At 43.8% G+C, this 64,726-nt stretch overlaps 1 protein-coding gene across 3 annotated transcripts; it reads right to left on the bottom strand.

The window, feature by feature from the left end:
• Positions 1-5,695: 5,695 nt before the first annotated feature.
• INPP5F (inositol polyphosphate-5-phosphatase F) lies at positions 5,696-64,263 on the bottom strand. 3 transcript variants are annotated; one of them, XM_075612051.1, is made up of 20 exons: positions 63,993-64,262; positions 43,545-43,625; positions 36,624-36,760; positions 32,293-32,421; positions 24,144-24,311; positions 21,742-21,798; positions 20,773-20,974; positions 18,576-18,755; positions 18,061-18,128; positions 17,283-17,407; positions 16,265-16,342; positions 15,952-16,072; positions 15,406-15,534; positions 13,679-13,796; positions 12,753-12,951; positions 11,881-11,952; positions 10,455-10,528; positions 9,948-10,076; positions 9,257-9,344; positions 5,696-8,556 (listed from the first exon to the last, which is right to left on the bottom strand). In XM_075612051.1, the coding sequence occupies exons 1-20, from the start codon at positions 64,087-64,089 to the stop codon at positions 7,476-7,478; spliced, it is 3,333 nt and encodes a 1,110-aa protein (XP_075468166.1). In that variant the 5' UTR covers positions 64,090-64,262; the 3' UTR covers positions 5,696-7,475. The 3 variants fall into 3 exon arrangements, with proteins under 3 accessions (XP_075468166.1, XP_075468167.1, XP_075468168.1); XM_075612053.1 differs by lacking the exons at positions 5,696-8,556; positions 9,257-9,344; positions 9,948-10,076; ... (3 more) ...; positions 13,679-13,796; positions 15,406-15,534 and having other exon boundaries at positions 15,952-16,062; positions 63,993-64,263; XM_075612052.1 differs by lacking the exons at positions 18,061-18,128; positions 18,576-18,755; positions 20,773-20,974; ... (4 more) ...; positions 43,545-43,625; positions 63,993-64,262 and having other exon boundaries at positions 15,952-16,062; positions 17,283-17,321.
• Positions 64,264-64,726: the final 463 nt, after the last annotated feature.

Genomic DNA, 64,726 nt, shown 5'->3' with positions numbered 1-64,726 from the left:
TCTAAGGATATCCCTGCTTCAGCACAGGTGGTGGTCAGATTGAGCCACCTCTGCTGAAGCAGAGATCCTGACCCAGTTGCCTTTGAGTTCTGCAGATGGCCACCCCTGAAGTATTGCATTCTGCTGCGAAAGCTACATGACCAACGTGATATTCTGACCATTCCAGTATTGATGACCACAAAGGGTTCCTGTTTGTTTTAATCTCGCATGCCAGCTTCCAACATAGTGTACATTGGTGGTACATGCTATATGTTATCCCCACAGCTTCCCATGCCTGGATTTATCCTCCTGGAGCTGGCAGCCCTCTTGCCAGTTTGTGAGCGGCTCAGTCTACAAAACGCTTCTCTTGTATATTGGGTTAATATGGACACAGAATGAGGAACTTTACTAACTAGACATGTTTATTTTGGCCACAGTGCCATGTACATGGAGGATCCAATGTGCTTGGGGGTAGCTATTTGGGATGTGGTTGCTATTGGCACATGATGCTGCATAGTAAGACATCAGCTAATGTATTTATATACCTGAATGGACAGGTGTGCGTTCTTTTGATCTGTGTACTGGCTTATGTATATTGTACAAAGGACAATTCTCTTTGCTTTAAATACTTGCAGGCTCTGGTACCTGCATTAAATGAAACAACATTTAATCCCATCAATTTGTCCCTCCATAATGCTGGGTGGCTTGTTTGTAGGTTTTGGCTTGTCAGAGGGAATCGCTTCTAAATTAAAGTGAAGGTAGATTAATATTGGTTAGTGTAAATGTATCTGTCCATTCTGTTGTTGCAATAATAATATCCAAAGTATAACACTCCTGTTCAGTTAAATGAGTCCAGTTGTAGGTAGTTTAATGTTTGGAAAAGTGTGTTTGTTTTTTTGTAGCAAGCCATATTAAGCAGTTGTCTCTTTTTCCCCATGATGGATATTAATGTACCATAGGTGTTTTATACAAGGAAGCTTTGCTACTGTACATCAATGGCAGAGAGGCAATGGTACTCTGAAGTTTAAAGGGGCTTTGCCTTTGCTTTTAAAGGCAAATGACTTTTAAAAAAAATGCCCCTAACAGCATTTAGTGCAATTATCAAAGAATTTTCCCTAGTGGATGTTTGGAGATCCCAACATCAGGGCCAAAGGGACTATACCTTTTACTCCGCACCCCACCAGACCTATTCTCGCATTGATTACCTCTTTACAACCAAGAACGTCTTGGATGCCTCCCAAAAAACGGATATAGGCCCGATCACATGGTCGGATCATGCCCCTATCTCTTTAACTCTCTCAGTTCCGTTCACAAAGTCGAGCGCATTTAACTGGAAACTAAACGATTCATTATTGAATCACCCGGAAATAGAGAGAGAAATCAAAACAGCCCTATCAGAGTACTTCAGGAACAACTCAGGTTCAGTCCCATCCTCAGCTGTACTATGGGAAGCCCATAAGGCAACTATCAGAGGTACTTTTATCTCCATAGCATCCCATAGGAAAAAAACTAAGGCAAAACTACTCAGACTTGACAGAGAAAATAATCAAACTAGAATAGCAACACCAATCCAACCCCTCGGGGAAAATATACAAAACCTTAACAACCGCCACAAACGAGTTGATAAAGATCCAACTCGAGGATGTCGAAAAAGCCCTTCAATGGACTAACCAGAGATACTATGATAAGGGCAACAAAGCTGACAGACTATTGGCCAGTAAATTAAGAGGGGTACAAAAGAGGTCCCAAATAACTGCGATCAAGAATAGGTCAGGTCATATATTATATAATGACAGACACATTGCGGAGGAATTCACCAAATTTTATATCAAATTATACAATCTCAGAACCCAAGAGGAAAATAATAGAGCATCAAGGCTTACGGCAGTCTCGAACTATTTAGATAGCTGCAACTTCCCATCCTTGACGGAGAAGGAGAACGAGACACTTAATGGGAAAATTACAAAAGAGGAATTGGCAGATGCGGTAAAAGCTCTAAAACTATCCAAAGCCCCCGGCCCTGATGGATTCACAAACGCCTACTACAAGAGGTTTCTCCCATCCCTATCTCCTTACTGGACTTGTTCAACTCCTTTATGGAAGGTGACCCCATACCAGCATCGATGTCAATGGCTAACCTAGCAATAATCCACAAAGAGGGGAGAGACCCAATGCAATGTGGGAGTTACCGCCCCATATCGCTTTTGAACAACGACCTAAAACTATATAGCAAAATACTAGCCAACAGATTAAACCCCATCCTACCCAGACTTATCCATAACGATCAAGTGGAATTTGTCTCGGGCCGTCAGGCTTCAGACAACACCCGCAAAATTATAAATATAATAGACCACATTAACCTTACAAACACCAAGGCAGTTCTCCTGAGCTTAGACGCAGAGAAGGCGTTTGATAGAATCAATTGGCTATTCTTAGACAAAACCTTACAAAAATTTGGCTTCAAGGACTCATTCCTAGAGGGGGTCCGAGCACTGTATCAAAATCCATCGGCGGCAATCAAACTCCCGGGAGGCACAGCGCAGAGATTTCCAATAACGAATGGTACAAGGCAGGGCAGTCCTTTGTCCCCTCTCCTCTTCGCCCTGACGATCGAACCCCTGGCGGCCAAAATACGCGAGAGCACAAACATTCAGGGCGTACCAATTGGAGATACAAATTACAAAATCTCGCTTTTTGCCGACGATATAATACTGTCCCTAATCCACCCTCAAACATCACTTCCCAACCTACATAAAGAATTGGTGGAGTTCGGCAAAATTTCAGACTACAAAATTAATAATGACAAATCAGAAGCCCTACATTTAAATGTACCAGAATCGGAAGTTAATTTACTGAAACTGAACTTTAATTATAGATGGAGTTCCTCATACATCAAATACCTGGGAGTGAATGTATCAGGCAACTACCAATCACTGTACAAATATAATTACCCGGCCCTATTCGGGAAAATCAAAAAAGATCTGGACAAATGGGAAGACTACCAGATCTCATGGATCGGAAGAATGATCTCGGTAAAAATGAATATACTCCCCAGATTGCTATACTATTTCCAGACACTCCCGATCCACGTTCCCAGCCCTGAACTTAAGAACATCCAGAATAAAATGTTTAACTTCATCTGGAAGGGCAAAAGGCCCAGGGTGGCCAGATCGGTCCTCCTGACGTCAAGAGGAAGAGGGGGCCTGGGTGTCCCAGTTATCACAAAGTACTATTTAGCGGCCCAGTTGAGGCAAGCCGTAGTGTGGAACGCAGACCCGGGTCTCTATTGCTGGCGAGATATTGAATCCCACTACGTAAAAATGCCTTCTCTGCAGGCACTCCTTTGGTGCATAGACAAGGGGGATAAACCACCCCGTAGGTTCGACCTTGGTGCCATCAGACACACCTGGAAAGTTTGGCGGAAATGCAGATCAAAGTTTAAACTAACTGCTCCAGGCTCGCTGCTTACTCCGATCCACAATAATCCCCATTTCCCCCCAGGATGTGAACCAAAACAGTTCGACTACTTCCGTCTGAAGGGGGTTAGGGTGGTTGCCGACCTACTGAGCGATGGAAGGCTGCTGAACTTCCAAGAATTACGAACAAGACACGAGGCCCCAGAACTGAGCCCATTTAAGTATCTCCAAATTAGATATTTTCTCCAAAAACTGTCCCCAAAATTTGAGTATCCTCCCCTCACCAACTTTGAGAGACTCTGCCGAACTAGTACACATAAAACAGCATTGATCTCTAACATATACGCTGGTATGGAGAGAACAGCAGGCCCCTCCACTCACGATTACATGTCCAAGTGGGCGGCAGAACCATGTATAGACATAGAGAAGACTGGGAGGATATATGGGACGCTGCTTCAGGAACTTCCATCTGTACCACAACAAAAGAGAATATCTACAAAATCATGTTCCACTGGTATCTTACCCCAGTTAGATTGAAGCAAATCTACCCCCTGGCCTCAGATCTATGTTGGAGAGGCTGTGGACAGAGAGGAGACATGGCCCACATTTGGTGGTCATGCCCAAAAATCCAAAAATTTTGGCTTTCTATCCAAACTTTAATCCAAGAGGTAACTAGCCTTACATTAGCCCCAGATCCATTGACCTTCCTCCTGGGCAGGCCAATAGAGGAAATTGACCGCCCAGTAGGAAAATTAATCTCCATCCTTACCGCAGCTAGGTGTGCTGTGGCATTCTCCTGGAAAAAGATCTCTCCCCCCTCCATCCAGGCGGTTAAGGGAAGAATAGACGACGTAATGCTTATGGAACGTCTGACGGCGTTTCTCAAACGCAAGACTACAAGTCACTACAAAATCTGGGAACCCTGGGAGATTCACCGACACCCGAGAGAGAATCCGATAGGAGAAACTATGACCACAGCCTGAAGGATGCCAGGGTTCAGCGGCACAGGGGAGGGTCAGCGGCACAGGGGAGGCTCACCCCCCCCCCCCCACCCCTCATCCAGAAGACTACCTCTGCTATATATCGGGTTATACAGATCCTTGTTATCTCTCCTCCTCCTGCACACTTGTGGTTATCTGTTCTATGCCTGCCCCCTTTTCTTTTAATTGTTGCACATAGCAATTAATTTGATTTTACCCTACTCATTTATCCATCCAGCTCTCTACACATAGGGTCCATCCCACTATATATATCCAACGTTTCTTAGGTACATTTGACATCTTATTTTAACTAGTCAATAGTGCATGTTTTTGGGGTCCTTCAGAGGGAAAAACATCTCCCCTACCATTACCATCGTGGCGCAAACTACTTCTGAGTAGGTGGACCTCCTAAAATGACCATTTGTCCCTGAGGAAACCCTCCAGTTCCAATATGTAAAGTGTGACTGAGGGGGGCAGCCGGCTTTGAGTAAAATTCACATACTCCACCAAGCAGAGATCTTGTTTGTGGATGTGTCATGGTAAGAAAACTGGACTGATTTTATAACTAGTTTACCATTTTTAACCTAGTGTAACTTTGCCCACTAATTCATCCACCTTCTCTTGTGAGCTCTGCCTCAAAGAATTGATTGGCATGATTAGTAAAGGACACGCACAGCATGATGGACAACACATGAAATGTTCATTTAAATAAGGGGGGCAGCTGGGGTTTAAGATGTAAAATTGTTCCTCCTGAAATGGAGGCAGAGCAGGGGAGGCTGTTCCCAAACACTTTGTTTGTTACTCATGTATGTAGTTAAACATGTACTAGAAGATGGAACAGTAACTACCTGTATGCTGCATCATGTCAAAGTTAAGCACACACGCCACCTGCAGTGCCATGGATATGAAACTAGTGGGACACTGATGTCAAGTGTTTCTATCACAGACCAAAGCTGACACTACAGCTATTCTTCATAACTATGTAGTAGCCTCCTCGCACGTTCTCCCAGATGCCAAGTAGTCTAGTATAGGATACAGCTGTGTTTCAGGATCATGTAAATGGTATTTCCAGACATGACATCTACAGCAGACCACATTACTACTATAGGCTAAAGGAAATAACTACAGTGTGTTGTGTGATAAGTCTAATACAAAAACGCACTTACTTAACCTCTAATTTAGTCTTTTTGCGTACAGTCAACCTTAAGTGTCGAAGTGGTTCTTGTACAATGGCTGCAACATGACTAAAGTCCCATCAGTTAAGTGAGAACCAAACTTACTATGAAGCTGAGTTCTGGTGAAGCAGATTCATACCATACATCAAACAGGTTTTTTTTTTATTAAAATGGTTTTTACAGTCACATTCCTGATCAAACACTACAAATAAAAAAATATATAGGTTGGTGTTGAAAGTCAACCGCTAATAAATAACCAACTGAAGATTCACTAGTGCAGGGCAGGCAACAACCACACGAAAAAGGTATATAGGTTTATATGCTGCTAATGTACAGTGTATGCACTAATCCACAAGACCACTGTATCTGCGCACATACCACATCTGGGAACATCTGCCTATAAATGCTATATATATATATATATATTTACTTGAGGTCATCGCATAGAGTTCAGTCAGTGGACAGCAGTTCTAGTTTATATGTAAAGCGACAGTACCAATGTGCAGTGATTACAGATCTTGTCTATATAAAAAGATTTCTACTACAAAGGTTAAGCGAGGTTGTGGTTCCTATTTGCGGATGAAGCCAAAGAAGCACTGTACTATAGTTTATAAACCAGCCGTTTTCTACTGCCCTATATCACTGGTCTAGCTGTCGGGCACCAAAAACACATTATCTACCAGTGTTTCCAAAAGTGTTGCGGAATACAGCAGCAAAACAACTTTGACGTCCATCACGTTTACATAAAAGTAAATGTGACAGCAACTGAAACAATTGTGTTTTTTTCCCTTGTGTGCACATCATTTTTAGAGGAATATACCCCAATAATATTCAGCATGACCGGACAAAGAATCTACAAATAAATAGCACTATAAAAATAAGACTGCTGGTCCTTTTACCAATTAAATTAAAAACCGAAGGCCAAAGTAGTGTCCGCTTCTTTAAAAGCAAAAACAGTCTGCACCTAGACCAGTGTTCCTGCCAGCAGAGCCAGGGAAGTACCAGTGTTACTGCCAGCAGAGCCAGGGAAGTACCAGTGTTACTGCCAGCAGAGCCAGGGAAGTACCAGTGTTACTGCCAGCAGAGCCAGGGAAGTACCAGTGTTACTGCCAGCAGAGCCAGGAAAGTACCAGTGTTACTGCCAGCAGAGCCAGGAAAGTACCAGTGTTACTGCCAGCAGAGCCAGGAAAGTACCAGTGTTACTGCCAGCAGAGCCAGGAAAGTACCAGTGTTACTGCCAGCAGAGCCAGGAAAGTACCAGTGTTACTGCCAGCAGAGCCAGGAAAGTACCAGTGTTACTGCCAGCAGAGCCAGGAAAGTACCAGTGTTACTGCCAGCAGAGCCAGGAAAGTACCAGTGTTACTGCCAGCAGAGCCAGGAAAGTACCAGTGTTACTGCCAGCAGAGCCAGGAAAGTACCAGTGTTACTGCCAGCAGAGCCAGGAAAGTACCAGTGTTACTGCCAGCAGAGCCAGGAAAGTACCAGTGTTACTGCCAGCAGAGCCAGGAAAGTACCAGTGTTACTGCCAGCAGAGCCAGGAAAGTACCAGTGTTACTGCCAGCAGAGCCAGGAAAATACCAGTGTTACTGCCAGCAGAACCAGGAAAGTACCAGTGTTACTGCCAGCAGAGCCAGGAAAGTACCAGTGTTACTGCCAGCAGAGCCAGGAAAGTACCAGTGTTACTGCCAGCAGAGCCAGGAAAGTACAAATGTTGGAAAGATATTGAAGACCAAAAAATAATAATTGTAAACATAATTTTCTGTATTTGATCCCCGCCCCAGCCAGGCACTATGTTTAACCACATTTACTGCAAGTGTGGCCATGTGTGCATTTTAACACAATGCGGTGTTGTACTCTAGCAGTGATGGGGTTAGGACTGGATTTTGATGCATTATTACTGTTCCAGTAAACGTTCCCAGCACCAGTCAGATCTGTATTATGCGTGTCTGGCACTGAGTGAACATCTCTTTAAAGTTGTTTTGTTGGGGTGCATGAGCGGCCTCTGGCTCTGGACTCTTTTGTACTTTCGCCACTGCAAAGTTGATCCCTTGAGTCAGGCCGGCTTGAGTTATATTAGCCACCTGGACCACGGAGCTGCGGATTTTGGCAAATGGTGATACTGCACGGTTGCCATTGCTGTCTGCTGGCGAAGGTGCAGAAGCCGAGCCTGAGCTCGTTTGTCCAGACTTGGAGGGCTGCACTGGCTCAACCGGCAACAACTGGGAGCCCATATTGTTAAGTGCCATGTCAAGTTGAGAAGGCCGGGGGAGCTGCTCTCCTTTGGACTCCAGTGTGTTCGTTTCAATTCTGGGGAGTTTATTGCCTGATAGTTCTTGGTCCCTGTGTTCCTCATTAAGAGCCTCCTTCAGGTTGCCATCTTTGGTCTGCGCGTCATGAATAAACTGGTGGCAGTAGGCATCTACAGGGGTGCCAAACTCTATGAGGACACTGTCCTGCTCAGGGGAGGGATCCCTGATAGCAGGCTCCTCACACCGGGTGATGTGGATTTCTGTGGGAATGTGGAGGCTGAGCTCTGCACTGCTGACAGACTGGGAGCGGTTGCCCAGACGGGGAACAGATGCAATGATCCCACAGCTGGGAAGCACATAGTCACTTTGCCCCATGTTCTCCAGTGAACCTGCCAGCTTCCGATCATCATCGGACTTGGGAAGAAAGTCGTCTGAGTGGAAAGAATCACTGTCTGATGAGAGCTCCAAGTCGGATTCTGTGTGACTTTTGACCTCTGTCCCAGGGTTATCCAGGCTGCTGTCAGACTTCCACAGAGTGACCTGCAGGTTGGGTTTGAGGAAGCCCTTCACCTCGGTCTTGTTGAAGGTCCCTAGCTTGCGTAAGCTCCCAATGTTGGTCTGTTTAACTTTCTGGTTCAGGGAGGAAAATTTACTCATTAGGAAGTTCTTGCTTTGGGCTAGGCCCATGCTGTTGAGCCCCAGTCTCTGGTTCTTGGAACGAATGCCCATTATGTCTTCATGGGGTTTGCTACTTTTTCTGAGAGAAAAAAAATTTAAAAAAAAAAAATTAGAGACCTGTGTTCAGTGACAAAGCATCAATTTTTATTTGTGGCCTCCTGAGGATTAACAAGCTACAGCATGAAGAGGGGGGAAAGAAAAACCTCACTTAACCTTTTAACACCACTACAAGAACTACTGCTGTCAGGTCCCGCCCATTACAGACCAAACAGAATGTTGATGAGGTTGGGGGGGGGGGGGGGGGGAGAATCCATCAAGTTCAACCTATGCTGAATTTACAGCACAAGTACTTATCCTATCTTTGTAGCTACACTATATTGATACACAGGAAGGCAAACAAAAACCCCAGTGACATATCATCCAATGCTGTTTCATAAGGGGACAATAAACGCCTTCCTGGCGGGCAATGAAATTACTCCCTGGTTCAACATCCTTCCCATGTTTTCTTATTTGGTATATCCCTGTATAACTTTCTTTTCTAAAACATGGCAGAGCACACAAGACAGTTCTTTGTACATAGTGCAATAATAAATATATTCTAAGACGGTGTGGCCAACTCTAGTCCTCAAGAGTCGTCCAGTTTTAAGGATATCTCTCAAAGATTGAGCCACCCGTGCTGAAGCGGGGATATCCTTAAAAACGAGGCCTGGCGTTACCCACCCCTGCACTAAGGGTTTCCCCGGTTTGATTATATATAGAGTATTAAGTGCTGTTCTCACCTTTCCAATTTCTTCTCAATGATCGGCACATCTGCCTCCATGGCTTGTTTGGTTATCCGCAGCATCTCCGCAATGCACAGAAGTGTATCTGCAAGACAGACAGACAGTCATGCCAGCCCTTCATACTGCCCGCTACTTAATTACCCCTAGCGCCTAACTAAGTGAACGCAACTTAGGTTGCTCTGATGTGTAATAAAACACCATGAATAACCACCGGATGGGAACAGGTTGATAAGTAGATGTACAACCCACATTCTGCAAGCAAATTGTATCTTCAGTAAGTGGGTCACCTGAAAATCCTCTGCCAGATTACATTTACATACAAAAGGGCAGCAAATAAGGAAGGCGCGGATTAGCAAGCGTCTAAATCAGTATCTTTCCACATGGTAAATAATGCAGCGAATAGTAATTGTAAACGACCAACTACTCCATCTCTTCAGCCAACTAGATCAGTGTACAGTAAAATAATTTTTCTTGTCACAAGTCCCTACAGAGACCTTGCAATCTATGACTTTGGTGCCTAAAGCACAAGGAGATACAGCGAGTTGCCCTAGTCCAGAAGGAGCCGACATTGGGATTAGAACCAGGCTCCCCAGTTTCCCACTCCGTGTTATTGTCATCAGAGCCTTTACTCGCTGAGCCGCTCCTGCAGCCCTAGGAGGAGGGAAAGTGCTGCGCGGGATTTTCTCACCTTTGCCATCCTCCTCCGGGTTACGCATCACAGCTCGCAAGGTGTGGAAATAGCCACTGTTCCCTTTGTATTTGTAATGCAACCTCATGCAGGAGAATTTGGGCTTCCCAAAGAAAGTAGGTTCAGGACCTGAGAGAAGAAGAGCAAAAGCGATGCAACAAAACATGCCACTTCCTGGGGGGAGAGCTTGTCACACCGCGCCGATTTGGGTTTAGTCCACAACCAGCAAATTAACTGGTAGCAAATTACTAGAATTGCCACACAAAACATTGCCAATTAATAAACGCTCAGGCAAGTTCTGCGAAACACTTAAGTCCTTGGTCAAATAAGTTGTATTCTTGCGTTGTCCAGGACTGACGTAGCCTGTCACAACTAAGCATGGTAAACGATTACAAAACACAGATTGAGGGCAGTATGTGGTAGTTGGCCAGAGTGTCGCTAATGACTAAACTTATGCCCAAACTAAAACACTTTAAGATCAACTATAACACAGTAACGGGGCCTCACCAATTTCGATTTTCTCCAAGTCATCCAAACTCAGCCTCTGATATTGATTCACTTTGTCAACTTCTTCATCATAGCTGTTTGGGGCAGGCAGACATTGAGCACCATTAATACCTTCTGCCTACAGACTGTAATCATCACTGCGTATATTTGAGGACAGGACATTTCTCTTTTCTCTGATACATTTTAACAAGCTTAAAAAAAAAAATTTAAATCAAAAGCTCACAAATCTGGAGGCTTTTTCCTGAGTAAGACATCAACTGAATTAAAATAGGTAATACCCAGGTGAAGAATGCTCATTTCTAAATAAAACTGGTATGATATCAATGTTATTAAAAGTGTAATAAGAGTTGGATACTATTATTGCACAAATAATGTATAGTTAGTGTGCAGAATCCCATAAAATATACATTATGTATTCCACTATGTAATAAGTTATTTATCATTGTTTTCTTCCTCAAACAAAAACTGTCACAAATAACACATTAAAAAGTAGCCTACTGTATATATTAAGCAGGTCATCTGTTCTGCCATGAAAAAAATGTTTATTTATTAGCACACCATAAGATACAGGGGCTTAAAGGAGCTGTCCCTTTGGGGGGGGAAGGGGCAGCAGGGGTTCTCTGGAGCTAAAATGCACTCATTTCAGTTCTGGGGACCCCCCACCCCCCCAAGATACTTACATCGGACGATGATGCTGGTATCTGAAATCAGTTTTAAGGTCCCGCGGGCCAATAGGAATTCACAAGGGATTACATCGCGGCTTCCTATTGGCCCGCGAGACTGTTAGACATTCCAATTGCCCAGCCCCTTTAGAGGCAAGTATCTCGGGAAGCGGGGGTCCCCGTGTCTGAAATGACTGCAGTTCAGCACCAAAGACCCTCTGCTTCAAACCCATTACAAGAGAAGTAACGCTACTTTAAATAAACTGACGAGGAATTACACGGAATACAGCCAAATATCAAGGAAGAGGCAGAACAGTGCACCCAGAGGTGTGGCTGCCAGGGTTTAATCTGACAAGACGGGGAACTATACAAGGAAGAGGCAGAACAGTGCACCCAGAGGTGTGGCTGCTAGGGATTAATCTGACAAGACGGTGAACTATACAAGGAAGAGCAGGATAGTGTACCCGGAGGTGTGGCTGCTAGGGATTAATCTGACAAGATGGTGAACTATACAAGGAAGAGCAGGATAGTGTACCCAGAGGTGTGGCTGCTAGGGATTAATCTGACAAGACGGTGAACTATACAAGGAAGAGCAGGATAGTGTACCCAGAGGTGTGGCTGCTAGGGATTAATCTGACAAGACGGGGAACTATACAAGGAAGAGGCAGAACAGTGCACCCGGAGGTGTGGCTGCTAGGGATTAATCTGACAAGACGGGGAACTATACAAAGAAGAGCAGGATAGTCAGCATCGGTTTGACTTACTAGGCAACATAATAGGCACAGTTGGAAAGCAGCAGCAGGACATCCACATCTTTGTGCGTGGCATCAATAAGGCTGCAGAGACAGACAGGGAACAGCAATTATTTTGCAACAGATCTAATCCAATGTCCATGTGCCGGCTCTAACACCAAACGGTTCAAATATTAACCACGGCTCCATCACAGGAGCTGTATTACCATGCAAAAGAAATAATTAATTCAGAAATACTTTAAAAAAATTAAAAAATAAATAAATAAAAAGGAATCGGCTGCAGGGCCAGCACTGGGTATAACCTCGTTAGACATCATTATACAAAGGTTAGAATACTAGCACATTTAAAAAAAAAACAGAACAACAGGGACCCTTTGTGAAATAATTATTTACAAATCATTTGGCCCAAGTAAGCGAGATTGGAGGCTCTTCACAAAACAGAAAATACATCGATATTGGAGTTCTGACCCATACCACGGGAAAAATAAGGGCTCCCAACCCTTAAATAGCAAATACTCTAGCACAGGGGTGCTCAACGCAAGCCCCCCAACAGGTCAGGTTTTTAGGATATCCCAGCTTTAGCACAGGTGGCTCAATCACAAGCTCAGTTGAAGACCGCCTCTGATTCAGCCACCTGTGCTGAAGCTGGGATATCCTGAAAACGTGACCTGTTGTGGGGGCTTGCGTTGAGCACCCCTGTGCTAGAGTATTTCCTATTTAAGGGCTGGGAGCCCCTATTTTTCCTGTGGCATGGGGTCAGAACTCCACTATATGACCTGTTTGATAACTGGAGTTGAGCACCCCTGCTCTAGCACGACCTCTGACCCCCTCCCCAGTTAGAAACATGAACTTGTTGTTGGTGTGTGCTATTGCCTGGCACAGACCTGGGATCGCAGTCTATAAGCGCCCAGCCTCCATGAAACTTCTCATCGTCTGGTAGCAGCATCTGCATGTAGTTCTGCAGCAGCTGACTGATCTGCTCCTGGTGGTTCCTCTGGCTTTCCCTATGCAGGGCTTCGTGTTCTTTCTCCCTCGTGAAGATAGCATAGAGATCCTCAGTCACGGGGACCCCCTGCATCAGATCTGCCGAGCAAAGTCAGGGTGTAAGGCAGAAGCACAACAGGAGAATCCCCAAGCAATCAAATGACTTCCAAGCTAGAACACAGCACCTGACACCAAGAGTCAAAGGGAATATCAACACCTTCACCATAGAGATTAGAGCAAAAGTAATATAGTGTTTCTGCAAGAGAGGAAAATCTGGCTAACGAAATGACATGGCCACGCTGTTCTATAATTATTCACTGCTCAGTAGGTTTAGAAATCCCCTAAAGTTAACCTTTAAAAAAGCAAAACTAGCTTTGCTACTAAGTATTTGGTGAATGCACCACCACCTACAAAATCCCTTACACCGCTGCGGTTTGCCAACTCCGTTACGGTGACGTGGCGCGCATGGATCATAAGCAAAAGGGGCACCTTTGTGGGGCAAGAAAATTGCATCATATCAAATTTAAAAAAAAAATGTTATAAATGAAATTTTGTATTTTTTTATTTAAATGCATTTAGTGCCATTTTGTTCCAGTATTGCACCGCTTTTGCCTTGATTCATACACCCCTGTGATTTTAGGCAAATACACTTGGGTCTGGAAGTCACACATAAATGGAGTAATGCATATAGTCCTTAACACAGTGAATTGCATCACCATAATGAATACTAGTTTTTACCTATAGCAAAGTAATCTCCAATATTGAATGACTGACCAGCATTTACCCGCGATCACTGCCCATGGAGGTCAATGAACTGTTCTCTTACCGATCACCGCTTGCCGGTACGCATCCTTAAAGCGATTCAGATAGTATCTATTTGCAGAGTTGACTCCATCTTTCATCACCCCAGCCAGCTTCCTCTCACCGGTCCGTGTGAAGTCTCCCTGGAACATGGGTCAAAAGCAAAACAAATAAATAAAACGGGGTCCGCAAGCAGTGTCGTGATGAACCCCCAACACGTGAGAAAAAGTGAGAAAAAGAAGGGCACACGAGAGTGAGTTTCCATGTTCCAGGTGCATCAAATGGCAGAGAAACCAAGCAAAGCCAAGCTCAACGGCCACATATAATATAGTGAGGCGCGAAATGAAACCAGCGAGTGGACATTCCCACATCAAATATGGGAAGTGAAGATCTTCATAGTCGATGTCACACTCAAAAATGTTATTTGGGATGTGCCAACCTATTATTGTGTCCGCCTTGGAGACCCAGTACAATGGGGTGTCAGGACAACAACATGACAACAGTAATATACTGGTACAGAAGGTAAGAAGGGCCCTTATGGGTCTGTACTGGTAAAAAAAAAAAAAAAAAACATTGCTCAGAAACTAACACGTCTCTGTTCCAGTCTGAGTGTTCTTGAGATCAGTCTCCAGTGTTAAAGGGGATTAGAAAGTAAAACAATGGAAATATCACATGGATCATCTGTGATTCACAAATAGTCTTTTAAAGGACTTCCCTTAGCCAGGCCCTTAACTATCACTGCTGTAGTGGCCTGCAGTGCATTGATGCCAGGCACACATGCAATATTTACATTGCAGGGTTCAAACATCCAACAAAATAGTTTGAGCCTTTTCCCTGACAAAGACCATGTACGATTGTGCCAGCGTATTCAGAGAGTAATGCAGGGACCCAAAAACGGAAACACCCTCAATAGTCCTATACCCATCAGGGGGGATGGTCCTACCCCTGTGTTTAGTTTACGGTCAGCCCTCCTGTGGCCGAGCTTTTACTGTACCCGCCCGGTTTAACACCTTGCTCTCCTGCCACTAATCCCCTTTAAGATGATTAATGTGGGTGTTGACTTCAGCATTACAGGTACAGTTCTCTCCAAAAAAAAGTAACTCTGAACAGATTAGTGTATTTCCCTTTAAATAAAAACCACCTTAATTTTATTTTACCATCCGTTTGTTAATTTATATTACAAAGGCCCAGCGCCTGTAGCGGAGTTCTCACATCTCTGCTGTTTAGTCCAAGTTGTTCCAGCTCAACAGGCAGCACAGAGCTGTTTTCCAGGCAGACTTCAAAAAGTGTATACAGTAGCCAAACAGGAGAAGATGACGGTGCACAGCAAATTACAAAGAAGAGCGGGAGCACAAGAAATCGTGAAAAAATTTATTTCTTGGCACAAATCCAGAGCACTCCCTTCATTTTGCTATGGATGTGTGCCAATAAATATATATTTTTTCAACTGAGCCACTGATTGAGCCACCTGTGCTGAAGCAGGGATATCCTTAGAACCTGACCTGTTGGTGGTCCTTGAGGACTGGAGTTGGCCACCCCTGCTTTAAAGGGTATCGGGGTATGCTGATGCTAATCCCTGCAGCATGCTCATTTGCAAGCCCCCAGACATAGGCAACAGCAGCTTCAACTTCACACGTACAAGAGGGATGTGAAATGCATGGCTGAGAATGGGAGCCCCACAACACAATGAATACAGAGTCCCCGTAACCTGAGGTGTAACGTTCATGTTCCACAACACCTGTAATCTCGTACCTTGAGCGCTGCGGTTCCAGCATACTGCCGGCTGATGGAATCGCCATTGTTCGCCCACATGATCTGGTAAAGGCGATAGCATTTCATTGGCAGCAGCTGCTCCGGAGGCATCACACCTAATTTTTTAAGCTGGGTAGAGAGAGACACAAGGAAATAGAAGTTCAATAGCACTGGCTGTCTGCCAAGCATACCCTGCCAAGTCTATCTTCAGCTTTTAAAAGAGAATGGTGTATCCCATTACAAAGTAAGGAACTTATGCTTGGGACATGACCGAAAGTCCACTACCAGCAATAGAAAATATACTTTAATCATTATAGAGGCTCTCCACTAATTAGTAAACTAGTGGTTGAATCATGGTGCGGAGGACTGAAGATTACTTCCAGACCCATTTTGGCCATTTTAAACATGGAAGTCCTTGGAAATGTACACGTTCTCTGCCCACTTTGTATTGAAAGTATTTGTGACATGTCACAATAAGGCTCCCACTATGGGAAGGTAGGTCTGTGCCATGCCATTATCTCATTGATGTGCCTCCCGGATCATTACCTGCTGCTCCATGACCACTCTTGCGATAGCAGCCTGTACGACATTGGTACGATCTAGGCAGTCCATACAGTTCACTCGGAAAATACCTTCCTGCTTGCAGATCACACCAGCCTGATCCACCCTTCCAAGATGACAGGAGACAGGTCACATATCTGTCCCACATAAAACTGCTGTCATCGCTAAGCAGACAAGTTCATTAGTGTAAAAAAAACAAAAAGGCAGCAGTATCCTGTCAGCAACTCATTAGACAGCGAAAATAAGTCCTTTCCATGAACATGTAGTACCCGTACCTCCCCAACACTCGTATACTCACCAGCACCATTTTAGGTCCATGATAATGTCACAGATGGCATCTGTCAGAGTCTGAACGTTCTCAAACTTCATTCCACGGCTGCAGAAAATTGGATACTTTAATACAAAACACTATCAGAAATATAAAATACCCATCTAATGAATATTTACAATAAAATCCCGGCATTACACTAATAGTTGTAGCGCCCGAAGTAAATTGTAGATACCGAGAAAAGCCAAAGCACACAAGAAGAAGTTGGTAGTCTGTCTTTTATTTCAGTGCTTGATTCGCAAAGGATACTCAACCCAGAGCGATTACCAAGTCCATCCCACTAACACAAATGGGGAATAGATGCAACGTCACCGTGCCCACTGCTTTTGATATTCTAGTGTCTAGAGCAGTTTCCAAAGCAGCCAATCAGGAGGCGGCATCAGGTGCCTGGGGGATGTGGCCAAGCAGAGGCAGGAAGCAGCATGGGCAGGAGAGCGGTGAGGCTGTGTGTGTGTGTGTGTGTGTGTGTGTGTGTGTGTGTGTGTGTGTGTGTATATGTGTGTGTGTATATGTGTGTGTGTGTGTGTGTGTATATATGTGTGTGTGTGTGTGTGTGTGTGTGTGTGTGTGTGTGTGTGTGTGTGTGTGTGTGTGTGTGTGTGTGTGTGTGTGTGTGTGTGTGTGTGTGTGTGTGTGTGTGTGTGTGTGTGTGTGTGTGTGTGTGTGTGTGTGTGTGTTTTGAGGGAGGAGAGAGAGACAGAGAGAAAGAGAGACAGACAGAAAGAGAAAGAGACAGACAGACAGAAAGAGAAAGAGAGGAGAGAAACAAATGTGGATTCTACCAGCCCACGTACGCCACTGAATGGAAGACCAGGAGCACCAGATGTATCTTGACACACCCAATAGCTAGGCCGTTAACATTGGGGAGAGTGCAAACCTTCCCTCTGCTTTATCCACCAAGCAAGCAACACAAAAGTTATAAAGAGAACTGCAGTGTCTTAACTAAGAATGTTGGCACCAGAGGGTAACAATTCTGGAAAACGCTTACCAGTGCTCGTGAAAATCAAAGGACACGTAGGTGAGGCTGGGATTGTTAAATAACAACACTTGTTTCAGGTAAGCATCCCCGATTATCTTCTCTCTGCCAGCCTGGTCCACCAGATTAATGAGAACCTGCCCGGGATGTACATACAGATGAAGGGACTACAACTGAATGTATATTTAAATCACTAAAACTTGTCAACTTGGGAGTAACGTAATGCAAGATACCGATTCTCAGGGTGGTGTCACACTATTATAACTTCACTTTTCAAATAACTTTAGTGGTTCACTTCCTTGTGAAAACTTTTTTTTTTTTTTATAACAGATCACAGGAATATCCATAAGAAAGCAAAAAAAAAAAACCTTCAACAGAATTCCTTTAGACATGTTTAGCAATGGTCCTTTTTTTTACATATATTTAGAACATTTACATTGGTCCATTAAAGCAGGGGGGCGGAAACTTTTTGGTTTGCGCCCCCCCCCCCCCCTTCCTGCTCGCAACCCCCTTAACTTTCCTCCGGCATCGGCGGCATCATTTCACGTCACGGCGTAATTTGACTCCGCATTGTCATGATGACACGTCGACCAGAAGCCGCCGGAGAGAATAAGAGGCATACAGAGGACTGGCGCTCCAACCGGCATTTTATTTAAATGATGTGTGGAAGAAGAGCGCGAGGCCTCTGTAAGCACCACGCCCCCTCCAGAAAATGTCATGCACCCCTGCATTAAAGTATCAAAACATGCAAAGAATGCAAGAACTGCTTATACATGAACGGGAAGCCCACCTGTTTCTTGTAAATGGAAAGTTCTTGATGAAAATGCGAGCAGAAATACTGGCTTGTTTCCTTCTCAACTACAGGAGACGAGAGAAGAGGAAACGATACAACCCGATTAATCATCACACACAAAAAGTGCCACTGCAAATTCTATCACAAGAATAGCACCGCAAACATGGCCCACCAAATTACTATAGAACAAAAAGGTGGCCAACTTCAGTCCTCAAGGGCCACCAACAGGTCAGGTTTTCAGGGAATCCCAGCATCAGCACAGGTGGCTTAATCAGTCTCTGCTTCAGCATGGTGGCTCAATCAGTGGCTCAGACTGACAGCCACCTGTGCTGAAGCAGGGATATCCTTAAAACTTGACCTGTTGGTGGCCCATGAGGACTGGAGTTGGCCACCCATGCTATAGAACATTTGAAGCAGGCACAAAACAAAGAAAGGTACGTGTTAGAAATGTACCACGTGTTATCCTGTATACCCCCCACCACCACCACGGTTCTTTGGCCATGCAAACTTACCCTTGTCCAACCGTGGCCGTGGGTTGTACCGATACCCCACCTGGCTCCAGAACACCGGCACGGAGCCCCGGGTTTGGACGAACGACAAGGTGTGGCAGTGCACGTGAATCAGCTGCTCCGTCTCTACGTAGTTTGCCACGTGTCCACTTTTATCCACTCCTCTGCGTTTGTACCTCATGCCTGGGGACAGAACACGCACCCGATACACTGGTTATAGGTCAGACAGACAGACACACACACACACACAAAATCTCCATATACCACCCCCCCCCCCCCCCCCAAAAAAAAGGGTCAGGTTTTAAGGGTATCCCAGCTTCAGTTGAAGATTGAGCCACCTGTGCTGACGCTGGGATATCCTTAAAACCTGATCTGTTCGGGGTCTTGAGGACTGGAGTTGAGAACCTGTTTTGGAATTTGTGATTTAATTATACATGCTTAGTCTTTCCAAGAAAAAACTTCAGATGATAAAAAGCACCAATGTTTGGAATGTTCCCTGTCCGATAAAACAAAGAAATCCATTTCAAAACATTCTTTGGTCTTTTGAATTCCCTGTAAACATGATTATGCTTTGCCCAAAGTATTTCATTTATCTTGAGGAGACAGAGCAGACAGAGCAGACAGAGCAGGCCAGTTTCATTATTAAAGCCATAAAAATGTTTCCATTGGATGCGACACCCGAGAGATATTCCAGAAAAGATAAATATTAGGATCTTTAACTAAATAAAGTAAGAACGCTGCACTTATACTGAATCGGGGGAAGTCCCGTTAAACATTTCGCTGCCAATAACAAATAACCCTTGTTCTACACATCATCTTGTTGGTGGTTAATGGTGGATGACAGCATGGAGTACCAAGGATACCCAAGGAAAATCTGCACAGAAGTCAGGCACGTCTGCTAATAAACTTGGGCTGAACGACTCGGATAACGACACTGAGTTTGCAGCAGGGGAGCCGGGTACAAATGTAGTGGTGTCCGCGCCGTGTGACCATGCAAGTCACTTTATCTCCCTGTGCCTCACCAGGAGTGCAAGTTCTGCGCTGCAGGGACTCCTTGTGCCTGCACAATTCTATGTACAGCGCGGCGTACATGGCCAGCGCTATATATATGTAAATATATCAATAAAAAGAAGCAGAGCAGCATCTTTGCTATCAATGTATCAAAGCAAACGGGGGATAAGACTTAATAATAAATGTCAACGGCGTATTTACCATGCGATACAGAGGAGACACACACACACACACACACACACTTCTAAGCCTCACACCCATGAGACAATAGGGAGCCCCAATGTCAGTAGCCAGCTTTGATTTTACCAGCACATTATAAAAGGTATCTCTCTATGGGACGGTACGGGTCGGGGGGTGAGGGGGGGGGGGAGTTTGTGGAGCTAGGAAGAGCACGGTTCTGTGCCAGGGGACCCCCTCTATTCTAAAAACAGGGTGTTGCTGCATTAAATAATACAGCACACTATAGATCTTTTCATGTTCCTTTTTTTAATCTTCAAAATATGTAAGGTGACATCGCACAATAAAAGTGCAGGCCCTTGTGTGACCATCATAAAGCAGGTCGTTACATGTAAGAATATAGATATCTATAAAACAAATACATAGTATCCAAGTATTTGAAGTCATGTGTTAGTCTGTAAATATGGGAAGATGACAGCTGGGAGGGTTTTATTCCGACGAACACGTCCCTTTCGTGTGATATCGCTGTGCTGAATGGGAATTTCCAGACAAAGCCCCTCTGTCTCCCTCCTGCCACCAACAAGGAGAGGACAAGCCAGAGGTAGAGACAGACCGATGAGAAGTCTTCTTCATTTCCCCAAAACCAACAGAGCTTTTAGCAGTTAGGTTTCAGGAAGAAAACGACATTCGGCTTTCAAAATGTTTTTGCAATCTCAGTGATATCATTAGATGTGTCGTCACTGGGGTTTTTGTTTGCTTTCCTCTGAATCAATATATTAGAAGTGCAAATATAGGACCGAGTATCTATCGTCTAAATTTAGCATAGGTTGAACTTAATGGGCGCATTGCAACTTCATGTACCTATACAACTATACACCTATGCACCTTTAAACTAATGTTAAAGAAAAACTAAAATAAGTCAGTTGGAAATGTCAGAACGGATGGACGTTAGGTCAGATTTGCGTTGAAAGGTTGATGGGGACATGGCAGTGGGAGGTTACTTAACACTTACCTGCTCGGTGCCTGCTTCGGCGTGATATAAGCGCCACCATAAAGCGCGGGTGGACATCATCCACACACGTTGGAGGTTCCTGGGGAGGAGTCTCGGGGCTGCTCTTCTCGTCGTCAGAAGACTCGTTGTAATTTACCACCAGCTCTTCGATTTGTACAAATCCCTGAATCACAGGAAGGATCCAGGAACTCCCCTGGGGATCCTGAAGAAACGGGTAAGGCATAACCGCAGGGTTAAAAAATAATTTTTTTTAAAAATCACACGCATACTCCCGAGTATATCTACATCGTTTATCTATAGGGCTGCAGGCAATAACTTTTTTCCCAATGGGCTTAGATATTGTTGCAAGGGCGAGAGTGAGGGCTACAATTTATTGGTGGGCCCTGGCTCCCCCAGAAAGCGAGGGCATGAGGCTCAAGTATAGATTGGTGAACTGCTAACATGTTCAATAAAGATGCTCGTGAGCTTAACGGGAAGTGAGCGAGACGCATTGGGCATAAATGTGATACTTTCACATCCACTGTGGTTATAATTTCCCATCCTGTGTGAAAGTTCTTCATGTTAGGACATTACTAGTTTACTTGCAGTTGACTCAGGGGTGAGTAACTGCAGTCCTAAGGGCCACCAGCAGGTCAGCACAGGTAGATCACAGTCCCTGCTTCAGCACAGATTGCTCAATCAGTCCCAGCTTCAGCACAAGTTGCTCAGTCGCTGATTGAGTCACCTGTGCTGAAGCAGGGATATTCTGAAAACCTGAGCAGTTGGTGGCCCCTAGGACTGGAGATGTCCACTGAGTTAACTACACCTGAAAAAGGGGTGTTATTGTGAGACGGCAAATAAACAAATAACAGCCTAACAATATGGATATTCCCACTGAATGCGTACAGCTTGAGAATAAAGTTCAGACCTGGCATACTAATGTGTGCCTGCTCAGTGCTGCGTCTTTGGATGGGTGGTCATCAATCTTACCTTTATGTTGATGAGGTCCTCAATCATGTATTTGTTCCAGAAGAACCTGTCATCTACCTGAAGGAGGAAAACATTAAAATAGCATACAAGATCCAATCCACCGACAGCATCTTTTAGCAAAGGTCTCTTCAAACACACCAACGTGATCCTGTTGGAAGATAGATACCATTTGGATTTGACCGGCTCATTCCAAGAAAATAAGTGGCTATTGCACAACATATATCAAAATCTGGAGCAGGGGGTGAAGGTTTGTGAGCTGTAAGAGCTAGTGACTCTTGTATGTTGCAATGGCCAAACTTCAGTAAACCGCTTCATATAATAGGAACTGCAAAGTAACTTCAAATGGGACATTGAGCCCAAAGGGTTCTCAACTACAATACATTCAATCAGCTCTTTTGAGGCATGAGAATTCGGACACTCAGACACACTCATGTTGATTGTTGCAGCTCTGTTGAATGTTGTCATCGGCTTACTGACCCAATAATGTATAATTTCCCACGTGTTGTTCTTGGTGACATCTTTGACTGTCACAAAGAACATGTCTCCAGGACGTCAGCTGCCCAAAACAGCACACTTGGAGATAGATATATAGACGTATTAGCGGAATTACCCGGCGTTGCCCGGGGAGGGGAGAGGATTGTCCAAAGTAGCGAACGTTCAAGGTAATTCTTGAAGTTCTGACAACACAACAACTGTGTGACCCCTATATAGCCCCGCAAACCTGTCTGGACCCTGCTCTTGGCCTCCCTCATCTCCACCCTCCATATAAAATCCACCCTCTCCTTCGTCCTTGCGGCCCCCGGATGCCAGTCTCCTCTGCCGCCTCCTATCCGCCATTGACAATTTCTCCAAGCAAGGTTAGCCACTGGATGTCGTGCCTGGTAGGCTATATATCTGGCATGTGACATTATAAATCTCTCTATATATCTTGACAAAGTTGAGACATTAGGGGGTCTGGCATAACAACATAACAGCATTTAGGATGAAGCCATTTTGTGTGAATATTTCAATCCGCCATCTTGTCTTGTCTCTGTGAGTCTTAATTTCTGTGTTTCATTTCTGTATAAACAAATGTGTGAAGCAGAAAATGGAATGTTATCGCTCTTAGCTGAATTTATTGACCTTTCCTCATCCAATCAGCTTCAAATTGAAAGTGTAAACAGGCTAAAGGTTATGATAACCCATGAGATAAACTTAGATTCTCGCAGTGAAACTAGTTCTCACACAAATACCAGGTGGTAGGATAGGCACATCCCATTTAACCCCAGAATGGTTTTTAGCTGACAGGTAGTTATACAATATTGTTATGTATTACAAAATGAGGTAATGTTTAGTGACGTGCAAGCCCCCCCATAAAGGGGTGGAGCTTTAGGATTTAGGGTATAAATATATGGCATACCATGTTTATTGTTGAGAGAGCTTTTGTTTTGAAGCTGTCTCCGTTGTGCACTTGACTTGAATAAATTCACGTGTTATTCTGTTTTCAAAATAACCTCAGACTGTGTTTTTTATTTACGTTTTTCTCAATCTAGATCTATAAATATACGAAGCAATGTGCCGAACACCAAAACCCGACCTACGCTCTTCCTTTTTATCCTATTAGATAGCATGCCAAGTTTGGTGGCTCTAGGATTAAGGGTGTGGATTTGTATAGCCAGATAAACAAACTTTCTGAATTATACTATAGATAGTATCACAACACATGTCAATGTAACTCACAGGACTCAGACCTGGAGTGGAGGCTCTGTGCCTTCAAGTAAATGTGCAGCAGCAGCACTAAGCAGTGCAGTGTTACAAGACAGGGCTGAATGGGAGAGAAGCATATGAACAGCTACCAATACTTACAACTTACACCAAAGCCTACAAAAAACATTGAGTGAGAAATGCCCACTTCCTATCACTTTCCATTGGTTGCAATATAAAAATCGCACCCACTGTGCCTTCCAAGGTCGGAGCTTGGAAACCAACGTCGTTTTGCTCAACAACAAAACTATTATTATAGATGCCAATCCTGGACTTATTTTTCTAGTCCTCACGATGGGATCTCCGTCTCTCCACTATTTGACATTCCCCCGAGTTTGGACATTTTCAGAACACCTCACTCTAGCCAAAAGTGATGGGTTTGGAGGGGTTTGAAGGGCACCTTCGGTATACCACAACTTGTTAAGCCTGGCCCTTCTTGCCCATTTTAGGCTGCGCTTATAGTGCCGGCGACAGTGACAGCGACGCAACGTTGCGGCAAAACAAATGCATTGCCGACGTCGCGTGCGCTTATAGTAAGGGCGGCGCGACAGAGCGATGGATTGGTCCCGATCGCTGGAAGTCATCTCTATTTGATTTTCCAGCGACCGTCGCGTCGCCGGCACTAGAAGCGTAGCCTTACTCTTCGTGAGGAGACTCACCCTTTGCCACAGTGGTAGCTGGCTCTTCTCCCCAGAACTCTGTCTCTGTACCGAGTTGGTCAGGTCGTACGTCCAGCTGTAGTAGAAGGAGTCGGAATCCATGAACATCTTGAACAGTTCCTCCAGCAGCCGCCGCTCCAGCTTCTCCTTTTCTTTACTTTCTTTCACCTGAAACACCAAACACAAGGAAACGTACAGAAATCCATTTGTCTTTGTTTAGCTGCCAGAGTCACACAGAATTTGATACCAGAAACAAAAAAGGGGAGAAAAGTTATAATTCCATTACAAGGAACTTCAGGAGGCGACTAAAAGAGCAATCTACCCAATATCCTACGTTTGTTTTTTCAAATAAATCAGTTCCATAGCATTAGGTAATACTACCTTATTTTATTTTAAAATTAAACTCTTAATACCATTTTAATGAGTTCTAATATACTGAGCATCTTTTGATTTCTATAGCAGGTTTTAGCCACCTCCCCAGAAGTGCAAGATCTTTGCAACACTTTCCTGTTTGTGATAATTTGTTGCCAATATTCCCAGCAGTTTGCAGCTGAGACTGCAACAATAATGTTACCTTAGTAATATAATACATTGTAGTTATTGAGTTACACTGACTGAAGGATTGATTTGAAACGGAAAAGCAGCCATTTAGTGAACCCTGGGAAGCAGGATTTTGCTGATCGATCACAGGCGAATGAATCGATCGGCAGCTTAGGTAGTTTTCAATAAATGTAATCAACGGCTGTATATATTAAAAGACAAAATGTAAAAATATATATTTTAAGGTGCTTGTATTTTGTTTAATCTATGTGTGCACTGTTTTTCTACTACACATGCAAGACCAAATGAAGTTAATTACCTCAGTGGGTTCTTTGTAATATTTAACTTGTTTTCTACACCAACGTAACGTTGGTGATCAGGTTGCACACCTGGAACTTGTGCATACAGTCTCTCGCACTACTGCCTCAAAACACACACAAATCGCAGGAACCTTAAGAGGCAGAAGGGCTTAGAATCCTTCTAAAAATCCAAACGAACATACAATTTATCCCATGACCGATGAATATATACTGGAGTCGGCATTGTTTTTCTTAAAGCATTATCTAACCCTCAATAATCTCAGAACACAGCCGATAGTCAGTGGTCATACACTGAAAGGCTAATACTGTAAATGGTTTTCACATTCCAATCTAGAACTGCATTAAACACACACCTATGTCTCTGGGACATGCGTGGGGTCCAAATACAGCTCCCAAAAATCGAATGGGAAACATTCCCATACAAGGGAAGAGAGGAGTCAGTATGAGAGGGGCTTGGAGGAAAATATATTATGTGGCGGTTCCAGGGGAATTCCAAAAAGGGTTTACATTTTCCAGCCTACACACATACTAAATATATATCATATAATTGATATAGATATATCATTCCACATGAAAGGTGCAGTTTTACAGACTTAGAAAAGTTTACACCCTTTTTTAAACCTGTATGGCGTCTATTTTATTTATATTGCAAACTGTGTACTTAAAAACATCTTCTCGGGGGGCACAAATTAATAATAAAACAGTTAAGCTGAGAGCATGGAAATATTCATATGGTTCTGCACACAAGCATATTAATGCTATGTCTGTGAGTAAGGTTGGAAAGGGCTGCTGGAGAAAACAAAACTAATACACTATAATAATAATAAGAATGCATTGAGTGATTAAAGCTGCAGTTCAAGCAATATCCTACCTATGTGTGGGGGTTTATTTTTTCATAAATCAGTTCTGTACTATGAGAAAATACTTGTAGCATTTTTTTTTTAATACTTTTTAATGTATTCTAATCTAATAAGCATTTTTGTTTCTATAGCAACCATTTACAAAGCCACATCCCCATCCACCGAGACAGGCTCTGGCACACCCCTTTTGCCCTCTCTGTAGCAGTGCACCAATTGTATCTAGTGACTGCCTGGTCACATGATCTTCCCCACAGGACTTGGCATCTTTGGTCCTCTTCTGCAGCAGTGACAGCCATTAAGTGAACCCCGGAGCCGAATCTTTGTCGATCGATCACAGAAGAATGGATCGATCAACAACTTGGCTAATTACTTGTGTGGATTGTGTTGCTGCACATATTGAATAGAATTTTTATTTTTAAACCGCAGCTTGAACAGAAAAGTGAGCCAGCATAACAGATGGGAAAGTGCAATATAGACATACAGAAATAAATACAAGTATCACTATGCATCGTCTTGAGACATATGATAATATCCGTGTGCCGGACCTGTGACTGCTACTAGTCACCATCAGAACATGGAGTTTCTCGACATGCTGCAAATATTACATTGCAAAGCTTTGTGGCGCCTTGATCCATTATTCCCCAACCAATATGCTGTGAAGCCATGAACCATAGTAGGAAAACTTGCAGCATCATTCAAATACGTAAAAAGCTTCCCTAGCAAGGAGAAAAAAGTCTTCACTGCATATTGATTATAGGCCAAATGTCCCTGCGCTAAGATTACCAGATCATTTGTGTTCGGGCTTTTGTTGTAATGGCAAAACAACAAACAACAACATCGCCCCTTCAGAACCAAAGCAGATGTCAGTCCACTCCCCCCTAAAGGGACCAAAGATCTCTGTGTAGTTACTCGGACTACAAGAGAGTCTGCAAGCAAGCCCCCCTACTGACATCGTACGCAGCACTGCAGATAGAATTTCTGCAGGCACGGGTCCCTGCCCCAAAGAGCTTACAATCCATTTTTTTGTGCCTGGGGCACAGGGAGATGAGGCGACTTGCCCAAGGTCACAAGGAGATGACACAGGGATTTGAACTGGCCTGCCCTGATTCATACTCAGCGTCATTACTCACCGAGCCACTCCTCCCTACTTAAATACAATAAACAATAGTGTAATTAGCGCGTTGGCAGCCATGACGCTGCTGGAAGATTGGTACGGTTGCAGATCAGATGCACTGTAATAAAATGTTTCACCATTACACTTGTGGTTTTGCAAACATGAGGTTAATTCAGCAGCTCTTGTCTTCAGAAGCCCACGGAAAGCTTAATTACCATGGTTCTGCTAACTAAACAAACCTTCCATGGCAAGACTGCATAAACCCAGACTGGCTGCTCATGCGCAGTCACAGCCTGTTTAGACACTGTGGGGGTTCTTCCCCATCGGGTCACTATTACACAGACACTGAAGTCAGTTTAATGAATAACTTGCCCGTGCCTCCTATGTAAATAAGATTTCCTATGCACTTGCAGTAGCTCAGGGCTGCAAAACCATGGTGATCGATGTTACAAAGCTAGAGAAAGTGGTGTCTCAAATGCTATGGTCACTTCCTGGATGAACCAATTTATCTTCCCGCAACTCAAACCCCAGCGGGTGATTGTCAGGGCAGGGAGTCAGTGGGCCCATCATGTTCTGCATACATCGTCACTGTACTTAATATACTGACAGCATATACACTTTCAAAAGGACAAGTTATTAGAAACCTCCCTATGTATATAGAGCATGGGCGGCCAACTCCAGTCCTTTAGAGCTACCAAACAGCTCAGGTGTTCAGGATAATCACTTCTTCAGCACAAGTGGCTCAATCAGTGGCTCAGTCAAATACTGTGCCACCTATGCTGAAGCAGGGATATCCTGAAAACCTGACCTGTTGGTGGCCCTTGAGGACCGGAGTTGGCCACCCCCAACAGAGTATAACACATATCTAAATCTCACTATGCATGTGTGGGGTCAGTCACAAGGATGTTTGCATGTGCATCAAAACCACAGTACTCTGAAGTGTCACCATTGTGGAAATAATGTGAGCTGCTTGGTGCACAGCGTGCATCAAAATAGCAACGACAAAAAGGTGTTAAGCCTTTAGGCACCCTCTGAGGCTTCCTTGAAGCCCCCCCAAAAAAAGAGGACAGAAAGTGTCAAAAAACAACAATTAAAAAAAAAAAAGTGTTTAATAGAGCAGCGTTGCACAAACTTTTTACGCTGCGGCCCCCTTCCTGGGAGCCGCAGCATTCGCGCCCCCGCCCCCCCCCCCCCCCGAAGGCACGGTTTCAAATGACGTTGCGGGACACGTCATGTGACCCCACCGCGGCATTTGACGTGCGTTGCCATGGCGACGTGACGTCACATGACCCCACGCGTCATTTTCCACGGCGACACGTCGCCAAAGACACGGCTGCCAGTAGGTAAGGCCTCACGCCTCCCCCGGAATTAAATGCCATGGGGAAGAGCGCGCTCCCCCCTGCAAATTCTCCCACCCCCCCCAGTTTGTGCACCGCTGTAATAGAACATGAAATACCCCGACTGGCAGGTCACCCCTACTGTATGTAACAGAGGCCCCCTTCCCTTTCCTTTCCCTGCCTCTATGCAGAACAAACTATTTGTGTTAACGGAATACTATGAGAATGCCTGACCGAGATGTGAAGAGGCACCTGTCAAACAAATGTGCTCTGCCAGCAAGTCGTCTAAACCGTGTGTACACAAGTGAAATCATTTTATTGGGGTAGCAGACTATATAATATGTGGACTTTCATTTCCAGCCATATGTGACCCAGATATGGAGCCCTAGCAAACATTCCACTCATTTTCCTAAACTGCTACAAGGCTTGGCAACTTTATTTGGTCACAATGGACACAGGGAGCACATACACGGCTCGTCAACAACCCACATCACGGGGGACCACAAATTGGCTTATCTATTCTCAAACACTTTATTATAAACAATAATTATTTCAAATTCGAGAACGTCTTACCACTGATGTGGGACAGTGATAAGTCCATTATGGCCCCATCACATGCCAACATTTATACAAGACCCTTCCCGTACCCGGAGGTTATGCAGTACAATAATTGCAAGAATCACTACATAGGAGGACATCTTGTGGACTGAACGGGAGACTATTCAGTTATACAGAAAAGGAACGGCCTCACATCACACACACACACACACACACACATTAATATAAAAGGGTTCTTTCTTGATGTTGCCATCAATATTAGTGAGGGATTCATTCTAGAGTACACCATAAGCCACCCTCCACCACTGAAGGCCTGCCGCACTCACAGATGGTCCATGTTGCTAGAATACGTGACCTTGGGACTTGCGACATCCAGCCCAATGAGATGTCCCAGAGATTTTGGAGAGGGGGTACTCATCCACGAGACTGAGAACAGCATTCGTAAGGCCATAAAACTAGACCACCACAGTCTAATCAGGGGTGAGCAAACTTTTTCGAGCCCCCCTTTTCATCTATGACATTTCTCGGGCTCCCCCTGCCTGATGTAATCAAAATCACATGGAAAAAAAAAACCCTTTATTAAACGGTATACAATGTAAATACAAATATGTCTAAGGCCGCGCATATAGTGCCCGCGACGGAGACGCGTGATGTCACCGGTCGCCACTAGCGAAAGTTGCATTTCGCTTTGTGGCGGCGCGGGCGACCAGGCCATTGATTGGTTCAGAGGCTGTCACGAGGCGGCAGCCCCTGAAAAATCAAATATTGCCGGCTTCAAAAAATCGCGTTGCCCTGTCGCGCTTACTTTAAGCGCACGCGGCGGCGACAATGCATTTGTTTTCGGGAGACGTCGCGTCGCCGGCACTGTAAGCGCAATCTAAATACTTACATACTTCAACAGCTCGCTCTTGCAAAATTAGGCTGCGTCCACGCTGCTGCTGAGAGCGGTGACATCACCTACTCTCCAAGCATGAGCACAGGGTGTCCTGCATAATTTTGCAAGCACGAGTGGGGAAGTGTTTACACTTTTTTTTCCCTCTCATTATATCTGTACATTCATAGTATGATTGATATAGTGGCAGCCGACCCTATCACTCGCAGAGGATCGCAGCGAAGCAGGTTGCCAGCGGAGGAGAGCAGCAACACAGCGTTATTGTAGGGCAGACACCGGAGGGAGGGGCGTTTGACATCACAGGGCTCGCGCGTGCTCCTCCCCCGTACCTCTGAATCACGTGGCCGCCACCTGCCCTATTCTGTTCGGCCGCCCGCGCACATCTTCGGCTGCCCGCCCGCGCACATCTTTTTCGTCTGTGCACCCAGGTTTTGCCGCACGTGCCCCGCCTAAATAAGTAGGTTTTGCCTGCGCACCGCTGCATTCAATCACAACACCCACACAATCACAGACAGTACACACACAGCACACATACTCAATCACCCCCCCCCACACACACACACACACACACACACACACACTCAACCCCTCCACACACTCAACCCCCCCCACACACACAACCCCCCCCCAAACATACACACTCAGCCCCCCCCCCCACACACACACTCAACCCCCCCCCGACACACACACACACACACACACACACACACAACCCCCACCCCCCCACAAACACACACTCAACCCCACACACACACACATTCAACCCCACAAACACACACATACATACATACATACACCTGGTGGGTGGGGGGAGGTTGTAACTAAGCCTCCTCAGGTCCCCCCATGTGCTGCTGAAAACGGGCGGGTAACAGACAGGAGGAGGAGGGCTTGTCTGTGTGCGGGGAAGGCCCCTCTGCAGGCCCCGCCCCCTCTGCAGGCAGACACAGCAGGGAACTGGAAGCAGCCTCAGCACGGAGCTTCCGGCCGCCCGTGCACAGCTCTGCCCGCCCCCAGGTTTCCCCGCACGCAGCCTGCGCCCCCCTACATAATCTTGCGGCCCCCAAGGGGGCGCGTCCCCCCTACATAATCTTCCGCCCCCCCTACATAATCTTCCGCCCCCCCCCCTACATAATCTTCCGCCCCCCCCCCTACATAATCTTCCGCCGCCCCCTACATAATCTTCCACCCCCCCAAGGGGGCACGCCCCCCATTTTGCGCACCGCTGGTCTACATTACACACGTAAGACTGACCGGAAGGTATGACACTGCTTTATTATCACCAATACATTTTCACACTACAACCCCAACATGAACTTCTTGGAGCCATGTTCACCTCTGTAAACCTGCAGGGCTTTCTTTACATGGACGGCACAGATTTATATTATACTAACCACATCCCAGCACCAGAGCGCTTTCGAACCCATCATTCATTGGAGAGGTCGTCTACCAATGATTATTTTGTTAAGCAGATCCTACACCGGGATTTATTCTGCTTATTTTCCTTTTGCCTGCTCTAATTCAGTGTTCAGATGTGGCATTTGTATTCTGTGTGCTGCCATGTGTTGGATTATTTGCAAAGTGATACAATGTATATTCTAAACCTGCCCTCTGACAGGGACATTTTCCTAAATACACTGCAGGTGCCCACCAGAATTACCAATAGCTACATGTCAGATTGATTAACCCCTTCAGATTTAAGGCTTTATTTACATAGCGAGTACAACCGATTTACGTATTCTGTTCACGTTACTTAAGATTACATGCTAATGAGATGTCAGGTGTGGAAGTATTTTGTGTCACATATGCTAATTTCAGATGTGACTTCAGCACTCCTATTCCCCCCCCCCCCTTTATACCCACTGGTAACGGGTATATTAGGGTGATGTGAGATTGTTCTGCCATCTCGAAAAACAAACACACGTTTATAAATCACACTGATTTGGTACAAACACTTTGAATTAGCTAATTCACTGTCAACTATTCTCTCAAGGTACCAGCTTCTGAAGAGGTCAGGCAGATACGGTCTAGGACAGTGATTCCCAACAGGGGGTTCGGGAATGCCATGGGGTTGTAATGGCAGATCTTAGGCAAGATAGCGGGTTCCCGGGCCCGTGTGGGGGCTGCGCACTTAGTAAGGCCCTACACTGCACCTTAGTGTGAGGGGGGTATCACTGTCAAGCACAGCAGGAGTTTCAAAAGTTGCTCCCCACAATGCATTGCATTCACAGTGGCAAGGCATTGTGGGGCGTGACTTTGGAAGCTCCTGCAGTGAGTAACAGCTATACCCCCCATGCTGCCTGCACACACTGAGGTGCAGTTTGGGGCCTTATTAAGTGTGTGTCCCTCTCATGAGCTCAGGACACTATACTGCCTGGGATCAGTCACACAGTTTTGTCAGCAATAGTCTGATGCGCAGGCAATAAGGGGTATTTTCTATATTGTCTAGAGGGGGGCGGGGGGGCACAAAGTAAGTAAGGTTGGGAACCGCTCGTCTATGCAGCAAAAAAATTAAACCATAAAATCAATACCTTTTTTTTATTTGGAGCCGATACATTTGATTTGATCTGAGTTAGGGTCTTCATGAGAAATTTAGAGTCGTCTGGGGATTGGGTAATCTTCTCTGGCTTGTGAATCCCAAAATGATGCTTCTTGCAGAGCTGAGGGGAGAGAAAGACAAATAAACATCAAAGTGTGAGCTATACAAAATATTGCAGTTATTACAGCCCTGAAGTTACTGCACACCGCTACAATCCAAGGACAATCAAATACTCTTGTCAACATTTCCAGAATGTGTTTAGGGCAGGGGTCTCAAACTCGGTCCTCAAGGGCCACCAACAGGTGAGATTTTATGGATATCCCTGTTTCAGCACAGGTGGCTCAGTCTTCGATTGAGCCACCTGTGCTGAAGCAGTGATATCCATAAAAGGTGACCTGTTGGTGTCCCTTAAGGACCGAGTTTGAGACCCCCGATTTAGGGCAATTTGACCATATATATTTTCAGCGTGCATTAGAGGACTTTCTTTATGGGGTTCAAGGAAGCTGATATTACATGTGGGCAGTTTGCAGGTCTCATTATACAGCAGTTAGAAACAGAAAATGAAAAAGCATGCAAAAGAAAAATATAGAAATAAACCAAATACAACGGATGCAAATATGTGGCGCTTCCATATATTAACGGAGTCCCTTTGCCAAGGCTGCGGCCATGGTCTGGATGACGGCACGGAGGCGTTCGTGAACATATTTCCTTAAGGCATTGATCGCACCCATAGACAGCCGGAGGGGGCGCGCGTTGTGTGAGGAATCAGTTGAAACCGATTTCTCGGTGCGACGGGCAGGTCATGTGAGCGGTTCGCCCAATGAGCGCGAACCAGCTCCGTGACGTCACAGACATGCCCCCGACAGAACGTCTAGCATGTCCAAAAAACGCACCCGCTTCACGCAGGTGACGTCACAGACGCGCACACCTCCGCGCCGGTGAAGGCTGTATGGACGCAGCCTTAGGTTGTGGCCATGCTGCCGCTGAGCTCGCTCATTCTTGAGAGCAGTGATGTCACTAACACTCCAAGCATGAGCGCTCGGCTGTCCTGCATATTTTTTTTCAAGCGCGAGCAGGGGATGTGGCCAGGGGCGTGGCCGAGCAGTGACTGGTGCCGATTGGTTGCTGAAGGTCATGTGACCCTTCATCGCGCCTGGAAATCAATTTCATCTGTCTCGACAAGCGCCTAGCGCCCAAGAGCGTGGCCGGACAAATTGAGATTTATTGAACTCAACATGCCAAGCGCGCTCAGCAGCAGCGTGGACACAGCCTTAGGCCGCGCTTATAGTCCCTTCAAACAAATGTATTGAAGCCTGAAGTCGTCGCGTGCGCTTATAGTAGGAGCGACGCCTCGGCTTGGTCGCGATCGCAGCCTGATGTCACCGTCGCAGTCGCCGGGACTATAAGCGCGGCCTAAGAAGTAAACCAAGATGCAGAGCCCGGGCACTCAATATAAATATAGACTTTTTTTTTTTAATCTTAAAAACCATAATAATAGAGTTGTTACAATGTAACGGGAGCACTCTCGTGAAATCCAGTAGTGAAACAAAGAAACTAGGGTACCCAGAAAGTGAAAAAATAAAAGGCTTTATTAGAACATAATGGGGTGGCAACAAACAAGGAAAAAAGGACGACGTGTCGGAGAGTGCGTCAGTAATTTTTTTAATTAATTTTTTTGCAATAACAGAATCTAGCATAGGTAAACAAACATTTTGTACAGACTGCATAAAATATGCCTGTCTGTGCTTTTGTAGGGAGATGAATATTAAGGAATTAATACCATCTCTGCAAAATTTCTATTATCGCCTGCTCAGTGCAGAGCCGATTCAGCATGTTCATCTAATTTGCCAATTCCACAGAAAATAATGGCGCTGTCTGGGAAGAAGGGAATGAGGCCATGGCATGCACTGCCATTCGTTTTCACACAAGAGCCATTCTGCTGCAGAACAGCTTTGCTGTGGGTTCTGCTTGGAACTGCGTGACCAGAAAAGCTCTGTGTACTGGCAAAGGAAATGTTTGTGTCTACATGAAGCCAACACCAGGGAGTCCCCACGTATTCTGTGTTACAAGCCATCGCGCTGATCCTCCAAGGACACCAAAAGGGATTAAGCTGCTTATTCTACATCTGCTCAAGTGGCCAATTGGTCTAAATTCCTCATTGAAGTTAATAGGGATTTTCGGCCTAAAATGGTGATGTAGAATAAGCTCCGAAATCTTTTACATTGCATCTTGTACACCCCACTGTGATACTGCATACATTTATTATTACTGAATCCTATGGAAAACATGCGATGCCGAGACACAACAATACCAATCAAGGACAAAGGAATAGGTCTTTAAGTAAGGGCAGTCACAATGGGGAATTCTTTACTGATGGCAGATACTGTATCTATTGTATCTTGGACATCTTTTTAGAAAGGAGAGATACACAGGGATATACCAAATAAGTAAACATGGGGAGGCTGTTGATTCAGGGAGAAATCTGATTGCCATTGTTGGAGGAAGAAATGTATTCCCCCTCCGGGCCCCCCTGAGATATAATTGGATAATGTGTCACTGGGGTTTTTTGTTTGCCTTCCTTTGGCTAAAAATAGAGCAAATACAAATAAAGGATAAGTATCCGTCATCTAAATTTAGCATACCCATGTCTATTTTCAACCTCATCTATTATGTAACTAAAAAAGCAAACGAATGAATGTCTTATGAGATCATTAAAGACCCAATATGAACAGGTCTGTATGAAAACACATAGGTTGTGCATTAAAAGAAAAGAATGTGGGTGATTTTATCTGAAGTATCACAGTTTAAAATCTCCAATACATTGTTGCACACCAGTCCCTGGAGAGCCTTACAGACGATTGGTCGCTTTATAGTACACAAGACTATATTCATTATTAGAAAATGAGGCAAAGCTGTAAAATAGCAATATTCTGCAAATGATAAAGATCTTGTTTTCCATCGAGGGGAGGAATAGTTTACACATTCGGCACGCAATCAGCGAGTGTTAATATGAAAAGAGAATAAGGGGGGTGGGACCAAACACTCACAGCATTCCTTCACCTTTCACAAGTAGTGGCATGCCCTGATAAGGGAGGTTTCTGGACTGTGTGCAAATTAAACAACATACGGGTGATGCACATTAGAAGTTCAAACTGCAGTAATAATAAATAAATAAAAAATCAATTTAAAAAAACGTGTGATTTATGTTTGAGAAAAACAAAAATGCAGAAAAATGGAGATATAGATATTGATCTCTGGACAAATACTATATTAAAAAGAAAGCACAAAGCGGGAACATAAGTATTAAACGTCATCCTAAAAACCTCTCCCTGACCATCACATTTACAGGGAAAGGATCATCCAGCCACAGAAGTTTGCCTTGATTTTTGGGGTCAGGTTGAATTGATGCGACTAGCAGGGAAACTGCGAATATTTATTTGGAAAGAATGGTGTGAAGCAAAATGTCCGACACACATGCAAGACTTTGATTATAGTGGGTGCGTGCGACGGAGCGCATGGCATCAGGCGCAGAACAATGTGTGCATGGTAGATGGGGCGTCACCAGGCTGGTTCACCCTTATTGGCTGAACCGCTCACGTGATGCGGCCGTCGCGACAAAAAAAAAACTACATTTGGTCGGCTCAAAATTCTGCCACAAGCACTATGGCCGGCCCAATAGGGCTGCTGCATTTCGTTTGCGCCCTGTAGTGCGCACTATAAATAGCGGCCTAACGGGAGACATTTGAGCTACTAAAAGATACAACAATTTTACAAAACTAAACATTAGTAGTTTGGAGTATAGCAGGTATAGGGCTGCCTGAAGGAGCCAGTGTCCCCTAACATAAGTGGTCCCCACCACGGTGCCAGCCCCATGGCGCCCACAAAGTCTTTTGTGGGTGCCCACGGTGCCACCAAATGCTGCGTGCACCTCATGCTAGAAGTTGGGTCCAACTTCTGCAAGTGGGCTAGCACGGCACTGGATGCCTCCCACCAAGGTAAGTGTATTTTGTGCGTGTGCACATTAATTGGTTGGCGTCTGCCACTCTCCTGAAGTTTCAAGTGTGCCCTTGGGCACAAGAAGGTTGGGGACCCCCTGCCCTACATCAAATTGAAAGTGCTGATAATGAATATCGCAGATATAAAGTTCTTCTCAGTAAAACATCTGCCGGCTGCACTTTCATCTTACAGAAACAATAGCAGCAATGTGTAGCAAAACATCCCGACTACTGCTCAAGGTCGACAGCAGGACAGCAGGCTCGCCTCCACGCACCAGGGGCGCAGTCCCAAATTCCACTACCCAACTGCTCTGCGTGTCACATTTACCTCTAGCTCCAGGTCCTGAGGCTCAGTATTGGATAGTGGGATAACCGCAATCTTGGTAACTTTATATATCTCATGCCCACCCGGAAGTTTTCCAATCAGCGACTTCTGGCGGATGAGGAGAAGCCACCATGGGAGATCTGAAGAGGGAGCAACAAGAGAAAATGAGGAGAAGGAAGACTCCACGTGCGGAAAAAGGAACACAGAAACCAGGGGCGAAAATTCTAGTAACGGCATTATTTCTAAATACAGCTCAACCCCCTTATAACGCTGTGCCTGGGGTCCAAAGAATCACATCGCGCTATAAGCGGATCTCGTTAGAAATAATGTACAATTGTATGCACTGTACAATAAAGTATTTAAGACACCAATAATCGTGTTGTAAAGTATTCATAAATACAAAAATTGGGAGCCACACTTACATCGCGTTATAAGCGGATTCGCGTTGTTACGGATTGTGTTATAACGGGGTTGAGCTGTAACATGATTTTTGCTTCAACAAACACATATCCCAATTCATAGGATCTAATAGCTGAAGCATCCAACCAGGTTATGAAGATAATATAATTGACATTCCTATAGAACCAGTAATGCAGGCCTGTCACCATGAGGTTACAATACAGTTTTTTGTTTTAAGGCCCCGAAATATGATGGTTCCCCCCCAGTGTTACATTTCTACTTGGAGATGGGGTAGGATGGCAAAGCTGCAACTAATTCTGTGTATACATTTCTGCTGCTAACCAAAGAGTTACAGTGTTACCATGATACCATTTGTGATTATTCTGAATGCCTACTTTAAATATTTTCTGAACATATAGAATAATGAGTATTAATCCAAGATGGACAAAATCAGAACCTTACATTCCAAAACCAAATTACAAACCTTTAAAGATTCTTAAAAACAAAAACATCACCAGGCCAAGTGGGGTTTCTCACCATATCGTCTTAAATAATGTTGTTATCAAGCTTCTCAGGTTTTTAGTTTACACCTTAAGAATGGTTGATGCCTTTTTAGCATTTTCTGCTTATTTTTAGCTTTTATTTTCATAATTTGGTAAAAAAAAAAAAAATCCCAAATAACATTTTAGCAAAACCAGATTAAAAAAACATGACAAATTTAGAACCAACTGTGTTTTGTTTTGTTTTTTTAAACACGAGTTAAAGTGCTCATCCCCCCCGAATAACACGAGTGAAATTATTTACTCCGTGGGAACCCTCGGAGATATTCTGAGGCAGCCCATGTCATTCTTATAAAAACAGTACCATCCCTCCCTTCGTGGGTTAAAAAGAAGTACAGTATTTCATATTGCTGCTGCAGGTATCCCAAATACACTGCAGCACTGAGCATTATGTACAATGTTATACGTGTCGGAGCAAGGTGCCTCACTGCTATTGGTGACATCAAAGGCTTCACAACATCAAAGCAGATAAAAGTAAACATTATTTTTTTTTACCTTGAAATCTGACATTTTCAGCTGATATATGGGGGAGGAAAGGAGGGAAATTTAGTTAGCAAATGATCAAATCTGACACACTGTTTCCAGCGGCTTGGATTTTTTTGCAGGGTTATTTTTATACCGCTCCCAAAGGAAATCATAGCCAATAACAGGCGTGAGATTAGCAGCACGAGAGAGACCCGCGCTGGACAGTAGCAGCCGGACTAGGATATTTGTTAGGACCAGGTCAGGATATTTGAGCTCCGGCGTTTCCGTTCACGACATATCACGGTGTTTGGGGGGATGCTGGCGTCTTGTTACAATGGAGTCCTGTAAAATGGTAGCGTTGATAAGAGAACATGAATACATCCAAAATAAGCTCAGAAGGTCCTATCCCAGAATGAATAACTGGTCCATTTGGTCCTCTGGCAGAAACTGGGCAGTGATCAATATGAAAAATAAGAGACAGATAGAAAATCTGTTTTATTTTATTAAAAAGAAGCATTTTATATTTGGGGGCATAATTCTCCTGCCCTCACCGTCTCAAAGTGAACAGTCTACAATTCACAGTCGGTTATTACCGGAACCTTCCAGCCTCATAAATGCATGCAGGCCACCAACAGGTCAGGTTTTCAGGATATCCCTGCTTCAGCACAGGTGGCTCAGTTTCTCAGACAATGACTGAGCCGCCTGTGCTGAAGGAGGGATAAGCTGAAAGCTTGACCTGTTGGTGGCCCTGGAGGACTGGAGTTGGCCACTCCTGAGATAGACCTTTACCATGCCAGACGTACATTCTGCGTGGGGCTCACTTATGCAGAGTATGCACTGACACAAAACCATGAGTTCTACTCCTGATGAAGCGGACAAGCTCACCGAAACGCGTGGAGCCATCGCTAAGTGCTGCAACGCTGTGAGGCTGTGCCCAGGAGGATTCGCCGATCCAAGACTGCCCCTCTCTTCCTGTCCCGAAAGACCGGACGCGACATCATCCTAACCGGAAGTGATGCAAGATGCGTAACCGGAGAGAGTGAAGGGGAAGCGGCGTATACCATCACCTCCACGGCGCGAGATGTCCTCGGGCGCCCAACAGCATTTTGTGTGTCCATGTAATATGTACACAATGTGAGTACATATATTATCCTGCCGTTTTTTTAGATAAATTTATATCTGGTCTGCACAATTGGTCTTCTCCCTTTTTTCTGTTGTCTCCTTGAGAATGACCAGCAATACTGTGCCCTGGTCCTGTCATCCTTCACTGTGTGAATAACCTAATCCAGTCATCTGAACATATCTCTCTCACTGCTTACTATATTAGACTACACTGTAAGTAGGCATTCTGTAAGAGCCAAGATTTCTTCTACATCCAGACTCATCATACAGTAGTACACTATATTTGTAACCTTTCTTTAATCTTTGGGGTAATCCGGATAACTACGCTCCCTTTGAATCCTGGTCTACATTACAAAACCATGAGTGCCATCTTACAGAAGTGTTTTCTATGTTGGTATTTTTTTATTTCATTAATTAAAATACCACATCAACACACAGTCACACAATGTGTTACCATCTCTCGGACATCAGAGGGTTAAAAAGATTGGGTTAATCAGTATGGTCCTTACCAATTACCCTCAGGTCCCCACAATTATCACTTTATATTTAACGATGAATGATTAAGCATGATCCACTGAAAATTAGAGAAGAAATGCCACAGAAGTGTGAGAATGCAGTGTGAATTGGAAGTAGCTTTCTATGTCTGAAGTGACAGCATTACAAAGCGGGTATGTGTTAGTGAAGTGTTAATGAAGTGTCAGCTCACAGCTCCCCTACGTACACATCATTGTCAGGTCTCCGCTATTTCTGTACTGAATGAAATAGAAGCAAAACTACCGGATCTCCCCCGCATTATACCAGTTATCTAAAGCAGGGGGGCTCAACTCCGGTTCTGGGGTCTGGAGGACTGGTCAGGTTTTCAGGATATTCCAGCTTCAGCACAGGTGGCTCAATCAGTCCCTGCTTCATCACATCTGGCTCAAATCTTTGCCTGAGCCACCTGTACTGAAGCTGGGATATCCTGAAAACCTGACCTGTTGGAGGGGTCTTGAGGACTGGAGTTGTGCGCCCCTGTTCTAAAGCATACACTGCTTTACCGCTCACTGGCAACCATTACAGAAGACACGTTCAGTTCCAGGTGCTGCAGAAATCTCAGGAGAATTAAAGCTGCAGTTCAGTCAATATCCTGCATGTGTGTTTATTTTAATAAATCAGTTCTGTAGTAAGAAAAAATACTTTTAGCATTTTCTGTTTTTAAAAAAACAACTTTTAAAGACCAATTTTCTTGTATTCTATTTTAACAGCCATTTGCTAAGGCACTGCCCCTTCATGTCCTGTCACAAGCCCTGGCACACCCCTTTGTCAGCCCTGCCCTCTCTCTAGCACATGTCAGTGCAGGAGTGCTCATGAATATTCCACTGACAGACAAGCAGAATATAAACAGATCCCTTCACTAATTATGTCACCAAATTTCGACCTATCAATACATGGAGAACGAATTGACCTGCAGCTATGCAGTTCTTTAGGTAATTAGAGATTGCACACAAAACTATTGAAGTAAAAAAATAAATAAATAAAAAAAAGACTGAACTGCAGCTTTAAAAGGTTGCCGTGTTCTGGGCAAAACGAGGATTCCTGCAGGAATAGGCTGCTTAACCCTGGTGGATCTATAAAATACACCCCCTCCCCCCCCCCCACCCCCCCTCCTGTCACTTGTAATGTGAGCTATGCAACATTTGCCTCTGTGCTTTATTTTAGCACAAAGCAAGATTTATAACTTGGTGTGGACAGAAAACATAGGCGTGATGGTTTGTGTTTTGAACCCGGAGGGGGAAAAAAAGGATACTACCAATAAACAAGCACCGAATGTGTCGAATTTACCATCACTGCCAGCAGGGCAGAGGAAACGGATATTTCAGGGCACTACATTGCAAAACACGAGCGGAAGCCTGACGGTTGCAGGTTCAAATCCCTTTGTGTTTTCCCCCAGACACTCAAATGTTTCAATGCAATTATCACACTGTAATGATTGCCAAATTATTGAAACATTTTTAATCTAGTTGAACATAGAACACAGTGCTCGGTTGGTCCCAGAGAAAACCATTCACAGTTTTTATGAGTGAAAACAGGATTCATTTCTATTATATATGGAATACTGCTAGTCGTCTCCTGGCTTGCAGCATGCAATTCCAAATATGTGATCGATCTCATAAATGAATGTACCCTATTCCTGCAACCCTAGGAAGACTGCTTTAGTAGGATGCATATTAGTAGTCAATGTAAAAGGAGGTGTCTAACAAAATCATCGGTGACCCAACCGTACAAATGTTAATCCGATTACCAGTGATCTACAACTAAGAGTTGGGTTTTATTAAAGTTTCATATGGATATCTGGTCTACCACTCAAAAAAGTGGTTTCATTATTAAAAATATATAAACAAAATCACCTACAAACAAAATCTATAATTACAAATACCACCGAGTCATTATTCTGTGCATATAATTCAGGTATTCGTCTAACTCATTCTACATAGGCATCTCTGCAGTGCTGGCTGGGACCTACAATAAAAATGACCTTCAAGAGATTGTGAAGGTCACACATGCTCAATAGCATCTTTGATGTGGCGAGGGGTAGCATCTTCCCAGCAGCTCCTGTACAGCTCCTGTACAGTACCCATTACGCACTATGAATATCACTCCCAACATTTACTTGTTATTAGAAAGTGTTCAAGAGCAGCACGTCACAAGAGACAACATCTGAGGAACACGTATCAATGCCTCCAAATAGAAGTATCAGATGGGACGCTCTGCATATCAGAGGTAAATTAAATTCCGACTGGTGATCCTACAGTCCCCAGGAAGCTGTATTGTAAACAAAGAAAGTTGGATACACAATAAAAGACGGTGCGTAGACATTAAATGGGCTTCACAAACAGATTTGGAATATATAAACCAAGGTCGGGTTCCTAATCTAATATTCTGCGAGTTCTGTTAAAAGGTACTTTACCTCCCTAATTATACCCTGCAGGTGCAATGATGTGGAAGCACCCGGCCATGCAATACCCTTGCTCCCTTCATGAACATTTGCAACTTAAAGAGAGAATGAAATCCAGGCTAGGAAGGAGAATAGTAAGTGGCGAAATATCACAGAATATACCCATTAACTGCAAAGAATTTCATCCAACACCATCATGATTTTCTAACATGCTCTCCCCTTCTGCGGAACAAGAGCCATACATCATGATGCAAAATTAATCGCTCTCAAAGTAGACCACATATCACATGCTAAGCACGTCAGATCAATGCGACAGAAAAGTGGGCGAGGTGTCCGATCACGCAGCTTGAAGAGGTGCAAGACAAACTGTACAGCATCTAGATACTTCAAGAAGAATATTTCTGCCTCACAGTATGTACATTTCACAGACTGCAAAGTTTGGAGCTTGTGACCGTTCTTCAGCAAACAGAAACACCAGCTAATCACAGATCCATACAAACCACATTTGTTATTTTGCGCAATTCATCCTGCCAGTTCTTGGATAGGTAACAGAGAAATGCTCAGAATAACCTCTCCAGTACGAACATTTGTTTAGCTAGCAGTAGGGCTGCCATGCACAGCAAGCCAACGTGGGACAGAGTTATTAAGGTGCTGGTTGGTGGTAATAAAATAACAGAATGCGAGACTTCATTGAAAATGTACCAAGTGTACCAGAGATCCAGTACCACACCTGAAACCGAAACTATCAGTTGTGAATTCCAACAGTGTACAGTACTGTAACTTCTATCACAGGCAAGTATTGGCTTATGCAACGTAAGACAAAGTACAACAAGGAAAGCATTTTATTACTGCCTGTTACAGTCATACTACTCTAACTTCCGACTTCTACAGAGAAGGATTTTGCAAACTTGCAATTTGAGAAGAATCATAACATGCCTCAGTAACAAGTCCTATATTTATGTGCCTCAGTAACAAGTCCTATATATGTGACACAGCATTGTTCCCAATTCAGCTAAACAATGAAAACAAAAAGCAATATGGGCATGTACATAAACATATAAAGTACAGTTCCTCTCTTACAGGGATTTTCTCCAAGTGGCAACAGACATGCAGTTTATTGATAAAAAACACAAATCTATCTTCAGGTGAAGGGTGTGTAAACTCGCCCGTCCTGTTTATACCAGTTAAAAGGTCAGTGACTGAAAACAATGACAGAGAGTTTGAATCAGGGGAACTTGGCGTCAGCTCCTTGTGACCTTGAGCAAGTCACTTCATCTCCCTGTGCCTAAGGCACCAAAAAACAGATTGTAAGCTGCACGGGGCAGGCAGTGTGTGTCTGTAAAAGAAAATCCTATGTATAACGCGGCTTAATGCTCACTATATTATAATTGTGAGGCTCTTCCAGTGCCATTGGAAGAAAAGTGCTATATATTAAACTCTTACCGGTATGAAGTTGAACTTTACCAATGATGCCTTCGACAAGGCCCAAGCAGATGGGATTCCAGGCCAGAAGTAGATCAGTAGCTGTGAAAGAACAAATCAGTAAATATCATTTATCAGAAATGTGGAGTAAAACACGTTTTGTTTTTGTCTCCCCATAAAAGTAGAATGGAAAGTTGTGAACATAAACATAAGTATTGAAATAACCCATGAAATGCAACCACACAGCTAACTGAACGGGGCCATCTCTACATAAAAAAATATCCGGAACCCCAAGTACAAAAAGCTCTGCGTCTTCAGAGACCTAGGGGGCTCATAGCAAGCGGTTTAATTATGGAAACCTGGTGAGCTTCGGATGTACTTTAAGACGTTTCCTTTAATGAGAACAAGTGGAGAGAGATTAACAATCATTGTGTTACACAGCATGTCGCTTCTGAATACTGGCCCACAGCAGGAAGTGATGCTACCAATTAGAGAGCTGCTCATCATCCCTATATATTGCAACATGTCCACTGCCATTTCTGCAGTTTACATGAAAGTTGTGTATTATGGTGGGTAACAAACATAAAATACATTTAAAAAAAAGGGGGACAAAAACTCTCCACCGTACAGCAAATAAAAATCCCACTTGTAAGCACATTTACACCCGACAGGTCTGCGACCCTGCCTTTCCCCATTATCTCTTAGCATGTAGCACTTCCACTGCAGCCAGGGATTCTGGGAAATGACATGCAAAAGCGCACACAGTGTCACCTTTTTCTAATCAATGATTTTAACATGGAGCCCTATAAGCTTATGCCTGCCGTACGCCGTCTCACTGAGCGCTTATTTGCATTTCCCAGAATCCCTGGCTACAGTATGTATATCTTTATTTATACAGCAGGGCCCTGGGCATACGGCGGGTTCCGTTCTAAAGGCCCGCCGTAAAGTGAAAATCGCAACCGGCGATTTTCAGCTGTGCGCATGCGCAACCCGGCAATTTCCCCCTTGTGCACGAGCGACCTACGTTCTGCACGCGCAAGCCACATTCTGCGCATGCGTCCCGGCGGCAACAGCCTCTGAGGAGACATGGCAGCCCCCTTCTCGGTGCCGCCGTATCAGCGGATCGCCGAAAAGCAGGGCCTTACTGTATAGCGCTTTACAGCAGTAATACACGTGACATAATATAAAAGAACAAACAATACAAATTACACAATGGGAATAAGGAGCTTCAGACATACAAGTAACATGAGGAAAAGGAGTTCCTGCCGCGAAGAGCTTACAATCCAAGTAGGAAGTGCTGCGTGCTAAGAGATAATGGGGAAAGGCATGGTTGCAGACACGTAAATGTGCTCACACGTGATTTTTATATTTGCTGTACATTTGACATGAATTGCAATTTTAAAAAGAACCATGTTTTCAAGCACGTGAAAACCTTGGATTACAAAATAGGGTTTTTTATGCCCGGTCTGCAGCCATGAATGAAACCAGGTTTCTACGTGGGAGAATAAAGCATGGGACATGGCAATTGCAATTAGATTACAACCCGATCATATTCAGGGGCCCTTTAATTAAATTAGCTGCTCTTTAATTAGTTCTGTTCAGCTGCTTTGATTTGTCCTTCCACACGAACTCACTTCTGTTCACGCGTATGGGCTGATTTACAAACTTGTACTTCCATATTTCCCTCAAATCAAGTACGCCACAAATTAAATAGCCAACAATTTGGTCCACTTCGCTCTAAAGTAAACAGCAGCCACAATCATGGCAGAGGTGCAGCGGTTCAGAAAATAGGCTCTCTGATAAAGATCAAGTGGATGGATTTACTCATTTAAATGCCATGCGGCAAAATGTGAAAATTTTAATTTAAAAAGCCAATATAAAAAAAAAGGCAAAAATGCTGTTGAGCGATTTACACAAAAACCATTTCCGGTACCAAGGCAAAACTGCATCTTACAATCACATGCTCCCTATATCCTGAAACAATGCTTTTAAAAGTAACAAAAAAGGACAACCTGTAAGACACCCCTAGCGTTGTTTCTGAACGCAGATTAGTGATAAAAGTACATTATTATAAAACATGTCGCTGTTGGACGGACCTCAGACTTGTGCAGATATACAGTATGTAAATAGCTTCATTCCGCAGATCACAATCTAGAGCCCTTCTACACTCTGAAGAATTTGTTGTTCTTAGTTGTGTCAATAGCATCAACTTTGCACAACAATCCTGGCACAATTACTGTAAATGTTACAGCTCCCGAGCAGTAGTGCTTACACTTTTTTTGCAGTGACAAAGTCAGAATATGATGTAAGGAGGGGGGGGGGGGGTCTGACAAACAGCACTGGGATCTAAGCCGCCATTTTAAATCAGCATCCATCTTAGGTGCCTGATATTGTCTATTGTCTGTATGAAAGTTGGTATGGAAGTTAGTATAAAGACACATTTTTTTTTCTTTTCGGCTCCTGAAGGTTTGGATATTAAGCTGTTCAGCTAACTACAAAAAGACCTTGAAGAGGGGAGAAAAAGCGCAAATGTTATGAAAATAAAAGATAGATAACGCAGTGTCTCGCATTCCGAGGGAGGTGCCCGTGAAGTCTGTATGTAGAGTAAAAGTCACCGGCTTGTATAAGGAATATTGCTGAATCATTTCATTTATGCATCCCATAATAATATTATTAACTCAATGTGTTCATATTCATATTTTGTTTACGTAGTGACGCACACGCAACCTTGTATAGGGGGCGTGGGCTTAGTATTTTGTGTATAAATAAGGCCTGTATGCCATCATGTCGTTGGGAGGGTTTTATTTTGAAACTCTCCTCTGCGTGTGCACCGTACACTGCAATAAACCTATTTGTCATTCTGCAATGATCCTCAGATTGATGACTTATTTATTCACGCTTTTCACAGATGGCGCACCGAATAGGAACTCAGATATACCGGAAGCTGAGCACCTGAAAAAAACACTCCTCGGTCACTCAAATCTGAGCGCTCGTAAGAATCAAGGTAAAAGGCACCTTTTGAGGAAAGCCTGAGTTTAAAAAGTTGTTTTGAGTGGTGTGTAGAGAGATGTGTAGAGAGATGTGTTTTGAAGGGTGTCTCAATCTGGTTGACGGGCTTACCTAGCAGTTTCAAATAAGTTTGTCTGTTCCTGTATCCATTTTAAAGTGTTATAGATGTTAAGTTTTACTGGGACTAAGGTGAGAGTTCCGTTAAAATTGTTGGTGTTTTGGTGATGAAGGTGAGTGTTTGTATGCTTAAGGGATTGTTTTTCAGACTGTCCTGGGTTGTGATAAATATTTTTGTTGTCTGAGCAGGAAGGGTCCCTGATTGTACATTTGCTCTGTCTTGTCATTAACATACCAAGTGAGTTTATTTATGGATATCTGTTTAGAAGGTCTTATCTGTATCCATGTTATAAAAGTATAAGGTTTATCAGGACTGGGTTGGACCCACTGAAGTAATTCAAGTGTTTTCTTGGGTATAGTTATGGTGAAAAAATTCAGAACAATAACATGCCAAAAGAGTTGTACGCAATCAGCTTGCACTGATTATTGTATCAGGAGTATTGTACAGGTCAATTAAATGTGATTACTGTAACAGGAGAATAATGGGAAAACAAAGTTCTCAAAATTTGCCGTTAGAGGTTGTGTCTGCAGACAAAAATAATAAAGAATGGATACAGAGAACAAGAAGAGACAATATAAATATGTTTTGTTGGCCAATGAAAATACACATGCAAGTCCCAGTGAAAAACATGCCACCCCAGTGAAAAAAGTTTGTTTGCAATAAATTACTTTTGAAGGAAGCGTGAACCTATGGGCAGCCGCACCGGTTTTCTTATTCGTAAGAATGCGAACGCAAGGGCTCATAGTGGAACCTTCTAACTTTCAGTAATCCCTGTGTGTCTGTGGCAGTATACATCTTTGGATTTGATGAGGTTTTTGTGGCTAAAGTCAAGCATGGCGTGACCGGCTGGCGGACGCCGCAGAAATCAGGTGTGAAATTATCAGCTTTTCCTTCCATTTCCCCACATGCAATAAGTGGTTATAAATCATTTCCTGATATAAACTCCAGTTTCGGTGCCGGCAAGTAAAATTGTTGCGCCCTTAATGGAGAGTGGCTAGATGGATTTGATACCCTAATTAATTTTTCCTGAATGATTACCTGTGTGAAAGATAAACCATGCTAAGTATCACCTGTGTACACAAATCATCATCCAAGAACTTGCAAGTACGTACAAAAACATGAATATTATTTGCTCACAATGAAGTCAAATGTCTGCAAGAAAGAGAATCAGAATCGCAGCAGCACAGATCGTGCCCCCACCTTGTTCTCCAGCGCGAGGAATGTGCCAAGATACGAAAGTTAACTCAAAAGCTCCGGAGCATCAGAGTAGTTTTAAATTCAGGTTATTTATGAGAATAAAGAAAAAGGGAACTTTTATTAATTTAGTTGCAGGGTGAAATTGTTTGGTAATAGGGGAGAAATGTTTTTCTTTTATTTGTTCGTTATTTTTGTGATGTTGTTTGGCTGTGTATGAGAGAAGTTTTTTTGTATTATGTGTTCTGTATTGTGTGTAACCAGTAAAAACACATTTCAACTTTATTTCTATAGGATATGTTTGGGAATATTTTGTGTTTAAAAATGCGGGTAAAAGCTCACAAGCATTGTTTTAAGTATATATTGTATTGTATGTTTTTATGTATATAACGCCATTAATATGCACAGCGATTCACAGGAGTGGTGCACGTCGTAATCATATAGGTATCAAATGGTAAAGGTAAGAGATCATGGAATAAGTGATCCAGACATAAAAGTAACAGTTTAGAAAAGAGAAGTCCCAGCACTGAGGAGCTTACAATCTAATTGGTAGGTAGGGAAACTGTACAGAGATAGTAGGATTTGATTAGAAGCCAGGAGAGGAAATTTCAGGAGGGGAAACGCAGAATTAGAGTTTAAAGAGTAGAGGGATTCTGGCAGCAGCATTTAGGATAGATTGTAGGGAAGACAGGTGAAAGTCAGGAAGCTGGGATAGCAGGGGATTACAGTTATCAAGATGGGAGAGAATGAGGGTCTGAATCAGAGTTTTAACAGTTGAGCAACTGAGGAACAAGTGTATCTTTGTGATATTGTAGAGGAAAAGAGGAGAATATGAGAGGAGTTGAGAGTGACCCCTAAGCAATGTGCTTGGGTTACTGGATGGAAAATTCAAGAGTAATGTGGAAGGAGATAATAGGGTCAGGTTTGGGAGGAAGTATGAGGAACTCTGTTTTTGCCATGTTAAATTTAATGGCGAAAGAGGGCCTTCCAGGATGATATAACAGAAGGACATTCAGAAACTTAGATTTGTACAGCAGGTGTAAGGTCAGGGGTTGAAAAGTAAATGTGGGTGTCGTCAGCATAGTGGTGATATTTAAACCTAAGAGATGTTATTAGGTCACTTAGAGAGAGTGTGCAGAGAAAAGAGAAGAGTGTGGTCCACAGAGGCAAATGCTTCAGATAGGTGGAGTAATATGAACAGAGGGTAATGACCTCTGTCTTGGGCAGCATATAGGTCATCAGTTATTTTCGTGAGAATTGTCTCTGTGGAGGGAGCAGTGCAGAAGTCAGATTGTAGAGGGTTAAGGAGAGAATGGGTGCTGAGAAAATAGAGCAAGCAAGAGAATACAAGACAAGTTCAGTAGTTAAAGTAGAAAGACAGGTAGGGTCAAGCTTGCTATTCTTGAGTCATGGTATAGCTGTTACATGTTTTAAGGAGAATGGAAATGTATCAGATTAGAGGGAGAAGAGGAGATCAACAGTGATGGTGACATTCTCTTCTGATACAGTAGAAAAAGAGTCAGGGAAAGCAGGAAGAGAGTAGGAAGCAAAGTACGATAGGAGGAAACAGAGGGAATGTTCTGGTGTATGGATTCAACCTCTTTCTTAAAATAGTCAGCAAAAGTCCTGAGGTGAGATGAAGGAAGAGTTTGTGTGGGGTAGACTTGTGATTGTTGATTAATGGAGAGAAATAGGTTTGTGTAGCTTGAGAAAGGACAGAATTGCAACAGGATAGCAAAAATTTGTAGTGAATGAAGTCAGTGAAACTATGAAAGTTCAAACAGAAGGCATTAAAAAGAACTGAGTGTAGGGAGATAGCATGAGCGTGTGGGAGCTATTTGAGTGTTAAGAAGTTATATAAACCTCAGCTATAAAAAAAGCCCGTTGGTTAATTTTTGAGAGGCCATAAAAATGTAGTTCTTAGGGCTCTGGATAAAGCTCCATGTATTTAAACTTTAAGCAAACGTTCCAATCCAATAATTATTATTTTTCAGGAAGAAGCCGTGGTGTGCCGTTATCTTATCTGTTCAGGGTCAATTGGCGAAACGCCCAGAAACAAAATGGCTTTTTGCCCGGGAACAAGTCTTAAAAATAATTTTATTTCTTTAGTCAGATGAATATGCAGTGTCTTAAAAATATAAAGCTGACCGTGTGCTCAGCACTGTGCAAGAGATTATATAAAGCAAGACATTAGTGTGAAGTCTTATACAAAATCATTTGTCTATTAACTGAATGTGATGCATGTTATAACTTTTAACCATTTATTTTTTCCAAAGGTGTCCGTAAGCAGTGGTTATTGTCAAAATTGCTGTGTAATCTAGAATGGGTTTGCCAGGAAGGGGTGAATTTGTGAGTCACCTCTCATTTGTGGGTGTGTCTTGTGTATAGGGTTAAATACAGGGGATACATAGTTGCAAAAGCAGTTACATAAGTGAATAAGGTATGCATTATATACAAAGCAGAATAATTACAGTGGAGTGTTGGGGTAAAAGCCAGATAGGGATTGGCTAGGGAAATTTGTATGGGTAAAATAATTGCTTAATTGGGGGTGAATATTTTTCCATGACAGTGGATAGTATTGGGAGAAGAGAGATTGGCCTGTAGTTTGAGACAGTGTTTTTTGTCCCCACTTTTGAAGATTGGGACAAACTCTGGCAGTTTTCCAGGTCTTAGGGATATGGCCTGCAGACAGGATAGAATTAATTATGGAAGCAAGTGGTTTGGCAAGGGATGAGGCCCCAAAGTTTCAGGAACTTAGATTGTATCAAAGTCAGGTTCACATTGGCTACTTCGTTTTAATTTGAGGAACGAATTAGGAACATTAATAGGGAATACCTCTGTCTATATGCGGATGCTAAGACAGGAGTAAACACATTGATACAAGAATTTATTTCTAGGTATAAATTATCTCCCTATGAGACACTTATGGAATGACTTGTGACTATCAGCAGTCCAAAGGAACGAATTAAGGAGCATGTTATTGGTAATAAAACAATAAGTTGTATGCAACTAATACAATTTTTGAGTCTCTCTAAGCAAAGTTGAAAGTGCACCTACTCGAGATGGGGTTAATAGTCACATATGTCCTGCGCAAGCATGCTCTTCATCCCAGGTGAAAAGGCCTAAAGTAACCACCAATACAGCAATTAAAGTGGCAGAGTTCTTTTCCTGGACCCATAGCTCGTTCCAGCCCCACCAAAGACCAAAGTCACCTAAAGCACAGCCGCAGCAAGTTAACGTCTTGCCGAGTCAAAACTCTAACCGTTAACCAACGAGGAAAATAAGACACCAGGCTAAGGCCAGGTTTTATCAGAACATTTCATTTTTTCAGAGACTCAATATTTTTATTCTTTAGAGTGTGTTTAAGTAAGAAATTTAAGGTGTATGTACAATTGAGCCTTGATGGGAGGATTGGTTTCCTGGAAGCGTGGCTCGTGAATGCTCTTGTATGTGTTTTGGCAGTACTCATCACTCTATGTATGTGTCATGTGCAGCAAAATTTTGTTCCAGAAGTGTGTTGCACCTCCACCGAAAGGAGGGGGTCACCCAGGGGCGTGTGTCAGCCACAAGGAAAAGATCATAAGTCAGCCATGTTGACCATCGCAGACATCGTCTGTTCTGATATTCTGAGTGAATGATGTATATAATGCGTGCAGCGGTGAGGATCATGCATTCGCTTCCACAGATACCAAACCCCCTCAATTCTCAGTAATAGAATGTTGTGATGAGTCTGAAAATATATGATGATAGAGATAGATGCCATTTCCTTTATCTAGCAACTGCATATCCAAAGAAAGGTTGCCTGCATAAAATAAGGTTTTTTGTATTATGTGTATAATTTCTGTATTTTCCCATTTTTTTAAGGGAACCTCTTTAAAGGGTGTATCACACACTAGGAACAAGAATCAACTTATGGGTCAAGTGTCTCCACCAACCAATGAAACCTGTGTAAGAATGTATGTTTAGTCAGATAACAATTTACAGGAAGGATGTGGCCTAAATTTTGCAGTTTTTAATTTCACCATTAAACCAAGAACAGGTTTAGCTTATGGCCTTACAAAACAGAATTGCTTTAGACTATGTTTTAGCTTCAAAAGGAGGGGTATGTGTCCTAATTAAAGAACAATGTTGTGTTTTTATTCAAGATCAGAGTAGCAATGTACAGCATGAATTCAATGAAATAGAAGAGATTCAAAAGAGGTTTACAAAGGGAAGTGACAGAATATCACCCTTTGGGGTTAGGTGGATGGCTTAAATCACTTGGAGCAAAAATTTATGAATGCTTTGGTGTGTGTGGGGGTGTTACTTGTCATCATGTATGTGTGTGTCACATGTTGCAGTAGTATGATCCACAAATTTGCCACCCCCCCTCCAATCTGATGCCACTCTTTGCAGATGCCAGAAAACAGCAGTCCATTGAAGAAAGAAGATGCCGACCACAGTTATTCAGTCAGTGTGTGGGTTGGTCAGTCAGTGTGCGGGGGGTGTGGGTGGGTCAGACAATGTGCGGGGGGGTGTGGGTGGGTCAGTCAGTGTGTGGGGGTGTGTGGGTGGGTCAGTCAGTGTGTGGGGGGGGTGTGGGTGGGTCAGTCAGTGTGATTCAGTCAGTGTGTGGGGGGGTGTGGGTGGGTCAGTCAGTCAGTGTGTGGGCGTGGTTGGGTCAGTCAGTGTGTGGGCGTGTGTGGGTGGGCAAGTCAGTGTGTGGGGGGGTGTGGGTGGGTCAGTCAGTGTGTGGTGGGGTGAGTCGGTGTGTGGGGGGTGCAGTCAGTGTGTATGTGTCCAGCTGCAGCCAGGGGCGGGGTGTAACATTGCGCACCACCTCTCCCCCCCCCTTACGCAAATTCTGAGCTCGCGCACACACACACACACACACACACACACACACACACACACACACACACCCACACACCCCGCACGCAATCTGTGCACACACCCCCCGCGGGGTACATGCGCCCGGCACGGGCATGAGTGACCGAGGCCCTGTGCCACGCGGGTTGCATCCGGGTTTGCGCCGTGTGCCACCGCTTCCTGCGGGCGCAAGGGGCCCGCGAACGCCCGCGGCAGTGAAGGGCTGAATGTCGCCGCTGACAATGGGCGTGAGGAGTGTGTGGGTTGAACGACGCCGCTGCCAGCCGCTTCTGCGCATGTGTGGCGTCCGTCAGCGGTGCCATCACAACTGCGCATGCGCGGCATGGCAGCGGTCGTGAAACAGTTAGGCGGGCCGTTAGGAGCGGCGCCGGCTATCGCCGCCGCATATGTCAGCAGCCGGGTGGGGGTGGGGGGTGTGTGTGGGGGTGCGGCGACGATTAGGAGCGGCGCCGGCGGCTATCGCCGCCGCCGCTGTATGTGACAGGGGACGTGTGAGCGGAGTGGCGTCCATTACGTGACGTCACTTCCGTTTCACATTTCGCCCCCATCTATCCCGTTTTGTTCTACCAGGACTAGGTGCCACGAAAGAAGTTTCACTTCAAAAAAGGAGGGAGTGACAAAGTCAGAATATGATGTAAGGAGGGGGGGGGGTCTGACAAACAGCACTGGGATCTAAGCCACCATTTTAAGTCAGCATCCATCTTAGGTGCCTGATATTGTCTATTGTCTGTATGAAAGTTGGTATGGAAGTTAGTATAAAGACACATTTTTTTTTCTTTTCGGCTCCTGAAGGTTTGGATATTAAGCTGTTCAGCTAACTACAAAAAGACCTTGAAGAGGGGAGAAAAAGCGCAAATGTTATGAAAATAAAAGATAGATAACGCAGTGTCTCGCTATTCCGAGGGAGGTGCCCATGAAGTCTGTATGTAGAGTAAAAGTCACCGGCTTGTATAAGGAATATTGCTGAATCATTTCATTTATGCATCCCATAATAATATTATTAACTCAATGTGTTCATATTCATATTTTGTTTACGTAGTGACGCACACGCAACCTCGTATAGGGGGCGTGGGCATAGTATTTTGTGTATAAATAAAGCCTGTATGCCATCATGTCGTTGGGAGGGTTTTATTTTGAAACTCTCCTCTGCGTGTGCACCGTACACTGCAATAAACTTATTTGTCATTCTGCAATGATCCTCAGATTGATGACTCTTATTTATTCACGCTTTTCACAGCAGGATGCCAACCTTGGCTTCTGGGTTAGAGAAATGGTAGTATCCGATACCTTTATGCCACAGATATCATGGTTCACCATCATAATAGTTTTGCAGATTAGTTACATGTTTTTATATTGTAAATTCAAATTTTTAAGCTTCATTTTTAGTTCATCCTAATAAACGTTATCCTGCTCTATACATCTTTGTAACACGTGGCTTGGCGTTGGAAGTATCACACGGACTTTGAAATCCCCTGAGGAAGCCAACTTTTGGATAACGGTGAAACACGTAGGATTTTTTGCCACTTGAAGGACACCGTACCAGCTAGCCCATTCGGAACACCGTAGGTGCGCACGCAGACATGGCAGGACCGACTTTGGCAAAGACATCGCCGATGGCGCGGAGCGGGACATCCGAGGCAAGACGCAGCGGTTTCGGTGCTATTCCAGAGTGGCTGGAGTGTGCCCTTATGACACTCATTGCACAAAACAGACTGGAAAATGTGAGTGCATTGTGTATGTTTCCTGCTCTGTTTAATGTATATTAAAAACTTTATTATGCTATGTTCTCCCTATTTGTTTTAATTTGAGGAGGACTACAGTGTGCAGTCAACACCAAGGACTGCATTTTTGGTTTAATAACCAACACGAACCAGCTGTGAGTGCTTTTTTCACCTATATAGCACTGCACAGGAGTTCACTTTTTAAACTTATTTGCGCCTTCATTTTTTTTCACAAAACATTAAAGACTGATAATGGGTCCTTAGTGCCTGGTACAAAGGACAAGTACAGTTGAAGGACAGATACAGATAGGACAGATACAGATAGGACAGGTACAGTTGAAGGACAGGTACAGTTGAAGGACAGGTACAGTTGAAGGACAGGTACAGTTGAAGGACAGGTACAGTTTAAGGACAGGTACAGTTTAAGGACAGGTACAGTTTAAGGACAGGTACAGTTGAAGGACAGGTACAGTTGAAGGACAGGTACAGTTGAAGGACAGATACAGGTAGGACAGATACAGAATCTTGCAACAGGTCCAGAAACTGTACTATACATCCCAAAAAGGCTCGTCCAGCTGTAATCTCACTGTGCAAATATATCTAGTTTAACCTATAAAATGTCTTTGCTTCATAGAGTTGGGGTCGGGCCGCTTCATCAGTGCTGTCAAAGTCCCTAACAGTTAAGTCTATTAAACTTTCATGCTGTTAATTTCCGACAGAATAGAAGCCTCAACGGAGTAATGTGATTAGAAGATCTCATGCGTGAAGGAGCGGAGATTCGTAACTGTACCTTCTGTGTCCTATGAAACCAATAACTTCCAATACACAAGTATTCCAGCGGGATAGTAAACAAGGCATGGGTGTCCTTCATGCAACGGAGAGAACATTCATGCAATTAAAGCAGATTCAATTCTGCCCACTACAGAAACAGGTGCATCTCGCTTGTAACATATATTGTTCTTGTAATAAAGAAGTCTTCTAAAGCCAGATTCAAGCCCTTTTATGGTTTTTACAGGAATTCATTTTAGGAACGGATATGGGAGCACATGGACAAGGGACTGGCAATCATTAGCTTGATTGTCTGTTAACATTTAGTGGGGAAAACATATGCTCTAATAAAGCAGGGAGGTCAACTCCAGTCCTCAAGGGCCACCAACAGGGCAGGTTTTCAGGATATCCCTACTTCAGCACAGGTTGAGCCATTTGTGCTGAAGCCGTAATATCCTGAAAACCTGCCCTGTTGGTGGCCCTTGAGGACTGGAGTTGGCCGCCCCTGCTCTAAAGGCACAGATTCATGAAAGATCAGAAGTGAGTTAAAGCTGCAGTTCCATTCAATATGTGCATCAATACAATCTGCACACCGACAAGCGATTAGCTAAGCTGCAGATCGATCCGTTCTCCTGCAATCGATAGCTTTGCTCTGGGTTATTTAAATTCAGTTATTGCTGGACTACATTATCCACAATGCAAAGTTCTGTGTGGATGATAATGTGACCAGGCAGTTACTAGATACAATTGGTGCACTGCTAGAGAGAGGGCGGGGCTCAAGAGCCAGAGACTGTCTGAAGGGGAAAGGGTTGTGTCTATGTAAATGGTTTCTGTAGAAACAAAAATGCTTCCTACATTAGAAACATTTAAATAAAAAAAAATTTAAATTAAAAAAAACAAATGTACATGCTACAAGTATTTTCTCATAGTACAGAACAGATTTAATATATATTATTAAAAAAAAAAAAAAACACGTAAGCTATTGCTTGAACTGCTGCTTTAATTGCCATTTGACTTGCATACATTCTCCTTAAACCTTCAGCAGCAGATACACTGAAGCCAAAGTAAAGAGAGGAGCAGAGCCACTGACCCAATAAGAGAGGTTTATTATTCAGCCTGCGTGTTACTCCTGTTTGAGCCGCGTGGGTACACGCTTAGTTTGTCTTCCTGTACTCTGTGGAGTGGGGGGCTATGGTCACATTTGCATTAATTAGATGTGGTTCGCAGCCTGTTCCCAGCAATTAAGTGTAACAGGACGGAATGGTTACTGCAATAGTCATGTTTGTCTCAAGGCAGAGACCCATATGGCTGGCATGCGACTCACCTCCCAAATACATCTCTGCTCATACACAGAGCAATCATATTGTAAGTCACAGAGTGTGAACCTAAAGAATATTTCTGAAATGTTAGCATTTGATGCAGGGAGAAATGATTTGTGCGCAAGAGATTGCCCTGCGTCAAAGTTACATCCTATTACAGGACATTAAAAAAGTTAAAGTGGGTAAAAAAAAAAAAAGTGACAAAAATCCTCTCCCGTGCAGTATACAGGAAATAAACATACCACTTGTGAGCACATTCACGTCTCAGGTCTCAGACATGTCCCTTAGCATGCTATGCTTCCACTGCAGCCAGGGATTCTGGGTAACGACATGCAAATGTCACGGAGTCACTCTTTGCTTCTTATTAATTTTAACATGGATTCCTAGAAGCTTATGCCTGCCGTATTACACAGCTTTTCAGCACAGCCTGGGATACAGAAGTGGTATCCTATTACAGACAACTGACTGTATTCTACACACGGATATATCATGTTATTTACACAGCGCTTTACAAAAATACTACACGTAGGAAACAAAGTACAAATAATGGGAATCAGAGCAACAACTTGAAACAAAAGGAGACCCTGGCCAAAAAAAAGATTCAAATCCAAGTCTTATCAGTTATGACCCATCTGCTGAGCTCGGTGCAAGGAAAGTACTTCTCAGCTCTGGGAAAATTGCTTGTTGCAGGTTTACCAGATACAGGGAAGGATTTACAAGCAGGACAGTGGACGTTGTTTAAGACCAGTAACTTTTTCCACTACACACAGCGTCCCTCTGCAGGATATGAGGATATGAGAATTCCTGTCCTCATAACGTAACTAGGGGTCTGATGGAGAAAATGTGAACGCATATTAAGAATTAGTGAAGAACGAGTGTGGCTACCTCTGAAATATGTCCTTAAAGCGTGTTCACCTTTCCAACAAATTCAAACACCATCCTATTAAAACAAATTCTGCATGCACACTATGGATCTGATCACCTGCCAAATTTTCAAGAATTAAACCTATATTTAGATTTCCAACACAACGATTTATTTTTCTTCCTAAGAGAAGTAAAACTATGATATGCGGGAGGGGGGGGGATGACAGAAGAGGAGGGTAGCCTTACATTACATATTATTGCGTTTCAAACACAGAAAGTAGAAAGTGACAATAAACAGCGAACATTATGCATAAGATAAGCAGGATATCACATTAAATATAATCCCGGTGGTTACACCCACATTCTTGGAATATTGTCAAACAGTTTTAAGTTATTAACAAACCAGCAATTATAAGCAATGAGTCACCGACTCCATCCCCATTACACAATCAGACAACACAACATTAGGACATGTTTCTCCAACACACACCATGCTTTGTAGACACAAGGAAGGTAAACAAAAAGGGGGGGGGGGAGGGGAATGTTTGTGGGTTTCTCCTACTAAGACCAAAGTATTGACATTTATATATCTTTTAGATTGTAATACTTATGGAAACATAATCCTTCTCAAGAAAGATTTGGACCAGAACAGAAATTTCAAATAATAAGCACTTTCTTTTTCCAATAGGACTCATATTAAGGGTGTTAAATCATCACACACCAACAGCAAACCTACTTATTCATGTAACAAAGCAGATATTAACAAGCTATTCATGCTAACGCTGAGGCATGTTACAAGACCAATTACCCCTCACATTAGGGTACTTTAGGATTCAGTTTTGTCTTAACCACATCACCGAAAGGGTTAAACACACATCGTAGTGGACAGTGTTTCCTTTCCAGCAAGAACTGGGTTACAATTTTTAGATTTTATTTAATTGGATTTTAAATAATTTACATAAAAACCGGAACGCTGCCATATCTATCTCTAAATCTTTCTGGGTTGACGAATGTTTAATTCAAATTTCTGTAATTTAGTTCAGGTGGATTTCTGGTAAAGGTTACACCGACAGATTACTTGCATTATTGAAGCTACATTGTACAAATGTCCGGCTGCTAACTGTGTAGTGCAGTGTAGGTAAAGGAAAAAAATAAACAGAATTTCAAATGTAATGTATGGTACAATGTATTAATCACTAAATAATAACACGCACAGAAGCACGATAGGGCCTCTATCCTCTGTGGTTAATCCTAATTAATGCTACAAATGACAGGACTTCCCATTAGCCCAAAACGTCACAAGTGAGCCTCATAAGCAAATTGATTCTTTACTACGCAGTTGTGATACACAGAAATACAATGCAGTACTCATACTGTACATTGGTCTGTACCGACTCATGGTCCAAGCATCATCAGTTCCATGTTTATAGAGGGATCTTCAAAAAGTAACATCTGCATTAGTGGCTCACAACAGCTAGTTCGCTTTGCATGGAACTTATTAATGGTACAGTATCTCCAACCAGATGCACCCTTATCCAAAATATTTTTTTTTGCTGTTACATAAAGTCTTATTCCGGTTTGGTGACTGTGTAGAGCAAACACACGCAAAAAAAATGAAAAAAAACTTGCAAGACCTGTAAATACCAACTAATAAAATTTGACTGACTTACAAGAATAGACAACATAACAGCAGTATACTGCAGGCAGGAACTGTGTCATACAACTTCCTCTGGGATGACTAGGTATAGCTAGTAGGCAGAAAATGTACTGTGTGCCATCATTCACAGATTCATTGCACTTAGGTGGAGAACTTCCTCTGTGACTGTGCTAGAACAGAAATTACTGGAATGCTACAAACATTTTGTAAAGAGCAGTCAACACAATAAATCTTGCACATAAATAACCCAACAATATAAGAGGAAGCCAAGGGCTTCTATGTTTAATGAATAAAACCAGATGCAGAGGTATTTTCTGAAAACTTGCTTAAATAAATATGTGGGAATCAACTTTCCATAAGATGTAAAGAGCTACAACATGAACTGCTACCGACGCGCTGGGGATGAATGGCTTCTAGAGATTCTTACTGGTCACCAACACTATTGAAAAGGTTATAAATAACAAAGCCCAGCACACACTGTCTATAGATAATAGAACAAATGAAAAGGGATAATGCCAAGAAGAAATTAAATTACATTTAATATGTAACACAAACCACCTGTATAAGAACAACATCCACTACATCAAAAATTGATAACATGCAATAATAAAAAACATATAACAGGCAAAAACAGAGGGAATAATGGGAGAGGGCGGTGAGTAAAAGGTACAAATACAATATGGTCAAGACAACTCACAGCCCAAATAATTTAATAATCAACATACAGAGAAACCTTGGGGCGAATCCTTAAATAAAAATAAAATGTCAGAACTCTGTCGCTCCAAGTTTGCTCCACAAAAATAATCCTGACTATTGCTACAAATATGTAACAGGCCTCTCCCATCAGTGAAAGGAAAATGATTTGCTACATGGATTATGAAAGGAAATTGTTTTTGTTATGCCGATGGAAAAGGTTTGATGTTTTCAGTTCCACAAATTGTTCTCTTTATCTTAATGCCGGAAGACACAATTAGTTACTGTACAAAACACATATTCCAGCAGAGTGAAGGTTCGCACTCATAACCGGTATCTGGGTGACAGTTTAGTGCAAAGATCAGTGAAAGCAACAATTATTATGACTTGGTGATTCTTATTAAATGTGCCAAGAAGACTGCACGATACATGGAGATTTTAACGGGCTGCAGCCCCAGCACAGATGCAATATTAGAGTTAAGCGATTTACTTTTAATCAGTGCTTGCCAATAAAATGCTTTTAATCTCTATCACTGCAATCATTTGTATTAAGAAGCTAGGGAAAGATCCCCTTATCTACTGGAAACTGCGTCTTATTAAAAAATTAAGTAGAAATGAGGATTTCAAAGATAAGTAACGTGGCTCACTGTTTGTCAAATTGTCACCATTATGACAATGTTATAGACTACTAAACACTAATTATACCAATCTAATTATATCCGCATGGCAAGCTCAATGCAGTGTTCCTTCTAGTGTCAAAACACAGACAGCCAACGACAAGCCGCACACATGTTAGGCCTGGGACATAGTGCCTAAAACAGTGCTGAGGCGCGCTGAGGCTCAGGGAAAGCGGTGCTTTCCCTGGCCTTACACAGTGCACCGTCGGGGGGCGGGCCAGTGACGTCACGGAGCTGGTTCGCCCTCATTGGTCGAACCACTCACGTGACCGGCCCTACGCTCCGGCGAGCGCCAAATCTGAAGACTCGGTGAGACACACGCTTCCGCAAGCGTGCGGAAGCGTCCGCGAGCCCCTCCTAAAGCCGCTCTCATTGCGGCTGCAGGGGCTCAGTGCCGAGCAGCAGCGCGCCTCAGCACATAAGCGCTGACCATGCCCGAGGCCTTATACTTGGGAGGTGCTACAGCGATGTGCGGCACGCTGTATGTCACTGGATGACAAGACATTCCCATTCCAAGAATCGGTGACCAGCAACAGAATTTGGGAGGAGTGACTGGAGCACAAGTGTCGGAGAGTCTTACCTTCTCTCCGACATCTCATCCTAACATCGCAGCGTCGCGTTGTCAAAGAAACGCATCGCTATTTGACGCCATGTTGTCGCTATCAGAAGATGCAAACAGAGAAGCCGAAGAGACGGTAACAGAGGCCCCATTCTCTCCCCCGGCAGTCAGTTTACATGTTTTGGGGAAGAGCGCGGGCCTCTGTAAGCATGGGGCTCGGTGCGATGGCACCGATGGAACCGCCATCAATCCAGCCCTGGACTGACCAGTGACACCACGTTCTCTGCAAACACACTGCAGCTCTCAGGGACAGGACAAAGTTAAAAACTTGGAAATATCTGTAGGCAGCCATGATGGTGCTGGTCAGCTCTGACAGGGAGTGAGGATGCCATGTTGCCTTATTTTGTAGGTCATCGCTTTGGAGACCTTAATATGTGCATACATTGTGCGCACAGACTAACACTAGTTGCTGTGCATATACAGATCATATTTAGCATGCATAGCTTCCAAGTACACAGGGTATGCACAGCGTGTATACATCTGGTAAACTGCACCCTATAACGTGCTCTTGTCTAACACCATACAAGTAATAAACAAAATGAGTTCTAATTAGTGCTACAAATATGTAACAGGCATCTCCTGTCAGAGAAAGGAAAGGAAAATAATTATGCTGCGCAGAATACAAGAGGAAATCTTTATTTTTTCTTTGATGTTTTCAGTTCCCTTAATTGTTCTCTTCATCTAAATGCCAGAAGACACAATTAGTTACTGTAGAAAAGGCATGCTCCGGCAGACGGAGCGTTTGTTCAGTTTGTAGGAACAGAAACAGAATATACTGCATTAATGCAAATATCTTAAATCAGCAGGTCCAGTACGCACAGGGAATTAATTGTAATAGTCATTGAGAGATTGCTTCCCCCAGAAGGTGATAAATAGATATACATCTATATTTTTATTTTTTTACTCCCCCCCCCCCTCCCTATTTCTTAGGACTCATCTGGGCTTTTTAACCAGTTATGCACATACAGTGAATGTTCCAAAATTGTAACCCCTTAGGCACCACACACATCCCACATTCCATGCTGTTGCTATATTATTGTCTTGTTTTCTCTCTTTCTCCCTGCAGTGGAGGGAATATGAGAGACAGACAGTATAGAACTGGTAGTGTAGGACCTGCTGACAGGGTTAGTTTGACGTTGTTGCAGCTGAACATGTTTTAACTAAAATATTTAACTAAATGACCCATACTTATAAGAAAAACAACATATAGACATGAACTAAACAAATTGTCACATTGGATGTGTATTGAGGCTTCTTTGTTTACTGCTGTATATTTGAGGCACTTTCCCAGTAGCACAGTATACTATGTCTGTAAAAATCCTATGTGCTGCGTATACTGGAATTGTGAAGCGCTGTGTGTCCCATTGGGAGAAAAGCAATATATATACACACACAGTACAAATTGGGTTGAGCTTGCTAAGATTGTGTATGTATACATAAATAGTGCACCCTCTAATGTCTGTGTGCATACACTGTCTACTGAAGTGCGTACATTTAAGAGATAGATAGGATAGATAGGATAGATAGGATAGATAGGATAGATAGGATAGATAGGATAGATAGGATAGATAGGATAGATAGGATAAATAGGATAAATAGGATAGACACTTCCAATTGCCTTAACTTATAAGTACTCTTTGTTATTCAATGTTATTGTCCTCCTCTCACATTGTACTGCGCTGCGGAATATGTCGCCACCACACAAAAAAAGAAAATATATACATATGTGCTGTAGAGATATAAGAGCATGTATGGACTGTGCACGTTACACGGTCTATATAATGTTATGCAGCGCCACATACACAGTGCACAGAGAGCCTCAGTGATGTGTGACCTGGTGACAGAGACATACATGTCACTAGTTAAGGGAGGGGGTCATCCTGGTTACCCAGGATGTACATGTCACTGGTTAGGGGAGGTGGTGATGGTCCTGGTGACACCGATTTACAAGTCACTGGTCAGTAGGGAGGGGACAGATGTGCCCAAGTCACTGGTCAGTAGGGAGAGACAGGATGTGCCCAAGTCACTGGTCAGTAGGGAGGGGACGGATGTGCCCAAGTCACTGGTCAGTAGGGAGGGGACGGATGTGCCCAAGTCACTGGTCAGTAGGGAGGGGACGGATGTGCCCAAGTCACTGGTCAGTAGGGAGGGGACGGATGTGCCCAAGTCACTGGTCAGTAGGGAGGGGACGGATGTGCCCAAGTCACTGGTCAGTAGGGAGGGGACGGATGTGCCCAAGTCACTGGTCAGTAGGGAGGGGACGGGTGTGCCCAAGTCACTGGTCAGTAGGGAGGGGACGGATGTGCCCAAGTCACTGGTCAGTAGGGAGGGGACGGATGTGCCCAAGTCACTGGTCAGTAGGGAGGGGACGGATGTGCCCAAGTCACTGGTCAGTAGGGAGGGGACGGATGTGCCCAAGTCACTGGTCAGTAGGGAGGGGACGGATGTGCCCAAGTCACTGGTCAGTAGGGAGGGGACGGATGTGCCCAAGTCACTGGTCAGTAGGGAGGGGACGGATGTGCCCAAGTCACTGGTCAGTAGGGAGGGGACGGATGTGCCCAAGTCACTGGTCAGTAGGGAGGGGACGGATGTGCCCAAGTCACTGGTCAGTAGGGAGGGGACGGATGTGCCCAAGTCACTGGTCAGTAGGGAGAGGACAGATGTGCCCAAGCCCCTGGTCAGTAAGGAGGGAAAGGATGTACCCAAGTCACTGGTCAGTAGGGAGGGAAAGGATGTACCCAAGTCACTGGTCAGTAGGGAGGGAAAGGATGTACCCAAGTCACTGGTCAGTAGGGAGGGAAAGGATGTACCCAAGTCACTGGTCAGTAGGGAGGGAAAGGATGTACCCAAGTCACTGATCAGTAGGGAGGGAAAGGATGTACCCAAGTCACTGGTCAGTAGGGAGGGAAAGGATGTACCCAAGTCACTGGTCAGGGAAGTGTGTGTCCTGAGCCCACTCACCGGCTCTGGTCTGCAGGGACCCATCCTTGCGGCTGCACCACAGCGCGCTCTCCCCGCTCTGCAGGATGTAATGGTCCTTGGCTTGGAAAAGCTCCATGGCGGCGAGAGGTAGGTTACAAGGGACAGATCCAGCGCTCACCCCCGGGGCAGCCGCGAGCACCAGGCGCTCACCTGCTCCCTCTCCCTCCAGGTGGGAACTGTGACTCTGACAGGGAGCGCACAACAAATCAACCCCGCCACCCCTACAGGGGAAGATGGTACTTTCCGATACCAAGAGTGGGGAGGGGGGCTGGTCTTACACGCGCAACCTCTTCTGATTGGCGGAGGCAGCGGCAACGCAAACCACGCCCCCTCCCCTCATTCCACAGCGGCCTGTATGGGGGGTGATGACGTTAGTGCTTGCTCCCGCCTTCATGCCTCTTGTGCGCCTCCCCGTGCACTCTGGGTTGCGCACGCGCACAAGGAATAATAGGTATCTGTGCAGCAGGTGAAATAATATTCAGCACCTTTATTATTAATTATTATTAATTATTATTGTCCCAGTGAGGACACAGGGTTGCTCCATACACTCTGTTTAACAGAAATCACTTATTATGGGGGATTTTGTTTTGCACATAGCTGTTTTCATGTGCCCTCACAATCATAATAATATATTATTATTATTATATTATTAGTAGTAGTAGTAGTATAGTATTATTGTATTAGTATATTATTATTATATTATTATTAATATA

Source organism: Ascaphus truei, chromosome 8 (assembly GCF_040206685.1).
Source record: "Ascaphus truei isolate aAscTru1 chromosome 8, aAscTru1.hap1, whole genome shotgun sequence".
Classification (NCBI taxonomy): domain Eukaryota; kingdom Metazoa; phylum Chordata; class Amphibia; order Anura; family Ascaphidae; genus Ascaphus; species Ascaphus truei.
This window is presented reverse-complemented; position numbering and strand designations above follow the sequence as displayed.

Bases quoted from the DNA above. Each gene is read 5' to 3' on its own strand.
- INPP5F (XM_075612051.1), bottom strand. From the start codon at position 64,089: ATGGAGCTTTTCCAAGCCAAGGACCATTACATCCTGCAGAGCGGGGAG. The intron at 36,761-43,544 runs GTAAGAGTTTAA...CTCCCTCTTCAG, and splicing joins TAAAGTTCAACTTCATACCG to ATCTCCCATGGTGGCTTCTC. The intron at 18,129-18,575 runs GTAAGTTTGCAT...CGTCTCCTGTAG, and splicing joins ACGGCCACGGTTGGACAAGG to TTGAGAAGGAAACAAGCCAG.